Source organism: Microcebus murinus, chromosome 32 (genome assembly GCF_040939455.1).
Source record: "Microcebus murinus isolate Inina chromosome 32, M.murinus_Inina_mat1.0, whole genome shotgun sequence".
In the NCBI taxonomy this organism is placed as follows: domain Eukaryota; kingdom Metazoa; phylum Chordata; class Mammalia; order Primates; family Cheirogaleidae; genus Microcebus; species Microcebus murinus.
This window is the reverse complement of record NC_134135.1, coordinates 1675485-1745866: the sequence shown is the minus strand read 5'-3', so window position 1 is coordinate 1745866 and position 70382 is coordinate 1675485. Positions and strand designations below refer to the sequence as shown.

Sequence of the window (70382 nt, the reverse complement as noted above, 5' to 3'; positions counted from 1 at the left end):
GGACCTGCAGGGCAGGACAGGGCATGGAGGTGTTGGGAGGAACCAGCCCCTTCACAGTAGGAGAACAGTTTGAGTGGAGGAGGGGACTCCAGGGCAGCCCCAGCCCCTCACCCTCTTCTTGCCCTCATTCCCAGGATCATCTGGGCACTCCAGCCCCCCAACCGCAGGGCCGTCCTCAACACCTGGTAAGTCACTAAAGTGTCTCAGCTCAGAGGGAGCACGGCCTGCCCCAGGGCAGTGCTGAGTCCCCCATCGCCACATTCCCTCAAATTCTCAAGGATGGGCTGTGTTCAGGGGGTGGGAGTCAGGCAGAAATGCGGGGACCCCAGGCTCCCAGGGCTCTGAGGCTGGTCTGTTGAGTGGTGAGGGGTGGGGGGCCCAGGCAGGGGAGATGCTGGGCCCGGCCTGGGGGAGGGGCGGGCTGCAGTGCGGATCAGACGGCCCCCGCCCCGCAGCTCCTGCCCTGACCAAGAGGCCTGAGGATCAGCCTCTCCCCCACGGGGTCTGGCCCCAGAGTGGTGAGTGAGGGGCTCTGTGTGGGGAGGTGAGGGGGTCCGGGGGAGGCAGGGGCTGAGTTAAGCCATTGGCTCAGGCTCCTCTGGAGACAAGGCGTGGACAAGCCCTTCGCCATCTGGGCCTCAGTTTCTCTAAGCGTAAATGGGAGAGGCCCGGCCCCGAGGGCAAGCAGCTCCCAGGGAAGCCTCCGGGACCTGCTCTGCAGTGGCCTGTCCCACCGGCTGCCACAGTGGCCACGCTGTGCAGGGAGGGGACCCGGGCCGCGGTGCGGGGCTGCAGGCTCTCTCCCTTCACCTCGGGGCTCAGGTCTGGTGGAGGGAACAGGGCTGCACGTCATCTCCCTGGGTCACTTCTCAGCTCTGCTGCCTCCTGGCTGGGCACCCTGGGGCAGGCGATTCCCCTCTCTGGGCCTCAGTTTCCTCCTGTGTGAAATGGGTGGGGGTGGGGGCGATCCCAGGGTGCACGGCTGGTGAGGGCTGGAGGTGACGGATGCAGAGACCCAGCATGTGCCTGCACACAGTGGGTGCTCAGTTGATGACGTCATTCCTCACTCCTGATGTCGCTTGTTCCCAAGGTCAGGGAAGGTTCCTGGAGGTTCTGATCGCGGTGTCGGTGGCCTTCGTCCTGCTGCTGTCCTTGCTCCTCTTCCTCCTCCTCCTCCGACACCGGCGTCGGGGCAAACACAGGTCGTCGGGTGAGTGGGGCGTGGGGGACGCAGGGGCGCCCGAGGGCGGGCTCAGGCACCCGCCAGAGAGGAGAAAACAGGCGGGGACTTCCACTTAGAAAACCTGCTCCCGCGGTTTCCAGTCAGACGCGGGGAGCCACCCGCAGCGTCAACGCGAGCGCAGTGTCAGTGTGTGCTGCGTGTCTCAGCCTGCGCGCGTGCGCAGTGTCAGTGTGCGCAGAGTGGCTCAGCCTGCGCGCGTGCGCAGTGTCAGTGTGCGCACAGTGGCTCAGCCTGCGCGCGTGTGGAGTGTCAGTGTGCGTTGAGTGGCTCAGCCTGCGCGCGTGCGCAGTGTCAGTGTGCGCTGAGTGGCTCAGCCTGCGCGCGTGCGCAGTGTCAGTGTGCGCTGAATGGCTCAGCCTGTGCGCATGCGCAGTGTCAGTGTGCACAGAGTGGCTCAGCCTGCGCGCGTGCGCAGTGTCAGTGTGCGCTGAGTGGTTCAGCCTGTGCGCGTGCGCAGTGTCAGTGTGCGCTGAGTGGCTCAGCCTGTGCGCGTGCGCGTCCGTGCGGGGTCTCCAGGCCCTTCCTCTCCAGCTGCGTGAGCGGGGCGGGCTGTGACCTGCCCGGGCTGAGACTCTGTCCATCTGCTCCCAGCCCAGAGGCAGGCTGACCTCCCACGTCCTGCGGGGGCCGCGGAGCCAGAGCGCAAGGACAGAGGCCTGCGCAAGAGGTAATTCTGCCCGAAGACCCCGGACTGCACCCGCCCGCGGCCCCCTCACCGCCCCTCACCCCCGTGTCCTCCCCAGGTCCAGCCCCGCTGCCGACGTCCAGGAAGAAAAGCTCTGTGAGAGGAGGGGGCCCTGGGGGAGACGGGCGGGAAGGGTCAGCGGCAGTGGGGGAGGGGCAGGCTGGGAAGGGTCTGGGGCTCAGGGGGGACGGTCTGAACCCCACACCGGGGGCCTCGGGGACACCACAGCCACTCCCTGGATCCCGTGGCCCCATCTGGGCCCAGAGCGGGGGCTGGTGCGACTGAGGGATCCCGGGGGTCCTGCCAGGGGACGAGCCCCTCGTTCTGCCCCAGCAGATGCTGCCGTGAAGGACACACAGCCTGGGGAGGAGGTGGAGCTGGACAGCCAGGTGAGACCCCTGCCCCTGTCCAGGGCACCAAGGCTCCTGTTGCCACATTGAGCCCAGCGGACACCCCCCCTCCCTTCACTCACTCTCAGCGTCAGCCCACAGTGGACCTTCCTCCTGCCTGTGCGACCTCACTCCCCCGGCTTCCTGCCACCCGTGGGCCCCTTTCCAGCTCCTCGTCCTCCGTCTGACCGTCTGGGTGTCAGATGTTCCCCAGGCCTCAGCGGCTGCATGAATCCATGCAGCACCCAGGTCCCCAGGCGCCTTTCATTCATTCACCCGACAGTGTTCACGGGGCTCACTCTGCTCGGCTGCAGGAAGCAGCTGCAGACGCAGCAGGGAGCGAAGCTGCCCCAGCCTCCCTGCTCACCTGGGGGCCAGAGACGATGTGCACGTAGATGCAGTGGCCAGGGGTGCGAAGGGCCGTTAGGGAACATACTGCAAGGGGCAGGACAGAGTGCGTGGGGCAGGTGGCCGGTCTGAGGTATGAGGGGAGGGTGTGTGATCAGGTGTCCTCTGAGGAGAAGCCTGAGTGCAGAGGACCGTAGCGACGTCTAGTGGACGAGCAGCTGCAGCGGAGGAAACCGCCAGTGCAAAGGCCCTGAGGCAGCAGCCTGCTCTGTCAGGACACAGGCCTGAGGCTGGGGCCAAAGGAGCAAGGGCCAGAGTGTGAGGACAAGAGGTCGGCACTGCAGGGAGGAAGCAGCCAGGCCCTCCGAGGACTTAGGAATTCCATGGAGATTCCATCAGGAAAGTGACATGACCGGATCACTCTGGAACAGTGTGAAAACTTAACTAAGGGAGGTCGAGTGGAAGCAAGGAGACCCCATCACTGTCTCTCTCCAGCAGAGCCCACATGACAAAGACCCCCTGGGGAGTGACATATGCCCAGGTGAAGCACTCCAGACTCAGGTGGAGAGTGGCCCTCCCTCCTCCCCCACCGTCTGGGGAATTCCTGGACACGAAGGACAGACAGCAGGAAGGGGACAGGCAGAAGGACAGTCAGGCAGGTCCTTTCCTCCCCAGGACCCCAGGCCTCCTCCCACCCCAACCACGTACCTTCCCTCTCACTCTCCCCACTGTAGGCTGCCACATCTGAAGACCCCCAGGACGTGACCTACACCCAGCTGCACAGCTGGACCCCCAGACGGGGGACAACTGCACCTCCTTTGTCCCAGGAGAGAGACCCTCCAGCTGAGCCCAGCGTGTACGCTGCGCTGGCCATCCACTAGCCCAGGAGGGACCCAGACCCTACCCTGCATGGAGGGAGATTCGGGGACCCTGCAAAGCACAGGAGCTGCCCCCAGGACACTAACCAGCGAACCCCAGCCTGGAACCCTGACAAAGACTACTGGGAGGTTCTGGGAACTTCTGGGAGTCACCTGACTCTGCAGTCAGAGATAAATAGTATCAAGATGTACATTTTGGAAATAAAGCAACAGACTTCTCAATAATCAATGAGTTCAATGAGAAAATCAAAACAGAAGTGAGTGTTTTAAATTGATAATATAAATATTACACATTAAACTATGAAACTGAAAAACTAAAAACCACCAATGAATAAATCAGAAAAGAAAAATCTAAAAAATTAATAACCTTGGCTATCATATCAAGAATTTAGAATAAGAATAACAACTTATTCCAAAAGAAAGTGTAAGGAAGAAAATCATAGGAGAGCTGCTAATGAGGACAAACAAAACTTGAAGGGCCAGGTGCTGTAGCTCCTGCCTGTAATCCCAGCTACTCCGAGGCTGACACAGTAGAACTGCTTGAGCCCAGGAGTCTGAGACCAACCTGGGATATAGAGGAAGACCCCATTTCAATTTAAAAACATTTTTTTCATGGAAAACTCAATAAAGCCAAAAAGCTTTATTCTTGAAAACATTAATCATCTTCACAAATCCTAGCCACAATGAGCAAGAAAAAAAAGAGGAGACACACATTTCCATATAGAAATGAAGCAGGAGTCAGTACTACAGACCCTACACACATTTTCAAAAACTAAGAAGAGAACATTATGAGCGAGTCTATGCCAATATATTAGAAAATACAAATGAAATGGACACAATATTCTAAACTATAATTTACTTAACTGACATAAGAATAAATATAAAATCTGAATCATTATATACATAGCGTGTGTGTGTATATATATATAGTATTTACATATATATAGTATTTTAGATATATATACATATCTATATATAAAATACATTGACTCAGTAAACAAAAATGTGCCCACAATGTAAACTCCAGTTCATGAAGCTTTGTTTGTGCTTGTTCAAACACTTATGCACTTATGAAACACACACACACAAACCTATACCCCAAATGTACACAAATTTTCCATGATAATAGAAAAAAAGGAATTATACTCAAAGACATTTTATTAGGGAAAGAAAAAGTTGATACCAAAATCTGACAAGGAAATTATAAAATGGGAAAATCATAGGAAGATCTTTCCCATGAACTTAAATGTAAATCTCTAAACAAATATTAACAAGTAAGATTCATTCCTATATAAAATGGGCAATACATCACAACATCATGAACACACTGTGCTTTCTTCATTTTTTGTTTCTGTTTATGGAAGGCAAGGGTAGCTTAATTTTTTTTTTTTTAAGATTGAGAAGAGAAATTTATTTCACATCATTTTGATCAATTTTCTAAGCTAATTGCACCATAGAATCTAAAACACCTAAGAAACCTGTAATACCGTAATATTAAAGTTATTAAGTATGAAATGTCCCGATAATGATGAGCTGAAAGCTATAGTGGAATCCATCTCAACCTATGTGTGAGTAAGCAGCAAGGTTTGGCGTTAATATTTGAACAATATTGGACCATTTAAAAAAAGTTGACAAGGTAAAGAAGCTGGATAGATGGGTACCACATGAATTAAATGAGCATCAGAAGCAAAATTATCTTGAAGCTTGCTTCTCTTTTCTGTCACAACCAAAAAAGATGAACCATTTCTATACCATATTGTGACATGTGGTGAAAAATGGATTCTTTTTGACAATCGCAAGCATTCAGCACAATGGTTGGATAAAAATGAAGTGCTGAAATACAGTCCAAAACCGAGTATTCATCACAAAAACTAATGGTGTCTGTTTGGTGGTCCGGCGCTGGTATTATCCACTACAGCTTCATGAAACCTGGTCAGTCGATTACAGGATGTCTACTGCAACAAGTTGGATGAAATGATGAGGATGCCTGTGATTAAACAGTTGAGATTGGTGAATAGAGACAGGCCAATCCTCTTGCAAGAGAATGCTTGATCACATGTCATACTAAGAAAGTTGCTCGAACCACAGAAGCTGGATATGGAAATTCTCTGTCATTCACAGTATTCACCAGACCTTACACCAACTGACTACCACTTCTTCCAGGCTTTGGATCACTTCTTGCAAGAAAAAATATTCAGTCTCAACGAGCTGTGGAAAACACCATTTGTAATTTCACTGCCACCCGCTCTCTAGGCTTCTTCCCTGCTGGCATAAGCAAGCTACTGTTAAGATGGCAACACTATGCCAATAGTTTAGGTACACACTTTGATTAATTTTACTGCTTCTTGTTTGAGATATAATGAACTACATTTTTTATTTGAAATCGGACATTTCATATTTAATAACCTAATATAAATCTTAGGAAATGTTAATTTCTTTTTATTATTTTTTTAAGGAAAGGAATTTTATTTCAGCATATTTTGGGGGTACAAATGTTAAGGTTACATACATTGCCCTTGTCTCCCCTCTTCCCTCAAGTCAGAGCTTCAAGCATGTCCATCCCCAAGATGGTGTGCATCATACTTACTATGTATGTATATGCTCATCCCTTCCTCCCCCCTCCCACCTGCCCCACACACCCAACAAATGTTTTTTATTCTTTTTTTCTTAACATTTTGGTTACATTTTATATCTTTGCCTCTCCCTAGCAAGGGTTAGAGGTATGCCCTTCCCCTCCACAATGTTCACCACATCCCTCAGATGTGGGACTACCCCTCCAACCCCCGAATCCCTGGTGAACACCACCACCCTTTGAGCACCATAGTGTTAATCAGTCAGTACAAATTTGATGGCGAGTATATGGAGCCCATTATTCTGTTCTTGTGTTACTTTGGATAATGGGCTTAAGCTCAATCCAGGATAATATAAGTGGTGTTAGCTCACTATTGTTTCTTAGAATTGGGTATTATTCCATTGTAAACATATACAAAATTTTAATAATCCACTCATGAATTGATGGGCACTTGGGTTGTTTCCATGTCCTTGCAATAGTGAATTGTGCTGCCATAAACATTCGGGTGCAGATGTCTTTATAATAGAATGTCTTATGCTCTTTTGGGTAGATGCCTAATAATGCTATTGCTGAGTCAAACGCATTTGACAAAGTCCAACACATCTTTATGATAAAAGCTCTTAACAAAATAGTCATAAGCAGCTGATACTTTAAAATTATCAAATCCAATTATGACAAAACCATGGCCAATATCATACTCAATGGGGAAAAACTGAAACCATTCCCACTTCTATCTGTAACTAGACGAGGATGTCCACCATCTCCTCTTCTATTCAACATAGTACTCGAAGTCCTACCTATAGCAATCTGGCAAGAGGGGGATATTAAGGGCATCCAAGTGGGTGCAGATAAGATCAAACTCTTGCTCTTCACCGATGGTATGATATTATACCTAGAAAACCCCATGGATTCACCCAAGAGACTCCTAGACTTGATAAGTGAATTCAGTAAAGTCTCAGGTTACTAAATCAATATACACAAATCAGAGGCATTCATATATGCCAAGAACTGCCAAGCCAAAACTCAAATAAAAAACACAATACCTTTTACTATAGCCCTAAAGAAAATCAAATATCTAGGAACATATTTAATGAAAGAAAAGAAATACTTATACAAGAAGAACTATGAAACACTAAAGAAAGAAATTGTAGAAGATGTAAACAGATGGAAAAATCTACCTTATTCATGGATTGGTAGAATCAATATCGTTAAAATATCAATATTACCTAAAGTCATCTACAGAATTAATGAAATCCCCATCAAAGTACCACCATCATTCTTTACAGATCCAGAAAAAATAATTCCGCACTTTCTATGGAACCAGAGAAAACCTCATATAGCCAAAACAATCTTAAGTAAAAAGAACAAACTGGGAGGCGTTAGTCTTCCTGACTTCAACCTGTACTATAAAGCAATAATAATTAAATCAGCCTGATATTGGCACAAGAACAGAAGCATCGATATTTGGAATAGGACTGAGATTCCAGAGATGAAACCATCTGTATACAGTAACCTAATATTTGATAAAGCAGACAAAAATATACAATGGGGAAAAGAATCTCTCTTCAATAAATGGTGCTGGGAAAGCTGGATAGCTACATGCAGAAGAATGAATCAGGATCCCTACCTATCACCTCTCACAAAAATCCAATCAAGATGGATAACAGATTTAAGCCTAAGGCATGAAACCTTAAGAATCCTAGAAGAAGAGGTTGGGAAAACCCTCTCAGACATCGTCCTAGGCAAAGAATTTTTGAGGAAGACCCCCAAAGCAATCACCACAACAACAAAAATAAACAAATGGGACCTGATCAAATTAAAAAGCTTCTTTTTAATTTGGAAACTATTAGGAAACTATCATTAGAGCAAATAGACAACCTACAGAATGGGAGAAAATATTTGCTCTCTACACTTCCAATAAAGGTCTGATAACAAGAATCTATCTAGAGCTCAAAAGAATTAACAAGAAAAAATCAAACAACCCCATCAAGAAATGGGCAACGGAAATGAACAGAAACTTTTCTAAAGAAGACAGAATAATGGCCAGCAAACATATTTAAAAATGTTCAACATTGCTAATCATTAGAGAAATGCAAATCAAAACCACAATGAGATATCATCTAACCCCAGTGAGACTGGCCTGTATCAAGAAATCCCAAAACAACAAATGCTGGTGAGGATGTGGAGAGACAGGAACACTGCTGGTGGGACTGCAAATTAGTACAACCTTTGTGGAAAAGAATTTAGAGACACCTCTAAGTAGCTTAATTTTTAATAAATCAGTACAATTAAATATATTAACAGAATAAATTTTTAAAATCATCTCAGTAGATTCAGACAAAGCTTTTTGCTTGAATATTTTTTCATATACCTGTTGAACATTTCATTGTCTTCTTTGGAGAAACATCTGTTCAGTTCCTTTGCCCATTTTTTCCGAGAGATTATTTGTTCTCTTGATGTTGACTTGTTTGAGTTCCTTATATATTTAGGCTATTATACCCTTGTCAGATACATAGTTTGCAGATATTTTCTCCTAGTTCACAGATTCTCTTCACTCTGTTGATTTGGTGTTTCCTTTCTTGTGCAGAAGCTTTTTAGTTTGAGCCATCCCATTTGTCTATTTTTGCTTTAGTTGCTTGTGTGTTTTCAGGGTCATATCCAAAAAATCCTTGCCCAGACCAATGTTGTGGAGCTTTTGTCCTGTCCATTTTGAGTTGACTTTTGTATACAGGGTGAGATAAGGGTTGAATTTCTTGCTTCTGCATATGAATATCGAGTTTTCCCATCACCCTTTATTGAAGGGACTGCCCTTTCCCCATTGTGTGGCACCCTTGAAAATCAATTTATCATAAATATTGGGGTTTATTTCTTTGCTTTCTGTCCTGTTCTATTGATCATTGCCTGTTTTCATGTCAGTTTCATGCTATTTTTATTGCTGTGGCTTTGTAGGAGATTTTGAGAACAGGTTGTTTCATGCCTCCAGCTTTGTTGTTTTTGCTCAAGGTTAGTTTGACTATATGGGATCTTTTGTAGTTCCATTCAAATATTACAATTTTTTCTATTTCAGTGAAAATGTCATTGGAATTTTAATAAGGATTGCATTGAGTTTATAAATTGCTTTAGCAAGTGTAGACATTTTAACAATACTAATTCTTCCAATCCATGAACACAGGACACCTTTCCTTTTATTTCTGTATTCTCTAATTTCATTCATCAACATTTTATCATTTTCAGCATGGAGATCTTTAACATCCTTCATTAAATTTACTTCCACATATTTGTTTGTAGCTATTTTAAATGGAATATTTGTATTGATTCCTTTTTGGATAGTTTGTCATTGATGTACAGAAATGCTACTGATTTTTCTATGTTAATTTTGTATCCTGCAACTTTACAGGTGCAACTTTACATGCCCCAGGACCCCCATTCTTTTGTCAGTTCTAACAGTTTTTTGGTTGAGTCTTTAGGGTTTCTATATATAAAAGCATGTTGACAGCAAACAGAGACAATATCACATCTGCTTCTTCAATTTGCATGCTTTTTTCTTGCCTAATTGCTCTGCTTAGGACTCCCAGTACTCTGTTAAATAGGATTGGCAAGAGTATGTGTCTTTGAACAAGGATTCATCCATCCTCCTCCCTTAGAGAAGCTGGGTTCCAATTACTCTGTGGCTGGACCCTGAGTGCTCACATGTGTGTGCGTCTGGGCATGTGGGCGCCCAGGGGAGGATGTTGATGCCCAAGGTCCCATGGTAGTGACAATAGGACGGATATTTAAATGAAAGTCAGCTTTCCCCTGAAAATCATAGTGCTAACCTGCTCACTGTCCTTAAAGCTCGAAGGAAGGATCACAGGATGAGGAGGACAGTTCTAAGAAACGAAACAAGGACACCCAGGAGGCAGAAATGAGTCAAGGGTTGTATCCAGGAAGATGGGGGTGGATGCTGCGGCTAAAATGAACTGGGAAGTCCATGAGGGAACTGTTTGGTAGAATGAAAATCTGCAGTCCATGGCCAGGAGGAGAGTCATTTTCTTTCTTCCCATATTGCCCTTCTGTATGTCCCCTTCGTGCTCACGGCCACAGGCAGCTGAACGAGAACTGCGCTGTCAGACGCTCGTGTGTCTCTGCTGGTCTGAGTCCGCCGTGGGCTCAAACCTGCAGCTTCCCTGGAGCGTCCCCAGGGTGGGGAGACGACTGCCGTGGGGAGGACCCGCAGCGCTGGACTGAAGGACGGGCTGCAGGAGGGAAGGAGGCCCCGTGGGGAGGCTCCCAGAGGGACGAGGGGAGCTCATCACCCTCGCCTGGGAGGGGCCAATGTAGAAGGTTCTGGATCTGTTTCCTTCTACGTTCTGAACTTCAGTGAGATGAGGACAGATGAGGCAGAGGAGCTCTAGGTCAACAGAGACCTTATTTCTACCTAAAATGTCTGCAGAGAACCAGGAGCCAACCCCAGCCCTAGTCCTGGGGAAATAAGAGTTTAGCTCCTGGTGGGAGGGGGGGCACAGTTCCCTTTCCTGTTGTTTCCTGATATTACTAATGTGACAACCCCATGGGAGGGGTTCATCTGGCATCCGAGTGGCCACACCCCATGAGCCACTCTGTCCTGCAGGCACCGTGGTCTCACCCATCGGCACAGCCGGGACCAGCGGGAGGAGACGCCATGACCCCCACCCTCACGGCCCTGCTCTGCCTCGGTGAGATGGGAAGAGGGGAGGGAGACCTGGTCTGGGGGGGACCCCACCCCACAGCCAGGCCCTGCTCTAGCAGGAGACCCCACGGCTCAGGAGGCTCCTGGGGAGGACAGGACGTGCTCAGCCTTCAGGGACAAATCTCTCACAGGGAACTCTCTTCCAGGGCTGAGTCTGGGCACCAGGACTCACATGCAGGCAGGTGAGTCTGTCCCCAGCTGTCCCAGGTCCCTCCTCCTCACTGGGGACAAGGGGACAGCCCTGGGCAGCTGGGGATGGGGAACAGCAGTTCTGGGCTGACTGACGGGGACATCTGGAGGGTCCTGGGCTGAGAGCTGGGATCTGAGGGGTGGGGGCGTCTTGGGACCCTGTTTCTGATTTCCTTCCAGGGACCCTCCCCAAACCCACCCTCTGGGCTAAGCCAGACTCTGTGATCACCCGGGGCAGCCCTGTGACCATGTGGTGTCAGGGGACCCTGGTTGCCCAGGAGTACCATCTTGTGAAAGAAGGAAGCCCAGAGCGTTGGGTCATGCAGAGCCCACCGGAGCCTGGGAGCAAAGTCATGTTTCCCATCCCATCCATGACAGAGCACTACATTGGGCAGTATCAATGTTACTACTACAGCCTTGCTGGGTGGTCAGAGCCCAGTGACACCCTGGAGCTGGTGGTGACAGGTGAGAGGACACTCGAGGGTCTCAGCCCCAGCCTCTGCCCTCAGGAAGGGGTCTGCTCTCAGGGTGTCTCCCTGTCACAGCCAGCCCTGGGGGTGATGCGGGAGGTGTGAGCCCCATTGAACATGGCTGCCTCCTTCCCTCCTAGGATTCTATGGCAAACCCACCCTCTCGGCCGTGCCGAGCCCTGTCGTAACCCCAGGAGGGAAGGTGACCCTCCAGTGTGGCTCACAGCTGAGATTCGACGTGTTCATTCTGACTCAGGGGACAGAATACAAGCTCTCCTGGCATATTGAGTCACATGAACACCCCCGTGGGCAGTTTAAGGCCCTGTTCCCTGTGGGCCTTGTGGCCCCCAGCCACAGCTGGACCTTCAGATGCTATGGCTATCACAGGAACGCCCCCCAGGTGTGGTCAGAGTCCAGCGACCCCCTGGAGCTCCTGGTCTCAGGTGAGAAAGGCCCGTCCTTGCCCAGTGGCTCAGAGCCTAGACGGGTCCCCAGCTGAGCCCCTGGTGGGACGATGGGGTGAGGGGAGTGCAGGGATGCAGAGTGCATGAGACAGTTAGACCAGAGATACAGAGAGGGAGGGAGAGACAGTGAACGCGGGAGGCTCAGGAAGAGAGATGGGTCTTCATGTGGCCCCCTCTGGGGCCTGCTGCTCCCTAGGGACCAGCTTAAGTGTCATCTCCATGTGGGACCTTCGCTGGGACACTGTCCAGGATAGACCTGCCTCCTTCTCACCTGTTAATGTCTATGTCTCCCTCTGTCTCTGTCTCCCTATACATATATGTATATATGCGTACATACACATCTACATTTACATATTTACAGTTTTGTGTAGCTATTTAGTACATTTTTATATGTATGTACATACACACACACACACACACACACACACACGTGTAGTCTTATTCTGTTCATGCTGCTATAGCAAAATACTTGAAACAGGGATGGCTGATAAACAATAGAGACTTATCTCTCACAGTTCTAGAGACGAGGTCGCCCAAGGTTAAGACACCAGCAGGATCGGTGTCTGGTGAGGGCCTGGTGTCTGCTTGCAGGACGGCACTTTGAGTGCTGTGTCCTTTGGCGGGGAGAATTCTGTGTCCTCGCGTGGCAGAAGGGACACAAAGGCGAGAAGGCGGCCTCGCTGGTTCCCTCCAGCCCTTTGACAGGAGCACTAATGCACGCACCAGGGCACAGCCCTCACGGCACGGTCACCTCCCAAGGCCCCACCTCCTAATACTGGAGCCCTGGGGATTAAGATTAAACATGGATTTTGGAAGTGACGCACACATCCAAACCACAACACGTACAATCTGAAGCTTAAAGTTGTCATCCGTCCAACTAACCCTTTTCACTGCTGCATGCCTGCAGGTTTGTTCTTGGACTATTCAATGATATCCACACTCTCGGCATTCGGAAACATGCTTAATGACCCACTGACTTGACACTACCATTTGGAAAATGTATCTGCATATATGTGCATTTGTATTAATATGTATGCATGTGCATGCATGTGTGTATGTATGTTTATATATGCAAAAATGTGTACACGTGTAATAAACACATATATATTCATCCCATTTTAGGTGTTTCTAACTATTGGAGGAATTAGTTGAAAGCTTAAATGGGTGATGAGACCCCAGGTGACCTGGCTGAGGTGGGGTGAAGGGGAAGTAGCCCAGACGTTCCCCCCTTTGTGCCCCTGACATTCAGGAGCCCCCGAGGACCAACGCCGCATCCACAGAGCCTGGGTGCTCAGCTTCTGATGGGTGGAGACTCCCCCACAGATGGATTAACTCACGTGGTCCTGTGCTCAAAACTAACAAGGAACGTTCAAGGTCTCAACTAGTCCTGTGCTGAGGAGAAATTGCTCTTGAGTCTTGTGGCACAGCCAAATGTGCTCCACAGCGACTCAGAAAAGGGACCTGAATGCAAATAACACTTGGGGACTGGGCGGGTCCAATGAGGAGACCAGGGGGGCTCTGACGCAGCAGAGAAAGGGTTCATTGAGGGGCTACAGAGAGTTCTGGCATGAGAAGTAGATAGCAGCATAAGACTCTATCACCTAGGCAATGTTGGCTCAGGGCTCCACAACTCCTCACCCCACCCCTCTTTACTTGATGCTCAGGAGCAGCTGAGACCATCAGCCCCTCACAAAACAAGTCAGACCCCACGAGTGGTGAGTGAGGACACCCTGTCAGTCATGGGCTGGGCACAGAGGGTCAGGCCTGTCCAGGGCAGGACGGTGTCCCCGGGGAACCTCCAGGGATCCTGTGTGACTTTGCTCTGCTCTGGCCTCTCTGATCTCTTTGTCCACAATCCCCAGCCCCACACCCCCAGGATTACACAGTGGAGAATCTCGTCTGCATGGGCCTGGCTGGCTTGATCCTGGTGGCCCTCGGGATTCTGCTGTTTGAGGATTGGCACAGCCGGAGAAGACACCAGGATGCAGCCGGGAGGTAAACTCCAGAGACAACAACGCACCATCCAGAGTGGGAGAGCCTTGGAAACAAATCTGATGACCCCAGGAGGTTCTGGAAGAAAGTCTGGGGCAGAGTTGGGGAGCTGTCTGCTGAGAACGCCGCGGGGAGGAGACGGGGTCGGGGCAGGAGGTGTCTGGAGAGGACTCTGCCTCCACCGCTGTGTGCTGCCCTCCCGCCCCTGCTGACTCCCTGACTGTCCCTCCCTCCGTCGTCTCCCTGTGACCTGAGGGCTCATCCCCAGGGCAGGTTTGAGTCACATCTCTTTGTACCTCACACTCTGCTCCACTGTCCTGTGACACTTTTTCCTTTATTTCTAAGTACCACTTCCCTGGTATGTGCAATTGATTCTTTCTGTCTTTAGCTCTGAACATGGATTTGGATTAAATCACTGAATAAATCGGCAAAAATTAGATCCCCGACTTCAAAAGATACATCCAAAAGATGCCCTAGCACCTGCGCGGATTCTACATTCCCTTCACTCTTCATCAAGTGCTAACTGTGTACTTTGATGGAAATATCATCACTTGGAATCTACACACTGGTGCTTGAACGGTCAGCTTTGTGGTGTGCTGCTAAACCAGCTCTCTGATAAAAAAAAGAAAAATCGCTGAAAAAAAATCCCTGATTTATAGCATTTGCTGACTACTTTGGTGTAAATGGTCCCTTCATGGCCAACTTCAAGGTGCCAATGTGAGGTCATTGAACGCAGAGTTGGGAAATTGTCATCCACAAGTGAGTATGAGCCAGATGCAACATAACTTGGTGAGAGTCCCGATGTGCAGCCATGTTTCCTTTTATCTGCAGGTCATGACAATTTCTGCCTCATTGTTATGGGGCAGTTTCAATGAATTGCGATGCCAAAATCATAGCACAATGGAGGGAAAAGACATAAAAAGCACCATCAATTTCTGGTGAGAATATGAAGCATGTAGAATTTTAGTACATTACTAGTAGGAGTGCAAATTGCTTTGGTCAGTTATGGGAGAAGATCGGAATTATCTGGTTAAATAGAGGAGAAACACAACTATGACCCTTAAATATATGCCCCAGAGAAAGTGTGTACATATATACCAGGATGCCTTCACAAACATGCTAAGAGTACTGTTCCTATTAGCCAAAAACTATAAAATATGAAAATACATCTACCAAAAATAATGAAGACAAGATGGTAAATATATCCAGTGGAGTATTATAACGTGGTAAAAATGCATAAATGAAAATGACAAACCATAATTTAGTTCAATTTTTACACTTGATGGCAAGTAAATGAAAGGTTATAAAAAGAATGAGTACATGGTTATCTCATTACATAAAATTCAAAAGGAGAGAACATTTATTATTTAGGGAAACATAATACAGTCCCCTCTTTCATTCCTGATATTGATTATGTATGTTTCTTTTTTTGCTCTGACTTCCTAGATTTTTGATATATTGTAATTGCATTATCTCTTTTTTCTTTATACTTCATAACTTCAAATGTGGATCCAATGAATGATTGAGGGTTTCATTTATTTATGCACTATTTAGAGATTTTAAAGATAATATCTTTTAGTGTGAGCTTTTCCATAATTACACTATGGAAAGGGAATATAATGTCTAAGATAACAATTTGGAAAGATTGAAAGATAATTCCTTTCTTGTCTAGTAAATACTTAGCAGTTTATGTTCAATGCATACCTGAAATATGTATCAGTTTGTACTGTGTGCATTTCAAGCATATGTGAGTAGATGAAGGAACCTTTATCAGTGTTATATCTTCCTTGTTAATATCTTCTTTAAAACATAAAATATCAATTCTATTAAAACATTTTTGTATTATATTACATATTTTTAATAATGACAATAGTTACTTTTAATAACATACTTTTGCAATAGCCTTATTGACTTTAAACTTTTTAATCATCTTACATGAGTCTATTGTGCCTAATCACTGGGTGTTTTGGGGGAATTGGGGCTTAAAATCCTTAAGTATATGAATTACTCTCACACATACATGGTAATAGAAGCATAATTTACAACTATAGCTAATTTTTTGTATTCATTAGGTTGTATATTTTGAACAAGGATTCATTCATCCTCTTCATTTATAGAGGACAGCTTCTAATAACCCAGTAGCTGAACTTTGAGTACTCATGTGTGTGGGCATGTGCATGTGTGTGTCTGTGTGGCTGCATGTGTGTGGCTGTGCATGTGCATGGTTGTGCATGTATGTGTGCATGGTTGTGCATGTGTGTGGTTGTGCATGTGCGTGTGTGTGCATGGTTGTGCATGTGCATGCATGTGATTGTGCATGTGCATGGTTGTGCATGTATGTGTGCATGGTTGTGCATGTGTGTGGTTGTGCATGTGCGTGTGTGTGCATGGTTGTGCATGCATGTGATTGTGCATGTGCATGGTTGTGCATGTATGTGTGCATGGTTGTGCATGTGTGTTGTTGTGCATGTGCGTGTTCGTGTGCATAGTTAGTTGTCCAGTACTTTTTCCTGCCATTTTCCTCACTTTCTCCATTTTCAGTTCACTGTTCCTCTAACAAATTACATCATCTAGAATTGCTTTCTCTGAATATGAAAACAGTAAAACATCTAGAAACTTATGGCTCTGGAAATGCCTTCTTTTCCCTCTCAATCTGTCAAAACACCTTTAAAATGCTATTTTATATTTAGGAAAGAATAATACACAATATTTAGAAGGGAAAGTGCCTCTGGTGGCTAAGGATCTGCCCCCCACCCCTCCTCACCCCCATGAAGCTGAAGGCTGCAGTGGCAGGTTCAACGTGTGCAACACGGATGCCACCAGGCCAGTCTTGCCCTGGGCTGCTTCGTCCTTGACTATTTGTCCACAACTGACCCTTCAGCGTTGCCCTTAATAACTATGCATCTCTTGAGCTTTTGGAGGACATCACCCTCACTTCCGTCCTTCTGACGCCCAAGGTAGATGTGACTTTGTCCTTCCACATTCTGTTCCTCCCTAGACCTTAGTTTTCCCTTTGGGTTCTCATTATCCCCTATGATGGAAAACTGGCTCAGTATTATCTTCTAGTTTCATAATTGGCTCATCAGCTGTGTCTTGTCTTTAAAGGAATGAATGTTTTGATTGTGTTCATTCAATTGGATTTTTCACCTCTCCAATTTCTAATTATAATTTCTATCATGGCAATTTAGCTATAAACCACATTCTTGGGTTAAAAATTCAATTTCCTCCTGTATTTTTTTATATATATAGATTTGCTTACTTTAATATGGGTCTCACACACTTCCAGGATTCCATTTCTTTGGATATGGTGACCCCCGTTAATGAGGCTATAGATAGTTGATTGTGGTACTTTCATCAGCATGAGGGTTTCCTCCTTCTTGCCCCTTTTCGTGTGACTGTTCACCTCCCGCACACTTTGTCTTCCATAGAAGGTTTCTCTCCTGGCTTTCCTTGGAGCTCAGAGCTGAAAGGCGTGGGGGCCGTTCCATCTGCTGTTGCCATGAGGCACCCGCTGTCCCAGAGTTAGCGTCTGCTCAGGGTCGTAGGGGCAGTGTCGGGTCCAGCAGAGCCTCACGCTCACACTGTCACCATGTCTGACGACGCTGCAGTGAACCTGCCCCACGCTCACACAGACGACTCAGTGGTGACCGTGGGCCCAGGGCAGGGAGTGCAGGTATTCCAGCCCCCACTGCAAAATTCGAGAGAAGGGAAACCATAGCTCCAACCTCACCGCAGAGCCATGACTCCCTCCCTGTCTGTGATGACCCTGGGCATCTTCTTCTGTCCCTCACTGAGCTGGAAACTTACTTGTTATAATCCCTCGATGGTCCCAGACACTGGTGGCCACCTAGCTTTGCTTTCTCCTCTTTCTTATGGTGCCCTACCCACTGCAGGAGCTATCATTGTTCTTTCTGTGCATGAGACCGTAACTATATATTATGGAAACATTATAAGTATCATTTCTTTTTTTTTTTTCTTTTTTTGAGACAGAGTCTTGCTCTGTTGCCTGGGCTAGAGTGCCGTGGGGTCAGCCTAGCTCACAGCAACCTCAAACTCCTGGGCTCAAGCGATCCTCCTGCCTCAGCCTCCTGAGTAGCTGGGACCACAGTCATGTGCCCCCATCCCAGCTAATTTTTTCTATAGACTTTTAGCTGTCCAATTAATTTCTTTCTATTTTTAGTAGAGACGGGGTCTCACTCTTGCTCAGACTGGTTTCGAACTCCCGACCTTGAGTAATCTGTCCACCTCGGCCTAAGTATCATTTCTTAGTATTAGGGACAGATGGGCATTCTTGTGGGGACACATCAATTGCCAATGTTGACTAAAGAGTCTAACACCAGAATCCTTTCGTGTCCCAAACCTTCATCTCTGGAAAACAGCTATGACTGAGCCCCACGGGGCCCCAGACACATCAGGCTCCACAACCACCATGAGAACTGTGCCTTATAATAACCTGCTCCAAACAAGGAAACTACCCCAGGGAAATTACCAATATCAGAAATTAAACAAGGGACATCACTACAGATCCTGCAGACCTCAAAAGATTATCAGCGAACATCACAAAGAAATCATCCGATTTAGATGATGTGAACAAATATCACACAAAAAATTAATCATCAAAAACTGCTTCTGGAATACATAGAAAATCAGAATCATTGAGTTATTAAATAAAATCCATCTGCAAATTAAAATCTTCACAGAAAACTAACTGCAGGTCCAGCAACTTTCTCAAGTGCATTCTTCCAAACAACTAAATAAGAACACTATTCTTACAGATGTTTTTCTAGAATTACCACTTTTCTTTTTTGTTTTTTTTTTTTTTTGTGTGTGTGTTTTTTTGAGACAGAGTCTCGCTTTGTTGCCCAGGCTAGAGTGAGTGCCGTGGCGTCAGCCTAACTCACAGCAACCTCAAACTCCTGGGCTCAAGCAATCCTCCTGCCTCAGCCTCCTGAGTAGTTGGGACCACAGGCATGCACCACCATGCCCAGCTAATTTTTTCTATATATATTAGTTAGCCAATTAATTTCTTTGTATTTATAGTAGAGACAGAGTCTCGCTCTTGCTCAGGCTGGTTTTGAGCTCCTGACCTCAAGCAATCCACCCGCCTCGGCCTCCCAGAGTGCTGGGATTACAGGCGTGAGCCACCGCGCCCGGCCTTAGAATTACCACTTTTCAACAAACTGTAATAGGTTACCATGAAAACCTAACAAGGATATTTCAGGAGAAAAAAAATCATAATTTAGTCTCTCATATAAACTTAGTTAAAAATAAATACTTAAAAATTGGCAAAAAAAAAAAAAATTCGGTCATGGCCTTATTCTTTAAGTCACAGAGGGAAGGAATGTTAGACAAAAACTTCAATGAAGATCAGGTTTTCCGTGGAAATCAGAGCTCTAACCCGAGACGCCCTGTCTCCGGAGTTTGAAGACAGAGCCACGGGAGGAGGACGAGAGTTCTGTGAAGAAAATGGAGAAGCAGGAATGACTCAGAGGGCTGTTATCAAGGAGACGGGGTGGATTCTGTTGCAAAACATCAACAACAAAAAACCGAAAGTCTGAGGCTTGGGGAAGAGACGCTCATGAAGCGACATCCACCATTTGACTATACCAAGAAATGACCATAAGTTTTTCCCTTTAAAATATATATCCAGCAGCCAGACACAGTGGCTCATGCCTGTAATCCTAGCATTTGGGGGAGGCTGAGGCAGGAGGATCATGTGAGACCAGAGGCTTCAGATTACAGTGAGCTATGATGATGCCACTGCATTCTATCCCGAGTAATAGAGCAAGACCCTATCCTCAAAAATAAAATAAAACAAAGCAAAATAAAATACATATACAATAAGCAAACTATTTTTCACAGTCTACCCATGTTATAGCATGTAACTGGACTTCATTCCTATTTATGGTTGAATAGTATTCTGTTGTATGGATAAACAACATTTTGTTTACATATCAATTGATGGACATTTGAGTTGTGTCTACTCTTTGGCTGCTATGAACAAGGACACAAAAGGGCATATATTGTAAAATTTCCACAATAGGCACATACTTAAAAACAGAAATTCAATTAGTGATTACTTCACACTAGAGGAAAGGTGAGAACTGAGACGGACTACTCAAGGGTGTGAAGTTTCTTTCTGGGATGATGGAAATGTCATCCCAGTGGTGATGGTTATACAAAATTATGAATATACTAAAAATCCAATCATTTGTACAATTGAAAATGGTGCATTTTATGTGGTGAGAATTACATCTCAATAAAATCAATCAATAAATAAAAATCCATAACCAGGTTTCTGCCTCAGATATGAAACCCTAGAAAGATCTTTACCCAAACCATATAAATTAGTTAAATAAGATAAACTCCAAAATCATAACTTTTCCTGAGATAACCTAAAAGCTGAATTCGCAGAGCAGCTGTGTGGCCCAAATTCTACAAAGGAAACAGATGCACTGCCTGGCTCCCCAAGGCAGAGGTCATGAGGATAGGTATCTTCCCTACAAACTTGGAAAAGGAAAACAGCTGACCTTTCAATGATTCTTAGGAGACCAATGTTCACCAACATGTCAAAAGACACAAATATGCAGGGAACTCAGGGAGAAGAGCAGTTGATACGCACTCACGTGGTCTTTGCCATGAGCCTCTACTGAGTATTCACAATAAAGTTGGGGACAGAGAGACACCCACATTTGTGGTGCTGACATGGTTAGCGTCCACCCTGTGTGGCCGGAAATCTCACCCCCTGCCTGGGACCTTCTCCCATGTGGAGCAAAAGCTGCAATTCTTTAGGGAGGAGAGTAGGTCAGCAAAACCTCCCAACCTCAGATCCCAGGTGATGACCTGTTGTGCCTGGAAGAGACCAAATATAAAAGGTTCCCTATCATTAGGGGGACTGAGGAAACCATCGTGGTCCATGACCCCAGAGAAATACCATTAAGACATGCAAATTTCAGGGGAGGGACAGGAAACTTCTGTCCAAAAAAATGAAATCTACTAGGTAGAATTTTGCTGCCATGGGGAGCGAGGACAGAAACACTGAGAGAGCCTCACCCTCAAGGCCCAAGCACATACATACTGCCCAAGACGGAGGCCTGATGAGGACAAGAGAAACCTATATTCCCCACCATGAGCCCATCCCTGAGTATGAAGCAGGAACAGGCCATGGCAGAGAGAGGCACTGAGGCACCAGCTGGATAATGTGATGAAGGCAGCAGAGCTCGTCCCACGCTGCTGTCAGCAGCCCTGGTGCAGGCAGGGTGGGCCCGTGAATGGAGTAGCCATAGTGCAAGACTGGGGAATATGAGTGCACCTGAGTTCCTGGTGAGTGACTCTCATTTTGCCATTTTGCCACCAATGTAGCTAAACATCTGACCTGCCAGAGTCAGAGAGGTCTGGATGTGATGCCATCCTTTGAGGAGACCAGCAAGCCACCTGGCAGCCTCATTACATGGAACACATTCCACCCAGGAAGTGGCAGTCAAACCTCCTTACCGAGAGTGATGCATATGCTGAGTAGGAGTTTGACTTAGTTCATAGAGCCACACTCTATAAACTCAGAGTATCTAACCTGTTTAAACAGAACATCTCATGACTTATCCTCAGATCAAGGGGTCTGGGTAGTCCTAAAATCAATGGGGCAATGAGAACATGAGCATGTGGTATCCCAGGGACAAGGATATGTACAAGGTAGTGATTGGGTGCTGCAGGGGTTGATAGAACACTGCAATGGCCTCTGAGAAATGGATGTAATGCCTAGTGTGGGGCTGATACTTTGTGCAGTTCGGGTGCTTTTTTCTGATATAATAGATATAGATAGATGACGTAAATAGATAACATGTGGTACAGATATAGATATAGCTATGAATAGACACCAAATGATGCTGTCTTTTCATCCTGGAATTGATGAACTCAGGAAAAACAATGGAGTATAATAAGTGATCTCTAACCCCACCCCTCCAAATTACATACTGGGAAATGTGCACATCCTGCGTTTGCACTTTTAGGTGATAATGGGTTAGAAAAATCTTCCCCCTTGGGAAACTTATGCCAGTGTACAAAATAAGAATTATTCTCTACCTCAAGTTAACATTTCCTCCTTTTCCTATTGGTTTCTCAGCAAGGAAGCAAAAATTACTATATTATCCAAGTCTTTAATGAGCACAAGGATGGGGGGCAGGGAGTTGGGCAGCTTAGATAATTTCCCAGGGTATTGATGGAGGCTCCATAACTGGAGATAACTAAGGATGGGTGTCATGGGTAGAGTCGTTTCCACCAAAAAGTTGTGTTAAAGTCCTAACACCCAGTATCTATAAATGGAAACTCACATTATATAAAAAGAAAGCAATGAGAATGACAACACACTTTGAATTTGAAACTATGGAAGTAAAAAGTCAATGGATCAACATTTTTAAATTGCTAACAGAAAATATTTCAAACTAGAATCCTACTACCTAAAAAAAAAAGATGTTTCTGCATAAAGATAAAAATTAAAATTTCTCAGGCAACTAAATGTTGAAATAATTTGTTATTAGAAGCTTTATTCTACAATAAATGTTAAGTTATTGAAGCAAAAGAATAATGATACTAGTTAAAAACCTGAATTTCAAAAAATTAACAGTGCCAGGAGTGGTAAATATGAAATTGGGGAAAGTTTTATATCAACACCCAACTATATGCTGTCTACGTGAGCTGTACTTCAAAGATGAATTCACAGGTAAGTAAAATGTAAAAGAATAACAATAGATGGTGGTGATGATGCACAATTCTAAATATACTAATAGTCAATTGTATATATAAGACAGGTAAATTTGATAGTATAAAAAGTATCTCCCAATAATAATTTTAAAACTAAAAGAATGAAATATTTTACTATACAAACACAAAAAGTAGGATATATGGAAATATAAAAATGAGTTTTTTATAATGACAAAGAGTTGCATTCACAAATAAGATGTAATCATTCTAAATGTATACACATCTAAATTTGGAACCTCAAAACATTATAATAAAGGCAGAATTGACAGCATAATCAGTCATATCCAAAATTATAGCTACAGATAATACTCACCTCACTTCTACAGCAAGTACACAGAAAATCAAGACTACAAAAGACTTCAAAAACATTTAAATTATTTTTTACCTAACTGACATTTAAAAAACATTCATCCTAAGGTTTCCTAATCCATGATCTTTTCTATTGCCCATGGAACATCACCAAGATAAATTTTTAAATATTGAATCATAGATAATATGATTTCTGACAACAGCTGAATTAAATTAGAAATATATGACAAGGAGATGCCTGGTAGGTTATCAAATAATGGGAAGTAATAAGCACATATCTAAATAATCTATAAGTTGAAGGAAATCATTTCAAAAACATAGAAACTATTTTGTATCGATTAAAAATGAAAACACTCTATCAAATCACTTTTCATGCAGGTAAAACAGTGTTTTAAGGGACATTAAGCCTCAACTGTTTATCTTAGAAAATAAGGAAGATCTAAGTAACGATCTGACTTTTACTTTAAGAAATATTTAATGTAAGAAAATTGGCCGGGCACAGTGGCTCACGCCTGTAATCCTAGCTCTCTGGGAGGCCAAGGTGGGCGGATTGCTCGAGGTCAGGAGTTCGAAACCAGCCTGAGCAAGAGCGAGACCCCGTCTCTACTATAAATAGAAAGAAATTAATTGGCCAACTAATATATATAGAAAAAATTAGCCGGGCATGGTGGCGCATGCCTGTAGTCCCAGCCACTTGGGAGGCTGAGACAGAAGGATTGCTTGAGCCCAGGAGTTTGAGGTTGCTGTGAGCTAGGCTGACGCCACGGCACTCACTCTAGCCTAGGCAACAAAGTGAGACTCTGTCTCAAAAAAAAAAAAAAAAAAAAAAAATTTATTTCAAAATTCAAGAAACAGTATAAAGCAATAAGCAAAAATGCATACATATGTATACACATATATAAATGACAAACAGCAGAGAAAAATCAATGAAACCAAAAGTTTTCTCTTAAAAGAAATAGCAGAATTGATAAACGTTGTTCTCCTGGCCACATTTGGTCATGTTGGAAATATTTGGGCTTTCTCTGGCTAAGCTCAATATCAACTTGCCCCCAAAATCAGTAATTCCTATTCTGGGTATTATTTATTTCTGATTAATTCTGCATATATATGCAAGGGATTACATACAAGAATGATCACAAAGGCTTGAGACATGAAAGAGAAAACTTAGAAATAGCACAAATGCTCATAATAAGAATAAACATAAAGAAATGATACATGAGGCTGGGCGCGGTGGTTCATACCTGTAATCCTAGCATTCTGGGAGGCCGAGGCAGGCAGATTGCTTGAGCCCAGGAGTTTGAGGTTGCTGTGAGCTAGGCTGACGCCACGGCACTCACTCTAGCATGGGCAACAAAGCGAGACTCTGTCTCAAAAAAATAAATAAATAAATGATACATGAGATGACAGATATGCTAATTATCCTGATCTGATCACACTACACTTATTATGTATCCAAACATCACCAGGTGCCCATAAATATGCACAATTATTATGTGCCAATTAAAAAATAAAATATAATAAAAGAATGCATAAGTATGTGTTGATATAGTAATGCAAGGACTACTGTACTGCAATTCAAAGAATGATATAGAGCTATGAAATTCCAAATATATGTGTTATAGAATTATAAATGTGAGAAAGAGAAAGTAAGATGCAAAGTTTATATTTTTTAAAATTGGAAACAACAATGTACACTAGTGCTTAGGTATATGCTTGTATAAACACACACATAACACACACATAAAAATTTATAAAAATTATTAGTTTTACAAATAGATACTTTTGTGGTAAAATTATTTACAATACATAATAAGAAATTTTTCACAAATTTCACAAAGTTAAGGGTCAAGTGACAGGGCAGAATACAGGGGGAGATTTGTCATGTGATTATTGCAGTGTTCCCGGTATTCAAGCTGGAGGATGCTATCAGTTTGTTTATCTTGAAATGTTCTCGAGTTTTCTTTCTGATATTTATATTAGGCTATTGTAAAGTTGATTTCCTACAGCATCGTGTTATTTGACATTTATGTATAATTTTAAATGAAAGAGAAACAGAGAGAGAGAATGAGTTTAGGACTCTTAGATCACAAGACAAATTCTAACAAAACTACAAGATGCAGAATTTACATGTGTTTCCTCTAATTCCGTTAATTCCACTAGTAAAGTGGAATTCTATGACTATAAATAACTGCATACTTCTACTAATGGAAATTTAAATAATTTTGATTGCTTCTTATTCAATCTATAATACAAATACCAGCATGGAAAGGTATGATGATTTGTTTGTCACAATTGCTCTTACAATGTTAATAATACCTACCAGATATATTGCAAAGGACACATGAAGAAGAGTTTGAATCTCAAATAAAACCAACAAAAACGCATCAACGGCCTGTAATGTGAATGCACAATTGAATCAGTCTGAGTAGGAGGGATTGTGTTTCCAGTCCGGCCAAAGTAAATGATGTGAAGTGACAATGCTAGTGTGAGCGATCTCCAGGAAGCCACATTGCCCCGTCGGCTGGACACCCACCCCCATCTCATGCAAGGTAGAAGCAGCCTAGTGTGTCAGCGTCCCCTGCCGTGGTCAGCTTGCAGACTGCCTGAGCTGGGCCCGCGCGACCTCCTGTGCATTGCCGGCACGCTGGGCGGAGCTCCCGACAGCAGGAGCAGCACCGTGTGGCCCACGATCGTCAGCCTGGGGTGTCTTGGTGAGTCCTGGAAGGGGATAGAGGGAGGGAGCCCCACGCGGAGACGTTGGCCAGGAGGCTGGGTCTCTCCACCACAGGGAACCCCGCTTTCCTGGAGGTGAGCAAGTGGGCTTCTAGGGCCGTTGTGTTCAGCCCAGCACGGCCCAGGCGGGCGGGACGAGGAGGCCAGGTTGGTGTGGAGGAGGATCGTCCATCAGGATCTTTCCTTCCAGGGTTCTTCTTGGTCCAGGGGATCTGGGCACGTGCGGGTGAGTCCTTCCCCAAACCTCGGGTTGCCATCCAGCCCCCGTAAGAGAGTTTTCCCGTCTCGAGAGGGCAGGCAGCACAGGAGGTGGGGCTGATGGTGTGACCACAGGAAGCCCTGTGGGTGACTCTTTTGAGAGCGAGAAAAGGGGGGCCTGGGACACCCGGCCCCCATTCTGCCCTGGAGCCCCTCCCCGGCCACTCTTACCCTTGGGTGAGCCCCGCTGTGGGCCCCGGGAGGAGAGCACGCGCTCTGGGCTGGGGCATGTGGGGGAAGTGCTGTCACCTGTAGAGGAACCCGAGGCAGCAGTGCCAGGAACAGCCCACCCCTCTGAAGGAGGCAGCAACTTGTGTGCACCACGGTCTCAGGGCGGCAGGAGCCGCTGTCCTGCCACCAGAGGACGTGGGGCACCACATGCCAGGGCCCCTGAAAGTCCAAATACTCTGATGAAGGCGCAGGTGCTCAGTGTGGTTCACCTGCTGGCTGACGTCACTCCACTTACATAGGCCTTGCCCTCTATTCCCTGTCTCCGCGCAGTTTCGTGGAACTGATGTTACGGTGTTAAAATCTAGTGATGGTCCCTTGTTCAGTGCTTGCTCAGAATACTCAGCCCACACTTTCGTTGTGGGAACATATGCCGCGTGGATGCGGTGGCACACCCTTCCCGTGGCCCTGGGACCCCGGTTTGAAAAGGAGCCTTAGGCTGGGCACGGTGGCTCACGTCTGTGATCCTAACACTCTAGGAGGCCGAGGCGGGAGGATCCATCAAGGTCAGGAGTTCGAAACCAGCCTGAGCAACAGTGAGACCCCATCTCTACTAAAGAAATTAGCTGGACTACTAAAATTATAAAAATATATACAAAAAAATTAGCCGGGCATGGTGGCGCATGCCTGTAGTCCCAGCTACTCAGGAGGCTGAGGCAGGAGGATCGCTTGAGCCCAGGAGTCTGGGGTTGCTGTGAGCTAGGTTGATGCCACGGCACTCTACCAGGGCAACAGAGCCAGACCCTGTCTCAAAAAAATAAAAATAAAAATAAATAAATAAATGGAATGAAAAGGAGCCTTAGGAGCATGTTGGGGGGAGCCCCCGAGCATGGGGGAGGGGCGGCTCCACATTTTCCTCTCTGCAACTGGCCTCCCGCTCACCCAGGTGGTCACCGCAAGCCCTCCCCGTCTGCCTGGCCAAGCCCTGTGGTGCCTTGAGGAAATCAGGTGGCTCTTTGGTGTCACTCTCGTCTTAGGTTTAACATGCTCAGGCTGTACAAGGAAGACAGGGCCCATGTCCCTGAGCTCCAGGGAAGAATATTCCAGAGCAACTTCCTCACGGGGCCTGTGACCCCAGCACACGCAGGGACCTACAGAGGTCGTGGATTTGACCCTTTCTCCAACTCTACCTGGTCAGCACCCAGCGACCCCCTGGTGATCGTGGCCACAGGTCGGAGGGCTCCTGTCCGGGGTGGTTTCACTGTGTCAACATCCTCCCTCCCAGAGTTTCTGGTGGGCGTGTCAGTCAGGGTCTAGTCGGAGGAGCAGGACCCTCTCCATGTACATGGGATAAAGGGGGTTGGTACAGGGACTTGGACACAGTGGTGGCCATGATAATGGTCCCCAGTGACATACTCATTGAAACACCCAAATCTGGCCAGGCGCAGTGGCTCACGCCCATAATCCTAGCACTCTGGGAGGCCAAGGCAGGCGGATTGCTCGAGGTCAGGAGTTCAAAACCAGCCTGAGCAAGAGTGAGACCCCGTCTCTACTACAAATAGAAAGAAATTAATTGGCCAACTAATATATAGAGAAAAAATTAGCCGGGCATGGTGGCACATGCCTGTAGTCTCAGCTACTCCGGAGGCCGAGGCAGAAGGATTGCTTGAGCCCAGGAGTTGGAGGTTGCTGTGAGCTAGGCTGACACCATGGCACTCACTCTAGCCTGGGCAACAAAGTGAGACTCTGTCTCAGAAAAAAAAAAGAAGAAAAGTAACACCCGAATCTGGGAATACGTTAGGTCACATTTCCAGGGCCATGAAGGCTGAAGATGGAACTGAAGTTGTCAGTCAGTCGACCTCAGGGTGGGGCAGCTACTCCGGATCATCGGGGTGGGCTCAGTGTGGCCACAAGGGCCACGTGAGAGGGAGAGGAAGCAGTGGGTGGGGCCAGGGCAACGCAGCAGGAGAGACCCCACCAGCCACCTGGCTCTGAAGGTGGAGGGAGCGCCCAGAGCCAAGGAGCGAAGGTGACTTTTAGCGTCTGCAAACGTCAAGAGAACAGATTGTCCCTGAGTCTCCAGAACGGACACAGCCCTGCAGACACCTGCGCTCACACCAGCGAGACGCTTCCAGAAGGGCAGGACAGCAGGAGGGTTCCCTTCTGCCACCACGTTTGTGATGGCTTGTCACAGCAGCAACAGGAAACTTGTAAAAGTGCCCTGGTCAAGGGCAAATTAAGAAGCCAAGAGGGGAAGTGGGGCAGGGCAGGGTGCTGACGCCAGCGCCAGGCTGGACCCACACGGGGAGGGGCCGGCGCTCCTGCAGCCAGACTCAGGGTCCCCAGGGAAACCGGGATCACGGGGAAGGCACAGGCGTGGCGCGAGATGACCCTCAACCCCCGCCAGGAACAGGTTGGGTAAACGTGGGGAAGTTCGTGTTACCTGCCTGTTGACGAGCTCCTACCTCTCGCCATGGATTCCAATTTGTCCAGAGGTGCCAGAGCCAGGCTGGAAAGAGCCTGGAAGTGCAGCCTGTGGCAGCCCCTCTTCTCTCCCCCCTTAGAAAGCAGGAGAGAGATTGGCGGGAAACAGACACAACGGCCAAAGGACCAAAGAGGAGCACAGCAGACACAGAGTCCAGTACTGCTCGAGACAAAGAAGCAGGGACAAGGACGGGGGATGGAGGGAACTACACCGAGGGGACACAGATGCAGGAAAGGACGCGGACACACAGGGAGGAAGGAGAGAGATGGGCACAGGGGACACCTCACTCCTTCCAGGTCCCGTGGAATGGAGTCACAAGAGTGACGCCTTCTTTTTTTTTTTTTTTTTTTTTTTTTTTTTTTTTTTTGACTTCATTAATTCAGCCATGGAGTGACACCTTCTAAACTCACAATGTCTGTTCTCAGGAGTCTGCAGAAAACCTTCCCTGTCGTCCCACCCAGGGACCCTGGTGAACTCAGGAGGGAATGTGGTCCTGCAGTGTGTCTCAGAAATTGTGTTCAAGAGCTTCATTCTGATTCTGCACAGAGAGGGGGAAACTGAGGACTCCTTGTGCCTTGTTGGGAAGCTCCATGATGGATGCTCCCAGGCCAACTTCCATGGGTCCTGTGACAGCCGCCCATGCAGGGACCTAAGATGCTACGGTTCTGCCAATCACTGGGAGCCGGCCATTCTCCTATGAATGGCGGCCATTCTTTCCACAAGAATGGCCGGCTCCCAGTGACCCCCTGGTCCCAGAGGTGAGAGTGTCCAGACTGCCCCTCATCCCCCTTGGGACACAGACCCGATGTTCTAGCACTTGGAAGAGCCAGGCGGTCTTGAGGAAGATGAATATGGGATTCCTGTAGAGAGAGACAGACCTGGTGAGAGCTACACCACCAGCAGAGGCAAGGAAAGAGGAGACACACGTGCAGACACTGGTCATAACATCGAGGACAGATACAGGCACAGACCAGGGAGGCAGAAGTAAGGTCAAGAGTGAAGGAGACAGGTATGCACATATCAGAGAGAGGGTGTCCTTCCATCCTGTCTTTGCTCAGGGACCTGGGACAGTTTAGAAGTTTGATTTCTGTTTTTCCTCCACACTCTCTTTTCAACCAGAAGAACCCAAAGACACACCACATTCCTCACCCGAGTTTGGCCCTGTGGCCTTGAACCATGTGTCGCCCACAGATGCTGTGTCTATTCTGACACCTCTTCCTTCCATGTGGTTGGGCAAAAACTTGTCCCAGGATCTCGTGGCACCAAGGGCAGGAGCAGGACACCGGCCCCTGTACACCGGCCGCTGTGTGTTCTCTGGGTCCCCACACAAAATCTGAGGCTCATGTTCCAAAGCAACCCTGGATGCGTGCGAAAGGGTTACTAAGAGCAAAAGTCCACAGAGGGACCCAGACAGAGAGAAAGTAGAGACATAGAGGAGCAGAGATGGGCACACACACAGACAGAGAGAGAAAATGAGCCAGAGGAAGGGAGTTGAGAATTTCACAGACACAGAAAAAGAAAGAAAGAGGGGACAGAGAAGAGGAGAGAATGATGGGGTGGGAGGGCAGAGAAAAGCCCTAAAATCCAGAGACCTGGGGAGAGGCACAAAGATGAGGATATAGGGGTGGATGGAAGAAATAGCAAAAGAGGATTTTTGAAAGATATGAAGACAGAGATAGATGGTAGATAGAGACAGACAGACAGACAGATAGGGACAGGACAGAGAGTGAGAGACTCACAATGAAAGGAAAAGAAAGACAGATTCAATCAACCCAGCCAAGAAGAGACAGAGAGAGTAAAAAATACAGAAGGGGAAAATATACCTGGGGATACAGAGTGAGGTCAGAGACTTAGAGAGTCAGAGAGCAAGAGACAGAAAGTAGAAGGAGAAAAACAGAAACAGGGAGAGGGGGCTGGGGGAGAGGGAGCGCCCACCAGCACATCAGCTCATTAGAGCAGGGAGGGCGAATGCTCCGTTCGGGAGGGAAGGACGGTGTGGTGAGGAAAAGCCCCTCTAAGTAAACTGCCTCTGTTTTTCTTCCAGGTCTATACAAGACACCTCCCCTCTCAGCCCAGCGGGGCCCCGTGGTGAGGTCAGGAGAGAACGTGACCTTGTCCTGCAGCTCCGAGACCCATGTGACACGTACCATCTGTGCAGGCCGGGGCAGGCCTGTGGCCACAGGCTCCCTACAGGGTGGAGCCACCACGGTGCATGGGGGCTGGGGGGACCTACAGACGCCACAGCTCCATCAGGGACCCTCTCTCTGAGTGGTCTGCCCCGGGTGACCCCCTGTGCCTTTGTGTCACAGGTAAGGAAACCCCATACCTGCCCATGTCTGTGTCTCAGACCAAGTCCTAAAGCCATATTTGGGGAACATCTTGCTCATGATGGAGCAAAACAAGCACAGAGGAATACGGAGAGAAGGAAAAAAGTCTGAGATCAGAGGTGGTATGGGGTGTAGGGTGGTAGACAGAGCAGCTCCAACCCTCCTTCATATCGTGCACAAAGGCCCACATTATCGGGGGTCCTACGTATCTGGGCAGGTGGAGAAAGGGGTCAGAAGAGACCCAGGATGGAGGCAGATGATGCTTCGTTAGGGGAGACCGGAGGTTGCAGCACCTCCTCATCCCTACGCATTTTGCAGAAGTCCCTCCCAGCCCCTCCCCCACAGAGGCCTCATAGCCAGCATCCCCTCCCCCCCCACAGCTGGGAGTCTCAGGAAAGGAGTCATGGCAGCAAGGACTATGGGGAAGGGGAGCCCAGGACTCCCAGGGCTCAGCTTTAGGTGACAGTGTTGGCCACGGACCAACCTCAAAGGAGTTTGAACAGGACAGAAGACAGGCAGCCTCATTTCCGCACTTCTCTCCTGTCCTGTGTTCTAGAAACTCTTCATATAGTTGCCCTCCCCCTGCAGAATCAAGCTCCAACACTGGTGAGTAGAGGACCCCTCTTATCTCTGCTTGGATTTGAGTGCGGGCTCAGGCACTCCGTGATCTTGTGCTGGTCAGTTCTCTCGTGGACTCTCAGACTCTCCAACGGCAGAAGGGGCTTGGGGCCAGCACGGGGCTCAGTGGGGACCCTTAATCTTCAATGTGCTGCAGCTGAGACCTCCTCCAAGCAAGGAGGATGACAGTTAGCCTGACGCCCTTCCCAGGAATAATGCAGTGTTTCTTCTGTCTCCATTCCCAACTAGAGGAGAAAGTCATGGGGGCTTGATGGGGGAAGGGCAGGGAACACCTGGTGGGGGTGGGCCGGTTCTTAGAGAAGTTCCATCTGCCAAGGGATGAGCCCTTGTCTGGCAGAGCACAACCCTGGTGTCCCCAGCAGGGCAAGAGCCTTGCAGCAAGAGAGGACTGAGTTCATCCATGCACGTAGCACTTCCGTTAACTGACTCAGGCACTGTTCCAAGTGCTGGGTGTGCCATGTGCAATCATTTCCTATTGTTGCTATAATAAATTTCCACAAGATGACTGTACTAAAACAGCAGTGTTTAAATTATCTCACAAGTTCTGCAGGCCAGAAGTCTGAAATGGGTCTTCCTGGGCTGAAATCCAGGTGACAGCCAGACTGCATTGCTCATGAAGATTCCAGGGGAGGGCCGAGCGCAGTGGCTCACACCTGTAATCCTAACACTCTGAGAGGCTGAGGCGGGAGGATCGCTCAAGGTCAGGAGTTCAAAACCAGCCTGAGCGAGACCCCGTCTCTACTATAAATAGAAAGAAATTAATTGGCCAGCTAACATATATATAGAAAAAATTAGCTGGGCATGGTGGTGCATGCCTGTGGTCCCAGCTACTCGGGAGGCTGAGGCAGGAGGATTGCTTGAGCCCAGGAGTTTCAGGTTGCTGTGAGCTAGGCTGACGCCATGGCACTCACTCTAGCCTGGGCAACAAAGCAAGACTCTGTCTCAAAAAAAAAAAAAAAAAAGATTCCATTGGAGAATCTATTAATAATTCCTCACTTTTTCCAGCTTCTCAAGGCTCCCCCCATCCTTTGCTCATGGTCCCCATCGTCCTTCCTCAAGGTCATGTGTAGCTCACATTGCCTCCCTCAGCCGCTTCCTCCTTAATCACGCTTCTTTCCCGGACTCTTCCTCTGCCTTCCTCCTTCTACAGACTTCATGGTTACCATGAGTTCACACAGACAATCCAGGAAAATCTCCCTAAAATAACCCAGGGTATCTTTCTTTAAGGTCAGCTGATTAGCAACCTTCATTCCATCTGCAACCTTAATTCTCCCTTCCCATGAAATGTAACATATCCACAAGTTGTGGGCATTAGGACGTCGATGTTTCTGGAAAAGGGAGCATTCTTCTGCCTACTGCAAGTAGTAAACACGATGCACTTGGCCTCCGCTCTGGGGAAGCTGATATTGCAGCACAGTTCTTGGGAAGGCAGAAACGAATTCACCAGTGGATGAATAAACGAATATGGGACTGGATGAATGAATGGTCAGTTGTGAGGCAGCTATGCATGTAATTTGGAATGAAGTGATAGATAATGCTTAGTGGACAAATTAGGGTGAGCGGCAGATTTTTCACCATTTCCTGACTATATGACATAAGACAGCTCTACTTCTTTTGACTTGAATTTCACTTTTCTCCTTTCATTGGAGAATGTTTTAATAATTTGTTTGATTCAAGGGTGTTACAGCATCGTGGGACTCCCTGTTCTAGGAAGGAAAGGAACAGAGGCCAGGTTGTTCTGGCCAGCCCCGCCTTATCTCAGGAGGTTGTTGTCTCAGTCCGTTTGTGTGGCTATAAACGAATACCTGAGCCTGGGTAATGTATCCGAGTCCGATGAAGCCCCTGGCTGCGTCCACTCGTCGCAGGAGGAGAAGGGGAGCTGATATATGCACAGATCACAGAGATCGGCAAGAGAGGAAGCACGAGAGAGAGAGAGGGGAAGTGCCAGGCTCTTTTAACAACCAGCTTTCATGGTGACTAGTAGAAGGAAAACTCATCACCACCACCACCTCCATGAGGGCATTAATGTATTTGTGAAAGATCCATCCCGATGCCCCAAACACCTTCCACTGGGACAGATCTCCCACATCTGGGATCAAATTTCAGCATGAGGTTTGGAGGCTTCAAACATCCAAACTATAGCAGTTCTAGTGCATCACATTCTACAGTTATCCTGAAATCTACAAGCAAGAAAGAGAGAAAAGGTTGGGTTACTGGCCAACTGGGGACTTGTCCTAAAAAGGTATTATATGTAATTCCCTGACAATAAGTGGGACGCAATGCATAAAGGGGAGCTGCTATGATTTGCCTCTTATAGGAGTCACATCTTCCTCCAGGTGACCTGCAGCACCAGCATGCTCTGATCCAGCGCTCACTGGTCATTGTCTTCCTTGCCATCCTCATCTTCCTCATCATCACATGCTTGCTCAGAAGTGTAAGTCTCGGGAAGAAGAGGCCAGGGACATGTGAGCAGCGTGGGGGGGCTGGGGGGGTGTACACAGGTGTGCATTCTCCATTTGCAGGAGGACACCTGGTCCTAGGCAGAAGCCACAGAGGTAAGACTTTCTAGAGAGGACACCAGGGCTCCCTTGCCCCCTTCTGCAGCTCACAGCCCATTGTCTAATCATTGTTCACTGTGTCCTCACATCCAGTGCAGCCACTGATATCTAAGAGAACATTCTACGAAAAGAGGAGAAGGAATCAATGGGCTGCCAATGAGGAGCTATTAGTGGGATGGGTCCTTGAACTCACAGAAGTAGAAGACATGATTCTGTTTTTTGGTAGATAAGTGACCACAGCCACCCAGGGCCTCTCTGTGTGTTGACATCTGCATGTGAATGAGGAACGGGAGTTCCCTGTGAGGTGTTTGGATGACTTCTATCCCCTACAGGTGCTGCCACGATGGACAGAGAGCCTGAGGCAGACAGAACGGGGACCAGGGAAGTGGGTTCTGCTCAGCCCAGCCTCATCCATAAAGCCACATTCCCTACAGTCCCTGGGAAGGTGTGCACTTGCCCTCACTCCACATTTCCCTCTTTCTGGGACTCCGATGGACAAGACCCAGAGGAAGTGACATACACACAGTGGACCATCTGATTTGCACACAGAAAAATCACTCCCACTTCCCAGAGGCCCAAGGAACCCTCAGTGGATACCACTGTGAATGTGGAACTCGCAGATTGCTAAGCCCGGATCAAGGGTGGTCTCCTGCCCCATGAGCATGCACAGAAGGACCTTGAGGTCTTCCATGGAGGCCACAGCTCTTTCTCAAACCCAGCTTGACAGCTGCCAGGTAACAACAGCTGAATCTGAAGACATAACTCTTCATCTTTGGCCAATCCTGTTCATCACAGCAGGAGTCTGGACATAGCCCTCTCCTGAGGACAAACTTCCATGGTCCCCGTAGTCTACTGGAGAGAAAACAAAGTCCTTTGCTTAGCTCCCAATTCTCTGTTTCGCTTGTCCCCTGCCAATCTCCACAAGCTAACTGGCTGTACCATCTAGTCCTGCTTGAAGTTAACTGCACTGAGTAACTCACAATTTTATACAGGCAAGACGGTCACTCCTAACACTGGACTTAAACACATTCTAGTCTACCTTCCCTGAATGCTATTTTTCAGTGTTCTGTCACCAGGAACATGTCTGTATTTTTTCACTATTTCAGTGTAGACCTCTCCTCTCCAAAGAAACATTTTCTCACCTCTTGCTTTAGGTAAGGTGCCTCTCTTTTGCCTACAGTTTTTAGGTGTTACCATTACTATGTACATATTACCCCAAATGTCTCCACTGGGTTCTCATCTCTGGGCTGTGAGCTTCTTGAAGTAGGACAGAGTCTCATTTGTCTCTGAGACATAAGTTTCCATCCAAGGATGCAGTGTATTAAGAGGCTTCAGGGATCACTTTCCAAATGAGCAAGTGAAGATTCTTACTGTTTGCGGGAAAAGCTAGTGAGTTCTAGAGGAGACACTTGCAGGGTCATTCATTGTCATGGTCATTTTCATCTCCATGAGGTCATATATCAAAACATCACGTCGTACATTATAAATATACAATCAGTCCTTTACATCTATGGGTTTTGCATCTATAGATCCAACCAACTACACATCAAAAATACTCAAAAAAAAAAAAATTCACAATGTTCCAAAAACCAAAACTTGAATTTGCCGTGTGCCAAGTACTATATTGATTCCACGCAAATGAAGTGATATGGAGGCATTGTATCTGGTATTATAAATAACCTAGAGATGATTTAAAGTATACAGGAAGATATGGGTAGACTATATGCAAATACTGTGCCATTTTATATAAGACTTGTATGTATCTGCAGATTTTGGCATCTGAGGGAGGTCCTGAAACAAATTCATGGATGCCGAGGGATGGCTATGTACAATTTTTATTTGTGAATTTAAAAAAATAAATTTAAAAAGAATTTAAATGATCTGATAAAAAAATAAAACCTTCTTGTATCGTGTGAAACTGAATTTAGGTTTCCTTTTTTCCTACACATAACCCTTTAGCCCAATGCCGTTTATTGAAAAAACATTCCATTCCACCTTAAACTACACTAAAGCCATTTTCAAATACAAAGTGATTGTATATATACATGAGTGTATTTGTGTTTGTTGTATTTTTTTCCATTTATTTTCTGTGTATGTTTATGTAGGACTAGTGCAGTTTTGCTACATTGGTCTATTGCATTGTGGCAAAGTCAGGGCCTTCAGTGCATAAGTCGCTGAAGCAAAGCACATTGTACCCACCAAGCAAGCTCCCATCATCCACCCTCCTCCAACCATCCCCCACCCCTCCAAGTCTCCATTGTCCATCTTTCCACACTCTGCTTCCATGTGCACACATTATTTAGCTCCCACTTCTAAATGAGAAACATGGGCTACTTGCTTTTCTGTGTCTGCGTTGTTTCACTTAAAATAATAGCCTCCAGTTCCATCCGTGTTGCTGCAAAGGACATGATTTCATTCTTTCTTATGGCTGAATAGTATTTCATTGTGCATATATACCACATTTTCTTTATCCAATCCTCCACTGATGGACACTTAGATTGATTCCATATCTTTGCTATTGTGAATAATGTCGTGATAAACATATGAGTGTCAGCATCATTTTTTATGTTAATTTCTTTTCCTTTGGGTAGATATACAGTATCGGGATTGCTGGATTGAAAGGTACATTTATTTTTAGTTCTTTGAGAAATCCCCATATTGTTTTCCATAGAGGTTGTACTAATTTACATTCCCACCAACAGTTTATAAGATTTCCCATTTCTCCACATAACCACCAACATCTCTTATCTTTTTTTAACAATAGACATTTTGATAGGTGTAAGATGATATCTAATTGTGGTTTAATTTGCTTTTCTCTGATGATTAGTAATGTTGAACATTTGTTCATGTGCTTGTTTGCTACTTGTCTTTTTTTGAAAAATATCTATTCAATTCCTTTGCCCACTTTTTTTTCTTTGAGACAGAGTCTTACTCTGTTGCCTGGGCTAGAGTACGGTGGCATCAACCTAGCTCACAGCAACCTCAAACTCCTGGGCTCAAGTGTGCTTTTGAGGTCTTAGTCATGAATTTTTTGCCTAGACCAATGTCGAAAAGAGTTTCCCCTAGGTTTTCTCCTAGTATTTTTATGGTTTCAAGTCTTACAAGCCTTTAATTCATCTTGAGTTAATTTTTGTATATAATGAGAGATAGGGACCCAGTTTCATTCTTCTGCATATGGAAGTCCAATTTTCCCAGCAGTATTTATTGAAAAGGGTATCCTTCACCAGTGTATGTTCTTGTCAACTTTGTCAAAGATCAGTTGGCTATAAGTATGTGGTTTTATTTCTGGGTTCTCTATTTTTTGTTCCATTGATCTATGTGTCTATTTTTATATCAGTATGATGCTGTTTTGGTTATGGTAGCCTTGTAGTATAATTTGAAGTCAGACAATGTGATGTCTCATGCTAAGAGACACCCTGTTTGCTTGGGGATCCTCCAATCCTCCCCCCCAACCCACTTTTATTTCTGAACTCACCAAGACAGAGGAGGGTGGTGGTATCTTTGCAGGCCATGATGCTGACACAGCCATGGACCGGTTAGCCTCCTGTTGGTGTACATTAGCAGGATGACAGATACTCATAAGACAGTAAGATCCACAGGAAGTATGACATTGAGAGTACTTCATCAGAGAATTTCTACATCTGTTGCCCCATAGGAATGAGAACAGAGCTTTGTTCTTTTTTTTCTGCATTTTTTTTTTTTTTTGATACAGAGTCTTACTCTGTTGCCTGGGCTGGAGTGCCATGGTATCAGCCTAGCTTATAGCAACCTCAAACTCCTGGGCTCAAGCAATCCTCCTGCCTCAGCCTATCAAGTAGCTGGGACTATAGGTGCTTGCCACCATGCCCGGCTAATTTTTTCTTTTTCTTTTCTTTTCTTTTTTTTTTTTTTTTTAGTTGCCCAGCTAATTCCCCCTGCCCACCCCATTTTTTAGTACAGATAGGTCTCACTCATGCTCAGCTGCTCTGGAACTTCCAACCTCAAGTGATCCTCCCACCTCAGCCTCCCGCAGTGCTAGGATTACAGGCATGAGCCACCACTCCCGGCTGACTGATGGTTCAATGAAGAAAACCTCTGTCTATATGGCATCCACCTTGTATCCATCCCAGGCCTTTCCATGTGGACGTGGGATCTGGTTCAAAAATGGATTTGAACACCGTTAGATACTGGATTAAGAGAAATGCTCACATCTCATCTGAAACATAAAGAGAAATATAGGTCTTCTCTTGGAGAACAACCCAGAATAACCCAACGGCAAACCAGAACTAAGTTATTTGGGAAGTGACTGTTCTCATTCCTATGGGGCAACAGATGTAGAAATTCTCTGATGAAGGACTCTCAATGTCATACTTCCTGTGGATCTTACTGTCTTATGAGTATCTGTCATCCTGCTAATGTACACCAACAGGAGGCTAACCAGGCCACAGCTGTGTCGGCATCATGGCCTGCAAAGATACTACCATCCTCCTCTGTCTTGGTGAGTTCAGAAATAAAAGCGGGTTGGAGGGAAGGATTGGAGGATCCCCAAACAAACAGGGTCTCTCTTAGCATGAGGACTCAGTGATTTTAGTGGCTACCAAGGAGATTCTTAGCTCCTTACTGAAGAGACAGTCTTTGCCCAGATAGCTATAACTCTGCCTTTGCCCAATTCCAAGCTAGTTTGTGGGTCTCAGTTGTTCTATTTAATCCATGACATGCTCTCTGGAATCCATGATTCCAGAGTTCCTATAAAGGAGAGACTCAGAGGCTGGAATTCAGAAGATAAAATTAAAAGATGAGCCTCAAAACTGTTCTTGCTGTGGAAGAAAAATAATGTGTGTGAACCCCATGTTATTCTCTCTGTCTATATGTGTAGTGATTCATAATAGGGGTTGGAAACTGGACGGGTGATTTTTTTCATCAATCTGTCTCTTCCAGTACTCTGTCTGGGCCAAAGGATTCAGGCACAGGAAGGTAAGTGTCCCCTAAATCTCCCCCAGCACTTTAGACCCTCATGGAGCTCTGGATGAGAAGGACTAGGGGGATGGTCTGAAGCCCAGACAGATTCCACTTTCATTCTCCACTCCAGTTTTCTCTGCCGTGTTTCCCTTGTATAATTTCTATCTCACTTTGGTATCGCCAGGCCCTTCAGACTCATTAAGGCTCAGACCTGGATTTCTTTGCCTCTCCTTTAGACTATCCACAAAAGGTGAATACATTTACCGAATGCACGCAGCTGCAGGAATGAGGAAGTCAGGACTCCTCTTTGCCTGGCTTCCTTCCCTATTGTCGAATCTCTTTTGTTTTCACAACCTGATTTCTCTAGTCCATTCTTTTCACTGCATTTAAAGCTGCCTCAGTCCAGCTCTGCTGTATGTTCTGTGTATTCCATGGTGCTGCCACAGTACTACGCAAGGGGTGGTACCAAAGTACCTGTACATATTCTGCCAGCCCAGCTCCTGCCTTGGCCTCCCACTGGGTGTGAGCTCCATGTCCACCATGTCTTCTCTTCCAGCTCTAAAGAATGTAGACTGAGTTTTTTGTGTCTTTAAAATACAAATATGTTTATCTCTCTCTTAAAACTCTTCAGTAGTCTCTCTTGAGATAAGCTCACCAACTTCCCCAGGCCTACCAGTCCCTGCCCACCCTGGTTTGTGTCTACTCTCTCAGTACAACTTCCACTTTCCCTCTGAGCCTCTGAGCCTCACTCACACTGGCCTTAATTTAGTTTCTCCTCATCTTCTTATACATTATTGAATCAGTGCCTTTCCTCCCATTTCCCCTTCTACCTGCAATGCTCCAACCCTACCTATCCGCATTGCATAGGCAATTCCTATTCATCCTCACATATCACCTGAACTTCCATGCCTGTTATCAGATCTCCAAGTTCTATGTCTTTATACTGCAGACCACATATCTATAATTACATACTTGTGTATGTTCAATTAATATTTAAAATTTCCACATTATTTTTTATTAAACAAATATTATTTTTATTAAAACATTATGATTTTTTTATTATTTTGGCATATTATGGGGGTACAGATTTTAAGGTTTCAATAAATGCCCTTTCCCCCCTCCCCCCACAAGTCTGAGTCTCCAGCATGACAATCCCTCAGATGGTGCACAAGTCACTCATTATGTATGTATATAACCGCCCCCCTCTCCCCTCCCCCCTCCCCAATAGCCTATTACTGTAGTACCTATGTGTCCACTTAGGTGCTACTCAGTTAATACCAGTTTGCTGGTGAGTATATGTGGTGCTTGTTTTCCCATTCTTGGGAAACTTCACTTAGTAGTATGGGTTCCAGCTCTAACCAGGAAAATATAAGATGTGCTATATCACCATTGTTTCTTAGAGCTGAATAGTACTCCATAGTATACATATACCACATTTTATTAATCCATTCTTGGATTGATGGACACTTGGGCTGTTTCCACAGCCTTGCAATTATGAATTGTGCTGCTATAAACATTCGAGTGCAGGTGTCTTTTTTGTAGAGTGTCATTGGATCTTTTGAGTAGATGCCCAGCAATGGGATTGCTAGATCAAATGGTAGATTCACTTGGATCGCTTTAAGGTATCTCCATATTGCTTTCCACAGAGGTTGAACTAGTTTGCAGTCCCACCAGCAGTGTAGGAGTGTTCCTCTCTCTCCACATCCACGCCAGCATTTGTTGTTTGGAGACTTTTTGATAAAGGCCATTCTCACTAGAGTTAAGTGATATCTCATTGTAGTTTTCATTTGCATTTCTCTGATGATTAGATGTGATGAGCATTTTTTCATATGTTTGTTGGCCATTCTTCTGTCTTATTTAGAAAAGTTTCTGTTCAAGTCCTTTGCCCACTTTTTAATAGGTTTATTTGATTTTTTCTTACTGATTTTCGTGAGTTCTAAGTATATTCTAGTTATCAGCCCTTTATCGGATACGTAGGATGCAAAAATTTTCTCCCATTCTGTAGGTTGTCTGTTTACTTTCATGACTGTTTCTTTGGCTGTGCAGAAGCTTTATGGTTTGATCATGTCCCATTTATTTATTTTTGTTGCTGCTGTGATTACCTTTGGGGACTTCTTCATAAACTCTTTGCCTAGGCCGATGTCTAGGAGAGTGTTTCCAACATTTTCCTCTAGAATTCTAATAGTTTCATACCTTAGGTTTAAGTCTGTTATTCAATGTGAGTTGATTTTTGTGAGAGGTGAAAGGTGTGGGTCCTGCTTTAGCCTTCTACAAGTGGCTATCCAGTTTTCCCAGCACCATTTATTGAAAAGGGATTCTTTTCCCCAGCGTATGTTTTTGTCTGCTTTGTCAAAGATTAGATGGCTATAAGGATGGTTTTATATCAGGATTCTCACATCTGTTCCATTGGTCAATATTCCTATTTTTGTGCCAATACCAGATTGTTTTAATTACTACAGCTTTGTAGTATAGGTTGATATCTGGCATATTAATGCCTCCCGATTTGTTTTTGTTGCCTAGAATTGCTCTTGATATTCGGGGTCTTTTTTGGTTCCATACAAAGCATAAAATTATTATTTCTCTATTTGTGAAGAATGCTGATGGGATTTTAATAGGTATTGCATTGAATCTGTAGATCAGTTTGGGTAGTATAGACATTTTAATGATGTTGAGTCTGCCGATCCATGAGCATGGTATGGATTTCCATCTGTTTACATCCTCTGCTATTTCCTTCCTCAGTGTTTCATAGTTCTCCCTGTAAAGGTCTTTTACCTCCTTGGTTAAGTATATTCCTAGGTACTTTAATTTCTTTGTTGCTATTGTGAAGGGTATTGAGTCTTTAATTTGGTTCTCAATTAGATTGTTGTTGGCGTATATGAATGCCTCCGATTTCTGTGTATTGATTTTGTATCCTGAGACTTTACTAAATTCATTGATCAGTTCCAGGAGTTTCCTGGTTGAATCTTTGGGGTTTTCTAAATATAATATCATATCATCAGCAAACAGTGAAAGTTTGATCTCTTCTGCCCCTATTTGTATACCTTTAATTCCACTTTCCTGTCTGATTGCTGTAGCCAGGACTTCCAGCACTATGTTGAACAGAAGTGGAGATAGTGGGCAGCCTTGACTGGTTCCAGTTCTAAGTGGGAATTATTTCCATTTTTCCCCATTCAGTATGATGTTGGCTATGGGTCTGTCATATATGGCTTATATCATTTTTAGGTATGTCCTTTCTATGCCTATTTTCTTAAGTGTTCGTATCATGAAAGGGTGTTGAATTTTGTCAAAAGCTTTTTCTGCATCTATTGAGAGAATCATGTGGTCTTTGTTTTTGCTTCTGTTTATGTGGTGAATTGCATTTATAGATTTACATATGTTGAACCATCCCTGCATCCCTGGGATGAAGCCCACTTGGTCGTGATGGATTATATTTTTGATAAGCGTCTGGATTCGGTTAGCTAAGATTTTGTTGAAAATTTTTGCATCTATATTCATTAGGGATATTAGTCTGTAGTTTTCTTTTTTTGTTGCATCCTTTCCTGGTTTTGGTATCAGAGTAATATTCACTTCATAAAAGGTGTCAGGAAGGTTTCCGTTCTTCTCGATGTAGTTTCTGCAAGATAGGTACTAGTTCTTTTTTGTAAGTGTAGTAAAATTCAGTGTGAAGCCATCTGGACTGGGACTTTTCTTTTTAGGGAGATTTTTAATTGCTGTTTCTATTTCAGCTGTTGAGATTGGTCTGTTCAGGGAATCTATTTCTTCCTGATTGAGCCTAGGGAGGCTGTGTGTTTCTAGCAATTTGTCCATTTCCTCCACATTTTCCAGTTTGTGTGAATAAAGATTTTTGTAGTACTCATAAATTATATCTTGTATCTCTTTGGGATCAGTTGTGATATCTCCTTTTTTGTTCCTGATGGAGCTTATTAGAGATTTCTCTTTTCTGCTTTTCATTAGCTTAGCCAGTGGCATGTCAATTTTGTTTATATTTTCAAAGAACCAACTTTTTATTTTGTTAATCTCCTGAATAGCTTCCCTGTTTTCAATTTCATTTAGTTCTGATTTAATCTTGTTGATTTCACTCCTTCTGCTAGGTTTGGGGCTGGTCTGTTCTTCTTTTTCCAGCTCTTTGAGTTATTTCATTAGATTGTCTATTTGTGATCTTTTTGACTTTTGGTTATAGGCATTTATGAAGATAAACTTTACTCTCAGAATTGCTTTAGCTGTGTCCCAGAGCACTTGATAACTTGTCTCTCCATTGTCGTTTTCTTCATAGAATTTTTTTATTTCCATCTTGATATCTTCGTTTATGAAGTAATCATTTAGTAGGAGGTTGTTTAATTTCCACGTTTTTGTGTAGAAATGTTAGTTTCTGTTAGGGTTGATTTCTACTTTTATTCCACTGTGATGCAAGAAGATACATGATATGATTTCTATTTTTTTAAATTTCTTTAGGTTTACTTTGTGTCCTAGGATATGGTCAATCTTAGAGAATGTCCCATGAGCTGATGAGAAGAACGTATATTCAATGGATTTGGGGTAGAATGTCCTGTAAATGTCAGTCAGTCCCAATTGTTCTATAATTTTATTTAAGTCCATTATTTCTTTGTTAATTTTCTGATTGGAGGATCTGTCTCATGCCGTCAGTAGGGTGTTGAAATTTCCAGTGATTATGGTATTGCTATTAATCAATTTGTTTAGATCCAGTAAGGTTTGCTTTATGAATCTCGGTGCACCTAAGTTGGGTGCATATATATTTAAAATTGTTATCTCTTCTTGTTGAACTGTGCCCTTCACCATTATATAATGACCCTCTTTGTCTTTCACTACTTTTGTTGCTTTAAAAACTAAATCGTCTGAAATTAGACTGCCACACCAGCCTTCTTTTGGCTTCTATTTGCCTGGAATACTGATCTCCACCCTTTTACTTTTAGTCTATATGCATCCTTGCAGGTTAGATGTGTTTCCTGAAGACAGCATATACTTGGCCTGTATTTTCTTATCCATTCAGCCAGCCTATGTCTCTTGAGTGGAGAGTTGAAGCCATTCACATTTATTGAGAGAACTGATAGGTAAGGTAGATTACTGTTCATTCTGTTGGGTTGGATGTTGTTCCTTTGATTTCTCTCTTGAGCCATAGTGATATCTGGCCTTTAATCTTGGGTTTTGGTTGTTTTTATATTTGTGAGTTTTTATTATGGTGTTCTGTGTAACACTGTTTTGAGTACTTCTTGTATGGCTGGTCTTGTCTTGGTGATATCTCTGAGACTCTGCTTGTCTGAGAATGTCTTTATTTCTCCTTCATATACAAAGCTTAATTTTGCAGGGAATAAGATTCTAGGCTGGGCATTGTTTTGTTTCAGAAGAGTGAGAATGGGGCCCCAGTCTCTCCTTGCTTGTAAAGTCTCATTAGAGAAGTCTGGTGTTATTTAAATTGGCTTTCCCTTGTATGTTACTTGCTTCTTTCTTCTTACAGCTCTTAGAAGGGCCTCTTTAGTTGATACTTTGGTTAGTCTGATGACTGCATGTCGTGACGTCTTCCTGTTTGCATTGAATCTCCCAGGCATCCTCTGGGCTTCTTGAACTTGTATATCGAGATTTTGAGCAAGACCTGGGAAATTTTCCTCTATTATATCTTCAAAAAGCTTGTCCAGCCCTTGAGTCTTGTCTTCTTCCCCTTTTGTTAACCCTATGACCCTCACGTTAGGTTTCTTCACATAATCTCACAGCTCTTGTAGGCTTTGCTCTTTTCTCTTGTTTCTCTGCTCTATCTCTGTGACTGATTTATTTAATTGGAAGGTGTTCTCTTCAATCTCTGAGATTCTTTCTTCTGTTTGATCTACCCTGTTCTTGAGACTTTCCACAGTATTTTGTAGTTCCCTGAGTTGATTCTTCATCTCCAGGACTTCGGTTAAAGTTTTCTTCACTGTGTCGATCTCTTTACTGAACCTTTGTTCCATATCCTGGAGGCTTTTTGTGGTTTCTTTGTGTTGGTTATTGAGTTGTTGTTGCAGGTCAGTGAGTGTTCTTATGATCCACATTCAAAATTCCTCTTCTGTCATTTTGGTTTCCTGATTTGGGTTGGCCCTTTGGGGGTGATGAAGATGGAACCTGATAGACATGCTGTTTGCACAACATTGTGAATATACTAAATGCCACTCAAACATGCATTTTAAAAATGGTTAGCTTTATGTTATATGAATCTCACCTCAATTTTAAAATGTACATAAAAAGGAATTTTGTTCCTCAAAAATCTAAACATAGAATTACCATATAATCAATCAATGCCACTCCTACATATATACCAAAAGAATTGAAAGCAGGAACTCAAGCAGATATTTACACACCAATGTTCATAGCAACAATATTCACAATAGTCAAAAGAGGTGGAAACAACTCAAATATCCATTGACGAATGGATACACAAAAAGTAGTGTACACAAACAATGGAATATTATTCAGACATTAAAAGGAATGGGCCAGGCCAGGAGCGGTGGCTCACACATGTAATCCTAGCACTCTGGGAGGCCGAGGCAGGTGGATTGCTCAAGGTCAGGAGTTCAAAATCAGCCTGAGCGAGACCCTGTCTCTACTATAAATAGAAAGAAACTAATTGACCAACTAAAATGTATATATACAAAAATTAGCCGGGCATGGTGGTGCATGCCTGTAGTCCCAGCTAATCGGGAGGCAGAGGCAGTAGGATAGTTTGAGCCCAGGAGATTGAGGTTGCTGTGAGCTAGGCTGATGCCATAGCACTCACTCTAGCCTGAGCAACAAAGTGAGACTCTGTCTCAAAAAAATAAAAAGGAATGGCCTGGGCACAGTGGCTCACGCCTGTAATCTTAGCACTCTGGGAGACCAAGGCAGGAGGATCACTTGAGATCAGGAGTTCGAGACCAGCCTGAGCAACAGTAAGACTCCCTCTCCACTAAAAATAGAAAAAATTAGCCAGGCGTAGTGGCGCATGCCAGTAGTCCCAAATACTTGGGAGGCTGAAGCAGGAGGATCACTTGAGCCCAGGAGTTTGAGGTTGCTGTAAGCTAGACTGACACCACGGCACTCTAGCCCAGATGACAGAGTAAGACTCTGCCCCACCCTCCAAAAAAAAAAAAGAAAAGAAAAGGAAAGGAATGAAGTCCTGAGACATGCTACAACATAGATGAAACTTGGAGACATCATGCTAAGACAAAACAAAAGTCAAACACAAAAAGACAAACACTCTAAGATCCTGCTTCTACGAGGCACTTAGACTAGTCAAACTCACAGAGACAGAAAGCGGATTAGAGGTTAGCAGAGGCTGGGGGTGAGGAGAGTGGCAAATGATTGCTTAACATTCACTACGTTTCTGTGTGGGGTTAGTGGAAATATTTAGAAATAGATGGTCATGGTTGCATAACACAGTGAACGTAACTAATGCCACTGAATTAATATTTAAAATGGCAAACTTTTTGTATAAAAATATCTATTTTAAAAAAGAAAGCATTACAGGTCCTTCACGCCTTAATTTATGTGTAGTCCCCCCCCCCCCCCCAGAGAAGGACAGAAAGAGTTTCCCCAAGGAGGCCCACCTCAACCTGGGCTGCATTTTCTTGCAGGAGACTTTCCTGTTCCTGTCATATCTGCGGAGCCCGGCTCTGTGATCCCCTGCAACGGCTCTGTGAAGATCCAGTGCCGGGGAACTCCCGAATCTTACCTGTACAAACTGGTGACCCTAAGAAACTCCACGTATGTGGAGGTAGATAAAAAGCTGGGAATCAGTAAGGAGGCCGAATTCATCCTCAGCCGCGTGGATGAGGACGCCGCAGGGCGCTACCGGTGCCGATACAGGAAGCAGTTCAGCTGGTCAGAGTACAGCGAGGCCCTGGAGCTGGTGGTGACAGGTAAGAGGACATTCAGAGGCCGGGCGTGGTGGCTCACGCCTGTAATCCTAGCTCTCTGGGAGGCCGAGGCGGGAGGATCGCTCAAGGTCAGGAGTTCGAAATCAGCTGGAGCAAGAGTGAGACCCCGTCTCTACTAAAAATAGAAACAAATTAATTGGTCAACTAAAAATATATAGAAAAATTAGCCGAGCGTGGTGCCACATGCCTGTAGTCCCAGCTACTCGGGAGGCTGAGGCAGGAGGATCGCTTGAGCCCAGGAGGTTGAGGTTGCTGTGAGCTAGGCTGACGCCACGGCACTCACTCTAGCCTGGGCAACACAGTGAGACTCTGTCTCAAAAAAAAAAAAAGAGGACATCCAGTGTCTCCAGCCCTCAGGTGGGTTTTTTTTTCCTTTATTTTTAATAGATTTTATTTTTAGAATAGATTTAGATTTACAAAAAACATTGAGAAGATAACGACAGAGAGTTCCCCTGTACCCAGCACCCTGTTTCTCCTGTTGTTGTCGTTTTTTATTAGTACAGTACCTTTGTCACCACGAATGAACCAATATAGATACATCGTTCTCAGCTAAGGTCTATAGTTTATTTATTAATAGATTTCCTTGGTTTTTACCTAATGTTCTTTATCCATCCCAGGATTCAGTTCCGGATCTCACATTGCATTTGGCTGTCATGTCTCTTGAGGTCCCTCTTGGCTGTCACAGTTTCTCAGCCTTTCCTTGTTTCTGACGACTTTGGCAGTTTTGAGGAGCACTGGCCCATTGGTTTTTACAACGTGCCCACTATTGGAAGTCGTCGATGTTTCCCTCGTGACTAGACTGGGCTGTGGTTGTTGCAAGGAAGACCACAGAGACAGCGTGCCACTTTCCTCTCATCATGTCAAAGGAACATTCTATCCACACGGAACAGTGCTGCTGATGTTGGCCTCCAGTGCCCGGCCGGGCCGTGTTGGTTAGGCTTCTCCACTGTAAAGCTACTCATCTCCCACCACCCCCACCCCCACCCCCACCACTACATGGCCGGGCGCGGTGGCTCACACCTGTAGTCCTAGCTCTCTGGGAAGCCGAGGCAGAAGGATCTCTTGAGGTCAGGAACTCAAAACCAACCTCGACAAGAGCTAGACCCCGTCTCTACTAAAAATAGAAAAATTAGCTGGATGTTGTGGCGTGCACCTGTAGTCCCAGCTACTCGGGAAGCTGAGGCAGGAGGATCCCTTGAGCCAGGAATTTGAGGTTGTAGTGAGCTAAGCTGATGCCACAGCACTCTAGCCCAGGCAACAGAGTGAGACTCTGTCTCAAAAAAGGAAAGAAAGAAAAGAAAGAGAGAAAGAAAGAAAGAGAGAGAGAGAGAGAGGAAGGGAAGGGAAGGGAAGGGAAGGGAAGGGAAGGGAAGGGAAGGGAAGGGAAGGGAAGGGAAGGGAAGGGAAGGGAAGGGAAGGGAAGGGAAGGGAAGGGAAGGGAAGGGAAGGGAAGGGAAGGGAAGGGAAGGGAAGGGAAGGAAAGGAAAGGAAAGGAAAGGAAAGGAAAGGAAAGGAAAGGAAAGGAAAGGAAAGGAAAGGAAAGGAAAGGAAAGGAAAGGAAAGGAAAGGAAAGGAAAGGAAAAAAGATCACTACATGCAGCTCACACCTAGGGTCCGGGGCGTGGTGCTGCCCTGCTCAGGTTCCACCTTGATTTGAGCTCTATCCTCAGAGTGGCCTGGGCATTGTGTTTCTAGAATAGTGTCCCCTGAATTTTTATGTCCTTCAATTGCTGACATTCTTTTTACACAGTGTCTCCTCCTTCAGCCCCTGACATGGCTCCTCAGACTGTCCGGACACCATTCCTCCCATGAAAGGTGATGATAGGAACTGGGTCACTTTTGCCATAGCCAGCTGAGACAGAGTCAAGAAGCCCAGGCGGGGGCTGGGAGGAGCACTCAGGGCACAAAAAAAAAAAAAATTGCTCTAAAAGTGTAATTCTCTGCAAGCCTGGCAACTGACACTGCCTGTCGTAACCGGAAACCAGTTTTATCTGCCAACCACTGACACAACTGTCTCGTGATTCTCGGACCAGTTTTGTCCACCACGGTCACTTACCAATCAGAGCTTGCCAACTTATCAGTGATGACGAAATTTCTCACAGAACAATACGTGTCATTTCTCCTCTTCATAAAACCACTAGCCTTCTCCTTGTTCTTTGGAAAGCATGCTTTCACCTGTACTGAAGGCCATGCCTCCCCAGTCTACAGATCCTCCTGTCTCAGCCTCCCGAGTAGCTGGGACTACTGGTGCTCATCACCACACCTGGCTAATTTTTTCCATTTTTTTTTTTTTTAGTAGAGGTGGGGGGGTCCCACTCTTGCTCAGGTTGGTCTCGAACTCCTGAGCTCAAGCGATCCTCCCGCCTCAGCCTCCCAGAGTGCCGGGATTATAGGCGTGAGCCACCGTGCCCGGCCCTTATTTCTTGAAAATTGTATCTTATCTAAGCCCCGTGAACTGCTTGTTTGCTCAGACCTGTCTGCAACAATTTAGGACAGAGTATGGCTCCTGTGGTTTCCAGCTCCATCCCTTTGGAGCAGAGAAGATCCTCATCTCCTCTTAGCACAGACTCAACACAGGGGCAAAGACAAAGGGGAAAGAAAGAAAAAAATCTTAGATATCTGCACCCTACGTTCATTGCAGCACTATTTACAATCACCGAGATATAGAATCCACCTAACTGCCCATCAATAGATGAATGGAAAAAGCAAATGCAGTATATATACACGATGGAATACTACTCAGTCAAAAAAAATAAAATAAAATCCTGTCATTTGTGTCAACATGAATAAACCTGGAGGACATTATATTTAGTGAAATAGGCCAGGCACAGAAAGACAAATACCACATGATCTCATTCACATACAGAATCTATAAAAGTTGAACTTGTAGAAAGAGAAAGGAGGCCAGGCGTGGTGGCTCACGCCTGTAATCCCAGCACTCTGGGAGGCCGAGGCGGGCGGATTGCTTGAGGTCAGGAGTTCGAAACCAGCCTAAGCAAGAGCGAGACCCCGTCTCCACTATAAATAGAAAGAAATTAATTGGCCAACTGATATATATAGAAAAAATTAGCCGGGCATGGTGGCACATGCCTGTAGTCCCAGCTACTCGGGAGGCTGAGGCAGGAGGATCGCTTGAGCCCAGGAGTTTGAGGTTGCTGTGAGCTAGGCTGACGCCACGGCACTCACTCTAGCCCGGGCAACAGAGGGAGATTCTGTCTCAAAAAAAGAAAAAGAAAGAGAAGGAGAATGGCGGTCACAGGGGGCTGGTGGAGTGCGGGAATGGGGAGATGGTGGGCAAAGGGTATAAAATTTCAGTTAGATGGGAGGAATAAGGTCAAGAGCTCTATTGTACAACATGATGAGTATAGTTATTATAATAAAAATGTACTGTATAATCCAAAATTACTAAGAGGAGACTTCAATTGTTCTCACCACAAAAAAAAAAAAATGTGTGTGAGGTAATGCACATGTTAATTAGCTCAATTTAGCCATTCCACAGTGTATATATATTTCAAAGTATCATGTGTACATGACAAATATATAGGACTCTGTTGTCCATTTAAAAAATAGATAAAAGGCCGGGCGCGGTGGCTCACGCCTGTAATCCTACCACTCTGGGAGGCCGAGGTGGGAGGATCACTCAAGGTCAGGAGTGCAAGACCAGCCTGAGCAAGAGTGAGACCACCATCTCTACTAAAAATAGAAAGAAATTAGCTGGACAACTAAAAATATATAGAAAAAATTAGCCAGGCATGGTGGCGCATGCCTGTAGTCCCAGCTACTCGGGAGGCTGAGGCAGGAGGATCGCTTGAGCCCAGGAGTTTGAGGTTGCTGTGAGCTAGGCTGACACCATGACATTCAAGCCCGGACAACAGAGTGAGACTCGGACTCAAAAAAAAAAAAAAAAGAGAGAGAGAGAAAACAGAAAACTAAAACTAAAAAATAGGTGAATATGACCGGTTTTAACCAAGCGACTGGCACCAAAGGGCAGGGAGAAGAGGGTGGTGCCTTGGGGAAGAGTATGGGGGGGGCACAAACGGTTGGGGAGCAGAGGGGAAGGGGACGAGGGGCAGAGGCAGGGGAAGTGAGGAAAGTAGTGGGACAGGCAGAGGAGGGAAAGGGAGGGACAGGAAAGGGGAGGAGAAAGGGGGGCGGCTGTGAGAAGAGGCCAGGGATGAGTGGGGCCCGCAGGGGAAGAGCAAGAGGGCACGCAGGTGTCATCAGGGGAGTGGGAAGCGGGGTGAAAAGGGAGGGCAAGAAGCTGTCGCCGCTGCAGGAGGGGCAGGTGGGGATGGAGAAGGGGCTGACGAGAAGCCAGCGCCAGCGTGGATGGGCCGGGCGGGGTGGGGAGAGGTCTCGGGGCAGGAGGAAGGCCACCAGCCTACAGAGGGTCTCTAACGGGCAGGGGCAGGGCGAGAAAAAGTAACTTTTTAAAACAAGAATGAGCGTGATGCCCACCATCTGGGAGATGGACAGGCTTGAAGCTCTGACTCGAGAGGGGGGGGGCAAGGGCAATATACGTAACCTTAACATTTGTACCCCCCATAATACGCTGAAATAAAAAATAAATTAAAAAATAAAAACTAAGTCACAACACAAAAAAAAGAAAAAATCTTGCTAACAGCTCCCTCTCTTCTGTCTCAGGCTTGTACGACAAACCCTTCCTCTCTGCGGATCGGGGCCTGGTGCTGAGGCCAGGAGACAGTATTTCCCTCGAGTGCGGCTCGGCTCACACCCCATTCGACAGGTTTTCACTGGCCAGGGAGGGGGAGGCTTCTCTGCCACTGCACGGAGACGGGGGACACCAGGGAAACTTCACTCTGGGCCCTGTGGACGCCGGCTTCGCGGGGCACTACAGGTGCTACGGGTGGAGGAGCGGCAGCCCCTACCTGTGGTCAGCGCCCAGTGACGCCCTGGAGCTCGTTGTCACAGGTAGGTGCGTCGCGGTCCAGCCCTGCGTCCAGGCTGGCTGCCTTGTCACCAGGTGGGGATGTGAAGGGGTGCTCTGAAAGGAATAGGGTAGCAAAGACCCACTTACTCGAGACTGAGAGAGAGGGGCTCCTCACCCACCCACAGCCTTTCCAGGGCTCTCCAGACGGCGTCCTTTGAAAACACATGGTCTACTGAGAAAGGAGGCACCAACATTTACGGTCGCACGTTTAGCGGCTGTGTTGGGACAGTAGATACCAGACGTAGCCCAGGCCAGCGCACCTCTCTTTTCCACATGCTTAGTTGCCCCTGGAAATCCTTAAACCAACCTAGAGTACTAGAATCCACCGTGAGTGGTTGACTGGGCCCTGGGGTTCACAGGAAGAACTTTTAAAAACTCCATTATGAGGCCGGGTGTGGTGGCTCATGCCTGTAATCCTAGCACTCTGGCCAGCTGAGGTGAGAGGATCCTTTGAGGTCAGGAGTTGGAGACCAGCCTGAGCAAAGCAAGACCCCGTCTCTACTAAAAATAGCAAAGATTAGCCGGGTGTCATAGCTTGTTCCTGTTGTCTCAGCTGCTAGGGAGGCTGAGGCAGGAGGACCGCTTGAGCCCAGGAGTTTGAGGTTGCTGTGAGCTAGGCTGATGCCACGGCACTCTAGCCCGGGCAATAGAGTGAGATTCTGTCTCAAAAAGAAAACCCTCCATTATGAGCCCCATTTTTATACTGTTGGCATACACCACTCTGCTTAGAGGGAGAAAGCCGGAGTTACGGCAGAAGAAAGCAACTATCAATCACTGGGCAGGGTGACCACTGTCGTCGCTCACATCCGCCTTGCCAGGAAGCTCACCTTGTCTGAGTCACGTTAGGCCAGGGGACCACGAGGTCACACGGCCCAACACGTCTTCTCCATTAATGGTGAAGGGACGATTGGCATCCTCCTAGGAGGAATGAAATAAAATCAAACACAAAGATCAATTCCAAATGGATTAGAGACCTAATTGCCAAATGCACAAGGTTTTGAGTTTGAGAAGATGACACAGAAGAGGGCCATCTTGACACTGGGGTAGGGGATGGTTTCTAGAGCATGAGAACGGTAACTACCTACTCCAAAGGAAAAGGTAAAGAAATTCAACCACATTCAATATAAGAACGTTTGCCCATCAAAAGAAACCATGGGTAAAGAGGAAAGACAAATTGACAGCACATATAACTGACAAAGAAAGAGTAAAAAAAAAATTCAACAACTATAAATCAAATCAGGTTGGGTGCGGTGGCTCACACCTGTAATCCTAGCTCTCTGGGAGGCTGTGGAAGGTGGATCATTTGAGCTCAGGAGTTTGAGACCAGCCTGAGAAAGAGTGAGACCCCATCTCTACTAAAAAAAAATAGAAAGAAAGAAAAAAAATTAAAAAAAATAAAAAAAACAGAAAGAAATTAATTGACCAACTAAAAATATATAGAAAAATTAGCCGGGCATGGTGGCGCATGCCTGTAGTCCCAGCTACTTGGGAGGCTGAGGCAGGAGGATCACTTGAGCCCAGGAGTTTGAGGTTGCTGTGAGCTAGGCTGACACCATGGCACTCTAGCCCGGGCAACAGAGTGAGACTCTGTCTCCCCTCTCTCCTCCAACCAAAAAAGAAAAACAAAAAAGAAATCAAATCAATTGGCAAAAAGGAACGACCTGCAACCCTGACCGTTTACAATCTGTGCTCCCACCAACCATGTATGGGGGCCCTTCTGGTACATATCCTTCACCATTGCTGTGACTTGTCAGGGTTTTAATATTTTTAACTCAAATTAGAAATGATATGTCCTTTTAGCTTTAGTTTACATTTCCTTGACTGATAGTTAAGCAAACATATGATATGTACATTAAAATTTGTCTTGTTTCTTTGCAAAATGCTTGTTCATGAGTTTTGCCCATTTTTATATAGTCTGTTTTTGGCTAATCGATTTGATTTATCAGAGGTTCCTTTCTAATTCTTTTTTTCTTTCTTTTGAGACAAAATCTTACTCTGTTGCCCAGGCTAGAGTGCTGTGGCATCAGCCTAGCTCACGGCAACCTCAAACTCCTGGGCTCAGGCGATCCTCCTGCCTCAGCCTCCTGAGTAGCTGGGACTGTGGGCACTCACCACCACGCCTGGCTAATTTGTTTTCTATTTTAGTGGAGATGGGGTCTTGTTCTTGCTCAGGCTGGTCTCAAACTCCTGACCTCATACAATCCACCCATTTTGGCCTCCTAGAGTGCCAGGATTACAGGCAGGAGCCACCACGCCCAGCCTCTTTTTAATACTTAATTCTTTCTTTATTAGTTATATGTGCCATAAACATGCTTTCAACTTTCTCCATGGTTTCTTTTGATGGACATAAACTTTAAAATTTAATTTGGTTGAATTGATTAATTTTTTCCTTTAGCATAGTTACTATATTTTGTTTTAGAAATCATCTCCCATCCCAGTGTCAAGATGATGCTTTTCTGTATCATCTTCCCAACTTGAAATATTTTGCATTTTGCAATTAGATCTCTAATCCATTTGGAATTGATTTTACATTTTAACAGGAGGAAGTTGCTAAGGTTTCTGAGCATTGTAATTTCACTGGATTATATTACATACTTGAGAATAGCACAGGCTCACGCAGTCTGTATAACAAATAAAGAAAGGCCAGGCACGGTGGCTCATGCCTGTAATCCTAGCACTCTGAGAGGCCAAGGCAAGTGGATCGTTTGAGCTCAGTAGTTTGAGACCAGCCTGAGCAAGAGGGAGACCCTGTCTCTACTAAAAAAATAGAAAGAAATTAGCCAGACAACTAGAAATATCTAGAAGAAAATTAACTGGACATGGTGGCACATGCCTATAGTCTCAGCTACTCGGGAGGGTGAGGCAGGTGCATATCATTTAATTGCTTAACCTCAGGAATCTAAGGTTGCTGTGAGCTAGGTTGATGCCATGGCACTCTAGCCTGGGCAACAGAATGAGACTCTGTCTCAAAAAATAAATAAATAAAAACAAGACAAAAAGAAAGAAAGAAAGAAAGAAAGAAAGAAAGAAAGAAAGAAAGAAAGAAAGAAAGAAAGAAAGAAAGAAAGAAAAAACAGGTTCAGAGAAAAGTGCTGTCTAGCAAACAGTCACACAATAGCAGAGATAAATTTTTACCTAAATTTACCTAGAATTTCCCCTACATACTTCCCAGGTACCAATAGTGCTATATCCTTTGTCATGTATGAATCCAGAGCTATTTGGAGTTGGTTTTCTGTAACAGTCAGCATCCCACTAAATAATTCAAAAATCCTTCTGGGTTTGATATGGAAGATTTATTGTTTTAAAATTGCTCATATTATGAACTTTCCATGTTGATGAACCAGAAATTGGAATCCAGATGTTGGATTTCATGTATTGTTCTGTGGGGTGAAGGTGGAAGAGGGAATTCCAGATTCTGGATATATGGAGATGTTGCAGAGATACTATTAGACATTCAGTGAAATCACCAAGTAAGTAGAGCATAAGAGAACACCCAACCTCCCCATAATCACCTCCTTCTGTGTTTGTGGGACTCCCCTGGGAAGCACGGTTTCTTGTCCGTGGACACCAGCTGGCAGACTGGTGAGTACAGGGCTAGTGAACGCGTGAGCTTGTTGAGGAAGAGGTCGAGTGGAAACGCATTTGGGGAAACAAACAGGGAAATGAGTGCCCATGTCAGGGCTCTGGGTTTGGGCTGGAATGGAACGTGGCCAATCATCATTCATCTCTTTGAATTATGTCTCTAGACTCCATGCACCAAGATTACACAGTGGGGAACCTGATCCGCATGGGCGTGGCAGGACTGGTCCTTGTGGCTCTCTTGGCGATACTGGCTGAACACCGGCACAGCCATACGGTGCCACACAAGGAAGGCTGGCCTCACCTGGCTGAACCAAGCTGGAGGAAACAGAAATGCCAGACAGAATGGACCCTTGGACAAACCTCTAGTGGCCACAGGTAGCACCTGGAGCTGAAAGTAGAGATGAGTCAGGACTTGTGGAGTTCTACAAAGCTACTTGGAGAACACTAGGGACAAAAAGGCCCTGAACGAGCTTGGATCCATTTTTGAACCAATCAAATAGTGTTTTCTTATGTGGATCTGATGCTATTTGCAGCCTACCTTTATCAACAGTATTTGTGATTTTCTATCTTTATCTCCTGGTGTTTTATATCCTTTTTTATTTTTCCCTAATTTTCTTATTTTCATATTTTTAAATGTGTCTCCACCAAATACAAGTAATTGGTATGCATGCCAAAAATATTCAGTAACCTCCCTCCCTTTATTTTTAAGGTATCTGTTTTGTTCATCTGTAAATTGACAAGAGTGAAAGGCACATAGGGGAATTACCCTATTTATTTCTTAAACCCTATTTCTCTGGGGTTTTCATTCAAGGAAAATTTAAACACTGATGTGTTTCACTACAACCCATTAATTAATTTTTTCCATTTAGTTTTCAGAATAATTAGAGGTCTATATTATTTAATCAGTATAGGACTTAAGATTTTCCACTGTGCCCCAGGAGTAGGAGGCTCTGAAATGAATGTAGCAATGTAGATAACTCACTGAGGGCTGAGTCTTTATCTTCAGGCTGGAATTTTTCATTCATCTGGATTCCACTTTCATGAAGCTGGTTCGTCAACATGGAGCATTCATTCTATGAGCAATTTTAAAACAATAAATCTTCTGTATTGAACCCCGAAGGCATTTTTGTATTATTTAGTGTGATGCTGGCTCCTATTAAAAAAAATAAACTCTGGCCGGGCGCGGTGGCTCACGCCTGTAATCCTAGCACTTTGGGAGGCCGAGGCAGGCGGATTGCTCAAGGTCAGGAGTTCGAAACCAGCCTGAGCGAGACCCTGTCTCTACCAAAAATAGAAAGAAATTAATTGACCAACTAAAAATATATATACAAAAAATTAGCCGGGCATGGTGGCGCATGCCTGTAGTCCTAGCTACTCGGGAGGCTGAGGCAGGAGGATCGCTTGAGCCCAGGAGATTGAGGTTGCTGTTAGCGAGGCTGACGCCATGGCACTCACTCTAGCCTGGGCAACAAAGTGAGACTCTGTCTCAAAAAAAAAAAAAAATAAAAATAAACTCTATGTAGCTTTGTCTTCAATCCAAGACTAGGTTCTGAGATTAAGTTCTGTCATCTTATCTCACCATCCACTTCTCTCCCTTTTGACCCTGGTAACTCCCGCTGGTTGGGTCCAATTATGGGCATCTGTAAAATTCCAGGGTAGCAATCAGAGTAGGGAAGCTTTTAGAAACCCTGATTCTAAGCATGGTATTAGGGGGCCAAACAAAAGTGAACATCTAACAGCTCTCTAGATATCATGCTGGCTAGGATGTTGCTGAGTGGAATAACAAGGCAATGATGCTGTAAAAGTCTGATCAATCAGGTCCACTAACAGCAATGGCTTCTTTCCATGTGTCCCCCAAAGTTCATGTGTTGGAAACTTAATCCCTAGTGCTGGAAGGTGGGAACTTAACGAAGTGATTAGGCCGTAAGAGCTCTGCTCATATGAATGGAATAATACTATTATTGCAAAAGGGAATTAGTTATTGTAAAATTGGGATCCTTATAAAGAATGAATTCAGCACTATCACTCCCACATATGATGCCTTCCACCATGTTATTACTCAGCAAGAAAGCCCTCACCAGATGCAACTGCTCAATCTGGGAATTCTCAGCCACTGGGAGCATGAGCCAAATAAATTTCTGTTCATTATAAATTATCTAGTCTGTGGCATTCTGTTATAGCAGCATAAAACAGACTAAGACATTGGCTTTAATCAAAGCTAAAATAAGAAACTAGTGCTATGTTCTACTATATTCATATATATTTCCAAGGGTTCAAAATTAAATTCATTCATATAAATGGTTTTCTAAATATTTCCCCTATTTTTTTCTTATAAATATTTCCAGCTTTATTTTTACAAGACTTTACTCAAAGGACTCTAAACTGACCCTATGTAATTCTCTCACTGGTTACCGTTTACTTTACTTTCTAGTAGTTTGTGCATGGAAATATCATTATAAAAATGTAAGGGGGGGGAGGATCAAGATGGCGGACGAGAAACACTGCCAGACAAAATGTCTCTGCAGAAAAGACAGATTCTAGCAGAAATCAGAAAAAAGAAGCAAGAAGACGAGCATACAGTGGACGAGGGCCAGAAAGAGGGGTACCTGAGACCCCAGGAGACTCCATGGGATGAGGCTGCGGAGGAGAATTGGAAGCTGAGACTGCTGGAGCAGCCCGGAGACCAGCAGGAAGGGTAGGTGAATTTGCCGTTTCCCCTCCCCTGCATCTGGGACTGCTGGTGGGCTCCCGAGCGGGTGGAGAGACCTGCAGACACCAGCGCAGAGATGGCCGCCACCAGCTAGTAGAGAGCCTGTAGCGGACGTGGCACCAAGCTCCAAAAACCCTCCAGGCACCTCCATGTGCACAGACCCGAGCGGCGCGGCAGGCGCCATATTGCCTCCTTCTCCCCTACGCCGACCCTACCCGCAGCTACCCAAAGAGACAATATAGCCACCAGCCAGAGGCACCTCCAGGTAACGGGACCTTCCCTTTTGGGGCCCTACAGCTGAATAAGGGGAACTCAGACTGTGAGCTCCCTACCCGACAGCCCTCCCAGGTGCTGCTGGCACTGTGATCCCAGGAAAATGGTGCAGACCCTGACGCTGAGAGACATAGACCCAGCTTGGGGCCACTATGGGTGAATTGGTACCGGAACTCCTCTCCCTGGTGGGGATACAGTTTGAACTCTGGGACCCAGAGGTCAGACCTGCAGACCAGATCCCCTGCACCGAGGTCTAGCATTGCCCGGGACACAGAAGGGATATACGTGAACAGCATACTGCAGTGTGTGTGCCTTCAGAGGCAGATCAGCGTCCTAGAGGGCAACCCTCCTCACAAAAGGAGGCCGTGCGCCCAGCCCAGGTGGCGTTCCTGTGGAGGGAACCTCCCTGCCGGCATCACAGTCCAGGGAGGCCTGGTGGTGTGTGGTCTGGCCTGCTGGCAGAGGCCCAGGAGTAGCTGCGGAGTTGGGGAGGGTGGAAAGAAGCGAGGCCCGCTCCAGACTGCGGGTCTCAGACAGCCCCACCCCACACGCAGATTCTCTGACTGAGTAGGCCCATTCCAGCCCCTCCCTGACAGATTTTCCTGGAAGCAGAGAACAGAACTTTGACCCCTGCTAACGACATTGGTGGTGCCTGAGGGCAGGCTTACCAACCCAGCTCCGCCCAGACTCTCTCCTAGACCAGCCCTCACTGAGGGGAGAAAAGGACACACCTGGAAGTCCTAGGGCCCCACCGACCACCTGAGGCACAAGAGTGCTTCCTTACAGGAACAGGAGCTGATAACAGGACACAAAAACAACAGCATAGCCTGTTCCTCCAAGCAAGCGCCACCTACTGAAAGGGACAGCATCCTGCACAGCCTTTTCACAGCACTTACTGACTCATTATACAGGGAGTGGTCGAATCTCACCCACAGACACCACCTACCGGCTCAGAAACTAAACAAGGCGTGTGAATACCCAAACAAAAACCTACAGGAAAGAAACAACAACTGATCGACATGGGAAGAAATCAGCAAAGGAACTCAGGAAATATGAAGAACCAAACTGAAAACACACCCTCAAAGAAGAGCACCAGCCCCCTAGAAATGGACACCAATCAAAATCAGGCAACCAAAATGACAGAAGAGAAATTTTGTATGTGGATCATAAGAACACTTATCAACCTGCAAGAACAACTCAATAACCAACACAAAGAAACCACAAAAAGCCTCGAGGACCTAGAACAAATGTTCACTAATGAAATAGACACAATGAAGAAAAGTTTAACCGAACTCCTGGAAATGAAGAATCAATTCAGGGAACTAGGAAATTCAGTGGAAAATCTCAAGAACAGGGTAGATCAAACAGAAGAAAGAACCTCAGAGATTGAAGATAACACCCTCCAACTAAATAAAACAGTCACAGAGAGCAGAGAAACAAGAGAAAAGAGCAAAACCTACAAGAGATGTGGGATTATGTGAAGAAACCTAATGTGAGGGTCATAGGCTTACCGAAAGGGGAAGAAGACAACACTCAAGGGTTGGACAAGCTATTTGAAGATATAATAGAGGAAAATTTCCCAGGCCTTGCTCAAAATCTCGATATACAAGTACAAGAAGCTCAGAGGACCCCTGGGAGATTCAATGCAAACAGGAAGACGTCACAACATGCAGTCATCAGACTGACCAAAATATCAACTAAAGAGGCCCTCGAAGAGCTGTAAGACAAAAGAAGCAAGTGACATACAAGGGAAAGCCAATTCAAATAACACCAGACTTCTCTACTGAGACTTTACAAGCAAGGAGAGACTGGGGCCCCATTCTCACTCTTCTGAAACAAAACAATGCCCATCCCAGAATTTTATTCCCTGCAAAACTAAGCTTCGTATATGAAGGAGAAATAAAGACATTCTCAGACAAGCAGAGTCTCAGAGAATTCACCAAGACAAGACCAGCCCTACAAGAAGTACTCAAAACAGTGTTACACACGGAACACCATAATAAAAATTCACAAATATAAAAACAACCAAAACCCAAGATTAAAGGCCAGATATTACAATGGCTCAAGACAGAAATCATAGCAACAACATCCAACCCAACAGAATGAACAGTAATCTACCTTACCTATCAGTTCTCTCAATAAATGTGAATGGCTTCAACTCTCCACTCAAGAGACATAGGCTGGCTGAATGGATAAGAAAATACAGGCCAAGTATATGCTGTCTTCAGGAAACACATCTAACCTGCAAGGATGCATATAGACTAAAAATAAAAGGGTGGAGATCAGTATTCCAAGCAAATAGAAGCCAAAAGAAGGCTGGCGTGGCAGTTCTAATTTCAGACGATTTAGTTTTTAAAGCAACAAAAGTAGTGAAAGACAAAGAGGGTCATTATATAATGGTGAAGGGCACAGTTCAACAAGAAGAGATAACAATTTTAAATATATATGCACCCAACTTAGGTGCACCCAGATTCATAAAGCAAACCTTACTGGAGCTAAGCAAATGGATTAATATCAACTCCATAATCGCCGGAGATTTCAACACCCCACTGATGGCACGAGACAGATCCTCCAAACAGAAAATAAATAATGGACTTGAACAAAACTCTAGAATAATTGGGTCTGACTGACATTTACAGAACATTCTACCCCAAATCCACTGAATATACGTTCTTCTCATCAGCTCACGGGACATTCTCTAAGATTCACCATATCCTAGGACACAAAATAAATCTCAAGAAATTTAAAAAAATAGAAATCGTACCATGTACCTTCTCAGATCACAGTGGAATAAAAGTAGAAATCAACCGTAACAGAAACTCACATTTCTAAGCAAAAACGTGGAAATTAAACAACCTCCTACTAAATGATTACTTCATAAATGAAGAAATCAAGACAGAAATAAAAAAATTCTATGAGGAAAACGACAATGGAGAGACAAGTTATCAAGTCCTCTGGGACACAGCTAAAGCAGTTCTGAGAGGAAAGTTTATCTCCATAAATGCCTATAACCAGAAGACAAGAAGATCACAAATAGACAATCTACTCTCCCATGCCCTGGGCAAGCCTTTCACACTAAAGAATTTATCCCATGCCCTGGGCAAGCCTTTCACACTAAAGAATTTAGAAATTTACCCAGAAATGGGTTTCAGGCTGAGCAGATAGTGGTCAGAGGGGCCGGTCAGACCACAGGTGTGGTGAGATGTGTCATAGAGCCCATGCCCTTTCCTTAGGCCCACGGTCAGAGGTGGAGGGAGAGCTGTGAAGCTTCCTGTGAAAGAAGCCAATGTGAAAGCCCCATTGGCCTTGGGCCTCACCCACCACATCCTGTGCAGCTCCCTGGACCGCTGGGCTCGGTCCACACCCAGCCGCTCGGCGCTACCCTGGCACAGCCTGTGCTATGCCTCCTGCGGCGACCACCCTGCTCTGCCTTGGTGAGTCCTTGCACGGAAGGGAGATGGGACGCGGGGTGGGGGCCACAACGTGTCTCACCAGTGCTGTCTTCCAGGGCTGTGTCTGAGCCAGAGGATCAGCACCCAGAAGCGTGAGTCCTTCCTCCAAAGCCCCAGAGTCACTCTGGGGCCGGACCCGCCTGAGAACACCAGGGGAGGCAGGCAGGGGCCCCGGCTTGCTGGGAGGGTTTCCGGCTGGCAGCTGGGAGGAAAGTAGGGTGGGAAGGGGGTTCGTCTCGAGCTCCAGCCTCTGATTCCCTTCCAGAGACTCTCTCCAAACCCAACATCTGGGCCAAACCCAGTTTCATGGTTCCAGATGGAGAGCCGGTGACCATCTGGTGCGAGGGAACGCATGAGGCTGTTGAGTACCAACTGTATTTTGAAGGAAGCTTCAAGAGACTGAAACCACCTAGAGGGATGAACAAAGTCAAGTTCCTAATTCCAACCATGACCTTACGCACTGCGGGGCAATACCACTGCTTCTATCAGAGTGGGGAGCTCTGGTCAGAGCCCAGTGACTTCCTGGATCTCGTAGTAACAGGTAACTGCCCCGTTTCCCCACTCTTCTTTTTTTCATTTTATTTTATTTTATTTTATTTTATTTTATTTTATTTTATTTTATTTTATTTTTGAGACAGAGTCTCACTCTGTTGCCCGGGCTAGAGTGCCGTGGCGTCAGCCTAGCTCACAGCAACCTCAAACTCCTGGGCTCAAGCGATCCTCCTGCCTCAGCTTCCCAAGTAGCTGGGACCACAGGCATGCGCCACCATGCCCGGCTAATTTTTCTATTTTTAGTAGAGACGGGGTCCCGCTCATGCTCAGGATGGTCGAGAACTCCTGACCTCAAGTGATCCTCCCACCTCGGCCTCCCGGAGTGCTGAGATTACAGGCGTGAGCCACCGTGCCCAGCCTACTATCCCATTCTTTAGCTACCGTGTCATCTCCTCAGCCCAAATCATGGAAAGGATCATCATTTATTAATCCTTTAAGCCTTTCCAAGCCCCACTCAGACCCTGCGTGAGTCAGTGAGAGGCGGGGAGGAGACATTCAACCCCGATCACTTCCTACAAGGGCTATCTTCAGAGAGTCATCTCTGTGTCTTAGGAGCAGATTCGTCTTAGGTCAAGTTCTCCAAGACCCAGATGAGGAGGTGGATATTTGTGTGCAGGGCTGTCACTGAGGAGTGTCCTCAACAACAATACCTGTGCTGGAGGAGGGAAGCAAAGTTGGGCAGAAAGAGATGTTGAACTGGGACGTGGTTTCAACATGGACCTCAGCCACACAAACGGGGTGCTCTGGACCTGGGATGGCCCCTCAGAGCACTCTGGGAGTGAGGCTACCGACTCTGAGCCTTTGAGCCGGCTAAGGATCACTGGTTTGGGTCAGACGGCTCCACTCAGCCCAGGGAACTGGTCCTCAAACTTAAGCAAGTGTTAGAGTCACCTGGAGGGTCTGAGAGCACAGCCAGCTTTGGCACACTCGTGTTCATGGCAGTGTCATGGACACCAGCCGAAAGGTAGAAACCACCCAGTGTCCACTGGTGAATGAGTGGCTACACAAAATGTAGTACGCACGCACCATGCAACATTATGCAGCCTTAAAAAAGGAGGGAATTTCTGACACATGCTGCAAAATGGATGAACCTTGAGGACACTCTACTGAGTGAAATTGTGGCACTGTATGATTCTACTCTGTGAGGTTCCTAGAGTTGTCAAATCCACAGAGACAGAAAGTAGAATGGTAGTCACCAGGGGTAAGGAGAGGAGGAAATGGGGAGTTGGTGTTTCAAGGGGAAGGAGTTTCAGCCCTTCAAGATGAAAAGCGCTCCGGAGAGCCAGGCTGGGGCAGGAGGATCACTTGAGCCTGGAGTCTGAGGCTTCAGAGAGCTATGATGATGCCACTGCACTCTAGCCTGGGCAATGCAGCAAGACCCTGTCTTTAAAAGTAATAATAAAATTAAATAATAAAGAAATAAAATTTAAAAAAAATGGAGTTCTCCTGAGCAAGAGCGAGACCCCGTCTCTACTATAAATAGAAAGAAATTAATTGGCCAACTGATATATATATAAAAAATTAGCCGGGCATGGTGGCGCATGCCTGTAGTCCCAGCTACCCGGGAGGCTGAGGCAGAAGGATCACTCGAGCCCAGGAGTTTGAGGTTGCTGTGAGCTAGGACGCCACGGCACTCACTCTAGCCTGGGCAACAAAGCGAGACTCTGTCTCAAAAAAAAAAAAAAAAAAAAAAAAATGGAGTTCTGGAGATGGATGGTTGTACAATGAAGTGAATATAGTCAAGGCACTAAATTTTTCCCTTAAAAACGGTTAAGTACATGGTGGCTCACGCCTGTAATCCTAGCTCTCTGGGAGGCCGAGGCGGGTGGATTGCTCAAGGTCAGGAGTTTGAAACCAGCCTGAGCAAGAGCGAGACCCCATCTCTACTATAAATAGAAAGAAATTAATTGGCCAACTAATATATATAGAAAAAAATTAGCCGGGCATGGTGGCGCATGCCTGTAGTCCCAGCTACTCGGGAGGCTGAGGCAGGAGGATGGCTTGAGCCCAGGAGTCTGGGGTTGCTGTGAGCTAGGCTGATGCCACGGCACTCTAGCCTGGGCAACAAAGTGAGACTCTGTCTCAAAAAAAAAAAAAAAAAAAAAAAAAAACGGTTAAGTGGTAAATGTTACGTTGTATTTGACCACAATAATAAATAATAATTTTTTTAAAGCGCCAATGGCTGCCCCGCCCCTGAGTTCTGTCGAGCTCCCAGGTGACGCGGATGTTGCTGCCCGCAAGGACCAAACCGCCAGTGTAGAGAAATTCCCAAAGCGAGATTCAGACCCACAGTCCTGGGAACTGGGAGACTTAGGGCCTGGGTGTGGAAGCGGAGACCGGGCAGGGCATGTCCCTGACCGGGACAAACGTGGGAAGTAGAAGGGACGGAGCCCGTGCGAGTGACACCTGGCCTCACGGCACGAGCAGCGGCAGGTGCGGGAGGCACGATAGTGACGCCCTTCATCTGCCCCCCTCCTCCTCTCACAGGCATGTACGACACGCCCACCCTCTCGGTTCACCCCGCGCCCACCGTGACCTCGGGAGACAATGTGACCTTCTATTGCCGTCTAGGGACGGCAACCAGCCTGTTCTTTCTGCTCAAGGAGGGAAGAGTCAGCCACATAGAACACAGGCTCGGGAACACCCAGGCGCAGTTCCCCGTGGGCCCCGTGACCAGGGCCCACCAAGGGACATACAGATGCTTCGGCTCTTACAACAACTACGCGTGGTCCTTTCCCAGTGAGCCCGTGAGGCTCCTGGTCACAGGTGAGGAAACCCTCGGTTTACCCCTGTCCTACCTGGGCTGTAAGGGCCCCCCAGACAGTGACGGGGAAGGTGTGAGAGGGACATCCATGTCTGGATGCCCAGTGGGCTGCTCCCGAGGAAGAGGGTATAGGGACAGACGGGGAGGCCAGAAGAAACCCAAAATCCTCACTTTTTTTTCTGTATCTCTATTTCCAGGAGACGTTGGGAACACCACCCTTGCGCCTACAGACCCCACCTCTTCCGGTGAGTAACTGGTACCTCTAAGCTCAGGGGAGGGGCCACAGCCTCCCAGGGACGTTACAAGTGTGGTCTCCATTCAGAATATCCGATGAGTGCATCGTGTGTGCCATGAACTGTCGCCTTGAGAGTCAACAAAATACCCTTGTCCTTGGGACACTTCGATTCTAGCAGAAGGAAACAGACCACGAGTCAAAGTCAGGGAAAATAAATGAATTAATATATAGCACAAAAGGAGGAGAGGATGGTATGGAAAAAGACAAAGTGGAACGGGGTCGAAGTGATTGGGAGGGCAGGTAGCAATATTACACAGGGTTGCCCAGACTGGCCTCACAGGGAAGGAGGCATCTGAGCAAATGCATTAGGGTGGGGGTTGGTCCTGTGGCTGTCTGAGGAGGAAGCTTCCAGAGAGAGCAGGGGCGCTGCCTGTGCCCCTAGGCAGGGCAAGGACCAGGCTGATGGAAGAAGCGCATGAGGCCGGTGGGATCCAAAGTGATGTTGCCGAGGGAGGTCGGGTGCGGGTGGGTCGGGGCTGGGGTAGCGCATTGAGGACCTTGAAGAAAATGGTAAGACTTTGAACTTGTGTGTGAGGAGAGAGAAATGATGCCGACGTAATGAGGAAAATGAGGCTCAAAGAGAGGACATGACTGATGCAAAGACACACGCTCCTTGGTCCTAGAGCTGAATTCTTCCCCAGGTCTGTCTTTGGACTGTTCCACGCTGTTGGAAACCATTGGCATTCCTCTGCTCAGTGGGGGGGTGGGACCTGGAAAATCTGTAGGCTGTCACGGGAGACACCCAGGGGAAGGAGAGGCCGGGACGGAAGAGGTCAACATCATCACCTTCTCTTTACTTTCTTCACTTTCCTTATCATCACCAGACTCTTGGGACCCCTACCTTTTAACCACAGAGACAGGATTCCGGGGAGGTAAGTTAACAGCTGGGGCCAGAGGCTCTAAAGGAAGGAGCTGGGCAAAGACCGATGACCCGGGAGGAGACGGGAGGTAGATGGAGTGAGGTGGTGTCCTTAGGTTCCTGTCACCGATCGCCGAGTTCCTCTGACTGCAGATGTTGCCCTGTGGGCTCATACCACACAAAATCCCCTTGCGATTGGCCTGTCCTTCCTGGTCCTGGTGGCTCTCGTGTGTTTCCTGGTGGAAGACTGGCTCAGCAGGAAGAGGACCCGAGAGGGAACAACAGCTTCACGTGGGAAGTGCAGGAGAAGGCTGAGAGCACAACCCTGAAGAATGACCAAGAGCCTCAGTGGCCACAGGTGGGACTGAAAGCTGATGCTTGACCTTGGGCTGTGCGAACTCTGTGTTGGACCCAGGCGGAGGGACTCATGGCAGGAAACACGGGACAGCAGCATGGGTTTGGCACAGCGTCCTGGAAGCGGCAGGAGGTGGGACAGAGAGGCTAGATGTCTTCTGTAGCCAATTGCCATTGTCCCTTTTCTGGGTTGTATTTTTGTGGCCATTTATTGCAAACAATACTTTTGACCCTTCTGGCCTTTTCTGAAAATCTCTCTCCTTTTTTAACAGCATGGCCATGGGATTATTTCCTTCCCACTTTGGTCTTTATTTCTTTCCTTTCTCTGCAGGATGCCATTCAAAATAATTAACAACCAATGTAGAACAGGCAGGTAGCAAGTGGTTCAGGAGGCTTCGTGGCAACGACAATGAGGAAGCAGCTGTTCACAGGCAGTGCAGCCACCTACGCGTGTCCTGGCTGGATCCAACCATGCCCCAACTCCCTTCCCTCTGTCCCCAACTCCCTCTGCCCCAACTCCCTCTGTCCTCAACTCCCTTTGTCCCCTGGCACCATGGGATTCAGTCTTCTTTACCCTCACCTTGCCTTGTTCTTCAGGTCTCTGAACAGATATCACCTCCTCCCAGAAATTTCCCCAAATCCTCCACCCTGACAAAAAAGCCCACTTGTTTCTATGCCCAATGCACCTGTTCTTTCTCTGTAACACACCTGAACCCCGATACTGCAGACACATCCATGTTCCTGTCTCCACTCTGAACCCACGTGGATTAAATCAATGTCATGTTTAGGGCCGGGCGCTATGGCTCACGCCTGTAATCCTAGCTCTTGGGAGGCCGAGGCGGGCGGATTGCTCAAAGTCAGGAGTTCAAAACCAGCCTGAGCAAGAGCGAGACCCCGTCTCTACTATAAATAGAAAGAAATTAATTGGCCAACTGATATATATATAAAAAATTAGCCGGGCATGGTGGCGCATGCCTGTAGTCCCAGCTACTCGGGAGGCTGAGGCAGAAGGATCACTCAAGCCCAGGAGTTTGAGGTTGCTGTGAGCTAGGCTGACGCCACGGCACTCACTCTAGCCTGGACAACAAAGTGAGACTCTGTCTCAAAAAAAAAAAAAAAAAAATGTCATGTTTAGTGGCTAAGTTCACAGTTCCTGCTACTAAAAGAATTCTCAGGAAATATATGTGGAATAAATTAATATAAAGGGGGCTGGTGCACAGCTTGGAACTTGAGACTTCCAACTAAGGGTGTTGAAATGCCGTCTGGGCACCAGCAGACCTTTCCCCCTTGAGCACGGCTACCTGCCACCCACTGGCACACTCATTAAATGGGTCCCCACCCCTCTCATTATTCTGACATCTCGTGCAAGTCATATTCATTCTCTAAATCTGAGTTTTCTGTTAAATATCAGGGAATAATTCCAGCTTCAAAGAGATAACACGATGATTTAATGAGGTAAAGAACAGCAAGAAACCAGCAAAAGCTCCTACATATGCTAATCATTGCATGGCAATGACTGTTATTCCTAGTGCTGTAGGGAACTGAAAATTGTACCATATCATCATGGCCATGGAAGCCACATTAATAAATGCACATTTTAACCTTAACACTCATGAAGTGGGTTTTTTTATTTTTTTTATTTCAGCATATTTTGGGGGTACAAGTGTTTAGGTTACATATATTGTCTTTGCCCCACCCAAATCAGAGCTTCAATCATGTCCATCCCCCAGATGGTGCGCACCACACCCATTACGCATGTGTATAGCCATCCTCCCCTCCCCCATCCCATCTGCCCGACACCCAATGAATGTTATTACTATTATTATTGCTATATGTGCACTTAAGTGTTGATCAGTTAATATCAATTTGCTGGTGAGCACATATGGTGCTTGTTTTTCCATTCTTGGGATACTTCACTTAGTAGAATGGGCTCCAGCTCCATCCAGGATAATACAAGAGGTGCTAGATCGCCATTGTTTTTTGTGTCTGAGTGGAACTCCATGGTATACATATGCCACATTTTATTAATCCACTCATGTATTGATGGGCACTTGGGCTGTTTCCACATCTTTGCAGTTGTGAATTGTGCTGCTATAAACATTCGAGTGCAGGTGTCTTTTTTATAGAGTGTCTTGTTCCTTTGCGTAGAAGCCCAGTAATGGGAGTGCTGGATCAGATACTCTGGATCGTCTTCAGATCATATAAATCTTTTGCCTTTTCATTAAGCGTTTTGATCGCGAATGTGAGGTGATGAGTTCTGCCTTGAATAAAGATCCTTCTGATTGCACGGCGGAGAAGGCAACATAAGGAAGGAAGACACAGAGAAGAGCCGAGACTGGCTCACCCTTATCTGGGGTGCACACCCAGGAAGACGAGGCCGCCATAACCAATGCTGGAACCCAGAGGGGCCCCGCTGTGACAGGTGCATGGCCTTGAGAGGTGGCAACAACATAAAGATTGCCTTGATTATTCTGAGTCCTTCAGATTTCAATATTAAATTTAGAATGAAATCATTAATTTTCACAACATACCTGACTGGGTTACACAGGAGTTTTTTTTGTTTTTGTTTTTGTTTTTTTTGAGACAGAGCCTTGCACTGTTGCCCAGGCTAGAGTGCCGTGGCATCAACCTAGCTCACAGCAACCTCAAACAATCCTCCCTGGGCTCAAGCAATCCTCCTGCCTCAGCCTCCCATCTTGCTGAGACTACAGGCATGTGCCACCATGCCTGGCTAATTTTTCTGTTTTCAGTTGCCCGGCTAATTTTTTTTTTCTATTTTTAGTGGAGACAGGGTCTTGCTCTTGCTCAAACTGGGCTCGAACTTCTGAGCTCAAACAATCCTCCCGCCCCAGCCTCCCGGAGTGCTAGGATTACAGGCGTGAGCCACTGCACCTGGGCTGCCGATGAGATTTTTATTGAAGCTACAGGTCAATTTAGAGAGCATCTCTACCTGCAGTACATCTTGTTAAGTGTCCTCTAATTTCTCTAAATAATATCATGTAGTCTTCCACATAGAGAACGTACATATCTTTTGATAGATTTATTCCTAGTTAGTTTTTATTTTGTAGATGGTATCATTCTTTAAATAATTTTCTTGCCATTAATATTATTTGTTGCTAGTATTACAAAAATAAAATCAAGTTTTGTAGATTGAATGTGTATGCAGTGGTCTTGCAAATTTCACTTCTTAATAGTTTTAGATTATTTTAGATTTTTTTTGGGGGGGGGACAGGGTCTCACTTTGTTGCCCAGGCTAGAGTGAGTGCTGTGATGTCAGCCTAGCTCACAGCAACCTCAAACTCCTGGGCTCAAGCAATCCTTCTGCCTCAGCCTCCCAAGTATCTGGGATTACAGGCATGTGCCACCATGCCTGGCTAACTTTTTTCTATATATATCAGTTGGCCAATTAATTTCTTTCTATTTATAGTAAAGACGGAGTCTTGCTCTTGCTCAGGCTGGTTTTGAACTCCTGACTTCGAGCAATCCTCCCGCCTTGGCCTCCCAGAGTGCTAGGATTACAGGCGTGAGCCACCTCGCCCAGCCCTAGATTATTTTTAAATTCAAAAATTTTCTGAAATTTTT

General features: G+C 45.9%; 4 protein-coding genes across 8 annotated transcripts in view; all 4 read left to right on the top strand.

Moving 5' to 3' along the window:
- LOC105877178 (leukocyte immunoglobulin-like receptor subfamily A member 5) overlaps positions 1-3768 on the top strand; it is a 5207-nt gene extending 1439 nt beyond the window's left edge. The window contains exons 5-11 of one of the 4 annotated variants that reach the window (XM_075999056.1): positions 135-185; positions 456-518; positions 1091-1210; positions 1835-1910; positions 1987-2024; positions 2262-2317; positions 3400-3768. In XM_075999056.1, coding sequence (XP_075855171.1) covers positions 135-185; positions 456-518; positions 1091-1210; positions 1835-1910; positions 1987-2024; positions 2262-2317; positions 3400-3546 — 551 coding nt within the window. In that variant the 3' untranslated portion in view covers positions 3547-3768. The remainder of the gene's footprint in view (positions 1-134; positions 186-455; positions 519-1090; positions 1211-1834; positions 1911-1986; positions 2025-2261; positions 2318-3399) is intronic. The other 3 variants (XM_075999057.1, XM_075999058.1, XM_075999059.1) reach the window with 3 other exon arrangements.
- Positions 3769-10663: 6895 nt separating this feature from the next.
- LOC142865770 (leukocyte immunoglobulin-like receptor subfamily A member 5) lies at positions 10664-15914 on the top strand. Of its 2 annotated transcripts, XM_075999060.1 has the most exons (6): positions 10664-10809; positions 10970-11005; positions 11193-11477; positions 11623-11925; positions 13611-13661; positions 13809-15914. In XM_075999060.1, the coding sequence occupies exons 1-6, from the start codon at positions 10665-10667 to the stop codon at positions 13943-13945; spliced, it is 957 nt and encodes a 318-aa protein (XP_075855175.1). In that variant the 5' UTR covers position 10664; the 3' UTR covers positions 13946-15914. The 2 variants fall into 2 exon arrangements, with proteins under 2 accessions (XP_075855175.1, XP_075855176.1); XM_075999061.1 differs by lacking the exon at positions 13611-13661.
- An 11116-nt stretch (positions 15915-27030) lies between these two features.
- On the top strand, positions 27031-34715 carry LOC105877210 (putative killer cell immunoglobulin-like receptor like protein KIR3DP1). The gene is given in 6 exon segments (XM_075998980.1): positions 27031-27394; positions 29074-29333; positions 29463-29553; positions 30693-30856; positions 33932-34048; positions 34505-34715. Coding segments are annotated over 6 exon segments (1179 nt in total). The 3' UTR covers positions 34688-34715.
- A 3123-nt stretch (positions 34716-37838) lies between these two features.
- Positions 37839-68407, top strand: NCR1 (natural cytotoxicity triggering receptor 1). Its single transcript, XM_075998979.1, has 14 exons — positions 37839-38649; positions 39090-39125; positions 46706-46990; positions 51653-51940; positions 55706-55919; positions 56448-56502; positions 61758-61958; positions 62020-62068; positions 62242-62517; positions 65016-65294; positions 65490-65537; positions 66409-66459; positions 66600-66804; positions 67132-68407. Exons 1-13 carry the CDS (start codon positions 38613-38615, stop codon positions 66773-66775), a joined length of 1995 nt encoding a protein of 664 aa, XP_075855094.1. The 5' UTR covers positions 37839-38612; the 3' UTR covers positions 66776-66804; positions 67132-68407.
- The last annotated feature ends 1975 nt before the right edge of the window (positions 68408-70382 follow it).

Coding starts and splice junctions, on each gene's coding strand:
- LOC142865770 (XM_075999060.1), top strand. CDS start 10,665: ATGGGAGGGGTTCATCTGGCATCCGAGTGGCCACACCCCATGAGCCAC. Junction 11,478..11,622: donor CCTGGAGCTGGTGGTGACAG/GTGAGAGGACAC, acceptor CTTCCCTCCTAG/GATTCTATGGCAAACCCACC. Junction 13,662..13,808: donor CAAGTCAGACCCCACGAGTG/GTGAGTGAGGAC, acceptor CACAATCCCCAG/CCCCACACCCCCAGGATTAC.
- NCR1 (XM_075998979.1), top strand. CDS start 38,613: ATGGCCTGCAAAGATACTACCATCCTCCTCTGTCTTG. Junction 56,503..61,757: donor TAGGAGGCTCTGAAATGAAT/GTAGCAATGTAG, acceptor CCCTTTCCTTAG/GCCCACGGTCAGAGGTGGAG. Junction 65,295..65,489: donor CGTGAGGCTCCTGGTCACAG/GTGAGGAAACCC, acceptor CTCTATTTCCAG/GAGACGTTGGGAACACCACC.